This window comes from Lactuca saligna, chromosome 9 (assembly GCF_052625555.1).
Source record: "Lactuca saligna cultivar CGN05327 chromosome 9, ASM5262555v1, whole genome shotgun sequence".
Classification (NCBI taxonomy): domain Eukaryota; kingdom Viridiplantae; phylum Streptophyta; class Magnoliopsida; order Asterales; family Asteraceae; genus Lactuca; species Lactuca saligna.
The window spans coordinates 72,096,390-72,161,298 of record NC_136425.1 but is presented as its reverse complement, the minus strand read 5'-3'; the positions used below and the strand labels follow the sequence as shown (position 1 = coordinate 72,161,298).

Below are 64,909 nucleotides of genomic sequence, written 5' to 3'. Positions count from 1 at the left end.
GGATCTTAGATCAATTTTGGAAAAATAATTCTCCCATTGCAGTTGGTCAAATAGATCGTCTATGCGAGGTAGAGGGTAACGATTTTTGACCGTCAGTTTGTTGAGTTCTCCGTAGTCGATACACATACGGAACGATCCGTCTTTCTTCTTAACAAACAAGACCGGTGCTCCCTAGGGTGAGAAGCTTGGTCTTATAAAGCCCTTGTTGAGTAGTTCGTTAAGTTGACCAGATAATTCCTGCATCTCTGCTGGTGCTAAGCGGTAGGGCGACTTGGCTACCGGGGTAGCTCCTGGGACTAAGTCGATTCTGAACTCGACCTGTCGTTGCGGAGGTAATCCAGGTAGTTCTTCTGGGAAAATGTCGGGGAAGTCGCTCACTACTGGAATGTTCTTTAGTTCTTTCGTTTTGAGGCTCGTGTCGACGACGTGAGCAAGGAATGCGTGGTATTCTTTGCACAGATATTTTTGTGCTTGAATACTTGATATAATGCGAAGACTCACACCAGGTTTGTCGCCGTAGACTATAAGAGTTTCGTTAGACTGAAGGTTTAGTCGGACTACTTTCTCGAAGCACATGATGTCGGTGCGATGAAGACTCAACCAATCCATGCCGATGATAACGTCGAAGCTTTTTATTGAGACTGGCATGAGGTCGATAGGGAATGAATGGTTATCTAGAGTTAGGATACATCCTAAGTATATGCTACTGGTGTTTTCTGTTTTTCCATTAGCCATTTCTACTGTAAATTGTTCTTTAAGTGCGTGTGGTTGTTGTTTAAGCATGCGAGCAAATTTGTGGTTCACGAAGCTTCGCTCCGCTCCACTATCGAACAGAATGCATGCATAGGAGTTATCGAGGAGGAACGTACCAGTTACCACTGTCAGGTCAGCAACTGCTTCCCCGTGGCCTATAGCTAGTACCCTCCCTGCTCCTCCAGCATTTCTCGCTTTGGGGCAGTCCCTCTTATAGTGGCCTGTTTCGCCACATCCATAGCAAGTTGGGCTCGCACCAGAGCCAGGGACTTGTGTGATCGGTTGTACCGGGAATTTACAGAAACGGACGGTGTGTCCTTTCCTGTTGCAGTTAGAGCACTGCATTTCACGGCAGGGGCCGTTGTGGTGGAAGTTGCATTTGTTGCACTTTGGCAGACTTCCAACATACTACTTCATCGGAGCAGTGGCAGCAGCAGGGGTTACCGCGGCATGTACTACCACAATTTGCTGCTTCTTGGCAGCTTGCTACCTCTTCTTGTCATCCCAGAACATCCGCTTGATGTCAGTGGGTTTGGAGGGTTCCGAGATGGCTAGGGTTGTTGTGGTTACAGGGGTTTTGACACCATGGTCAATGAGTCGTTGTGCCAGTGGCTTGGCACTGTCGAAGGTAGCGGGGTTAGATGCTAGGATATTCCCCTGATACGGAGGCACCAGCCCCCATATGTACCGTTCTATCTTTTTCCCTTCAGTGGGAACCATATTAGGGCAGAGGGCCACCAGTTCGCTAAATTGGGCAGTGTAAGCAACAATATTGGTGCCCTTCATGGTCAGGCTCCAAAGCTCCTGATCTAGTTTCTGGATCTCGCCCCTCGGGCAGTATTCCTCAATCATGAGGTCTTTCATCGTTTCCCAGCCTATGTCGTTGGCTACGACGAGAGTTAGAGATTTAACGTGGCCGTTCCACCACCATAGTGCCTTTCCTTCGAAGGTGCATGCGGCATATTTGACTTTGCTCGCAGTAGGGCATGAACAAATTTCGAAGACTGTTTCAGTCTTCTCGAACCATTGCGAGAGAGCAATAACTCCGCCGGTCCCATGAAAGGACTTCGGCTTGCAGTTGGTGAAATCCTTGTAAGAGCACTCTCTCGAGCGCACAGGAGTTTCAACCGGAATGGAGTTAACCGGGGTTCCACCTCTACTGGCATCAGTAGAGTGATACTGCGCCATGGCAGTTGCCACTGCTACAGCTACGACAGCATTTAGGGCTGCTGTATCGATGACCGGAGGTGGTGGAGGCGGTGTAGGTGTAGGGTTATTCCGGGGAGATTTGCGAGGAGGCATCTTTCAACTATAAGTTTATAAAGATGAGAAAAGTGGTAAGAATCAAGTTGTAAGTAATGTGCGAATGACACATGGACTAACTAACCATAGCCCAACAATTGAATGAGTGTTTGAGATCATAACCAGAAAGGTGTGTAGGAAAACCCAAATGTAAAGATTCTTCCCACAGAGTAGGTAGTTGTCCATAATACTGGTATTATTGATGTAACGAGTTCAATGAAAATTGACCTAACAGTAGGTCTTACATCATACCATACGGAAAGTTTGACAGTTCTTATATTCCTAATTAGAGTACTGAAAGTTAGGAATATTTTACAGATAAGTGCTACTTAGAGCACAGATGTTAAAGGCTAATCCTTAACCCAAAAGATAATGATGTACTAGACATCATCTAACGGCGATGAGTATTCCTCGGGAGAACCCTGAGGTCTCTCATTTGTCGCACCACCTCTTGAAGGTGTCGTTCATGAGTCCTTTGACGAGCTCGAAGTTCCATGACTTCTACTTGAGAGGCAACCAGATGTTGTTGTAGGGTTTCATTGGTTCTCTGGGTCCGTTCCATGTCTTCTTCGAGACGGCGAATGCGGACTGTATTGACACTAGAGTTGGCATCAATCTCCCCGACCCGGTCGACGGCTGCTCGACCTTGCTCGACATTACGAGCTATTCTGCGGATAATGACAGGTAGAGCTCGGTCAGCAGAGCCACCAACGTTAACATTGTAAAAGGTTCGGTCCCCAAAGTATGGTAAGGGTTGACCCTGTTCGTCACTCCAGCGATTCAAGTTATCTACCCACAAGGGAGTGGGACCTGGAAAAGCTGGTCGAGGGTTGTTGTTCGGGGCTTGACCTACTGGAGGTAGGTTGTTGACTTCGGGCTCAGAGTCTGATCCATCTGAGAAGCCTTCAGCTTGATGATCATCCAACGGAATTTGGTGTTCATCGTCAGACTCTGCTTCGAGCCATCCTGCGTTGCCTTCTGATATGGGCATATTTAGTTATAAAATCCATGCATTATTTTAATACTTTATGTTGTTTTTGTCTCATTTAATGAAAAAAATGTGCTTAATTAGTTTAGAATTTCATTTTTCAGCAATGATGACATGCGCGGGTGGAAAAGGAAGCGGAACTAGCGATTGGAAGCTTGGATCTTGGATTTTGAAGAAAGAAGGATGTTGCTGGACAGCTTGACCCCTCGTCAGTGTTTTTGCCATATCTCATGAACCGTAACTCCGATTGACGAGATTCAAAATGTTCTGAAAAGTAGACACAATTTCGGACGACTTTTGTGTTTTGAGAAAATGTTGATTCGAAATGTACTCGGCGAGTAGGGTCGATTACTCGCCGAGTTGGTCAGAAGTTTCGCGATTCTGGACGCGCTGGCTTGCCGTATACGGGTTTTAAGTGATGGACTCGCCGAGTAGGTCACTGGACTCACCGAGTAGCCCCTGTTTTGTAAAAATCTATATAAAGGGACTTTCAGATCGATACCCTAGGAGATAGATGAACCCTTGGAGGCCAATTGTCGACTAAAGGTGCTGCTGGAGCGTGGGAAGCAAGGGAATCAACCCTACATTCAATTTTAAGGAGAATCAAGACAAAATCAAGTTTAATCTTACCTAATCTCTTGTTTGAACTATGTTTTTACCAATTGATTTCGTTTTTGAGCTTGTTTCTGCTGTAATCATGAGCTAAAAACTCATAACTTCTGTTTAGGTAGATGAATTTGTGAACATGGATTGATTATTTGAATAGGATTAATTTTAATTGGTGATTATGTTTTATTAAGCTTGTTAAAGAACCTTATGTGTTAACAATAAGTATTCTTCTGTTAATAAATCAGTAATTAAGTTGTATGAACATCTCTTAGTTGCTAATTTCATATGATTTACGTGACCACATAGTTGTACGTCTAGGAATAACGAATGTGAAACTAGAATTAACTAGAAGATAGGTAAGTTAATGTGTGAGCTTGTGTGATACAACATCAACAAGAGGTTAATTGAATAACCAATTTGATTAGCTAATTACAAGTCTTTCTAAACCCGAATCAACAAACTAGGAAATTCATTAATTTAGACAACTGGTCATTGCTTGATTTAATATGTTTTCTAAGGTTTAGCTATAGCGAATGTGAATCTAATCACTTTAGTCGGTAACCAATCAAGAATTAATTCGATATATTTACCATAAAATCATCAATGGGAACAAATGATTCGAACCTAAACAGAAGGCCTTTTTAATCATTTAATTTAGTTGATCTTTGTTTTCTTAGCTATTAGTTGCTTAGTTTGCGTGTTAGTAAAGTATTTAAGTTTCCAGTCTTGCAAAACTAGAGAAACACCCTTTCTATTAGTTGTTTTATTTAGATAATATTAGCATTTATTTTAAATGTTTACCGTTCCCTGTGTTCGATACCCTACTTGCTTGAACTATATTACTAATCGATAGGTACACTGCCTTTCGTGTGTTTATTTTGTGTCTAAGTTAGTAGGATTAAAACTAGTTGGTTTTACACACATCAAGTTTTTGGCACCGTTGCCGGGGAACGGTTTTAAATAGTTAACTTTATTTGCTAATTGTTATTTTTTTTATTTAGTTTAATTTTAATTTTAATTTTAATTTTTATTTATATTTATTATGTATTTTCCATATCTCGATGCTTTTGATGCTTCTCTTGAGGAATTAGTACATGAAATTGAGCAAGAAGATGAGGAGTGTGGATCGGATGAAGATTTAAAGAAATTTGGAAGATGGTTAGATAACTTCTTGATTAACGAACAAGAGCAATCTGAGTCACAAGAGCTAAATTTACTATATGAAGAATTTATTCCAGAACGAGATTTGGAGGAGCTGGAAAGGTTGTTGGTAGAAGGGTTAGATGAAGAACAAGAACAAGCTGAATTGCAGGAACCAAGCCGTGGTTTGACCATTACCACGACGTGGCCCCCTGTTCTTCCGGTTTGTGTTTCGAAGCATGGGGTGATGAATCCAACTTTGGAGAAAGTTCTGAGGCGCGATCCATTTCAGATTAGTACCCGACCGGTTCCAACCCTTGTCAAGATTCTTGGGTTTTGCAAATACAAGCTCGTTTGGCCAATTTTTGAAGCAAAGAGCCAAATTTTACAAATTGGTCCACCAAAGAAGATATTCAATGCAACGGATGGATTGACATTGAGTTTATTGGAAGTTTATTAAGTTGAGAGTCCAGCTAAAGACTCGCACAAAAAGAAGCGCTTGCGGGAGGCAACCCGTCATTAGAGTTTGCTTTTCTTTTTCTTGTTAAACTTCTAGTTTATTAGGGTAATTTAGGATTTTAATTTTGATGTTTGTTTTCGTTTTTCTATTACTTGTGTGTTGTTTTGATCTTTTCAGTTTGAAGCTTAGGATTGCATGTGAGGGTCTAGAGTCAAGGCTGACAAAGCGAGAAATCGAGTCTGGGCGAGAGAGGAAATGAAGTTTTGAGTCAAGCTATGAGTCTAATTGATAGAAGGGTTACAGAGTGTTTATTACCTAAAGAAAAAATAAGGGAAATTATTAGTTTATATAACCCCATACATCAGAAACGACTTGGGCAGAATAAAAGTTTTATAAAGACTGTACCACACGAGATTTTGACACCCAAGACATGGATGAGTTGTTCGTATGTCTAAAGACAATTCAAGATGGAGCTGAAGATAATAGATATCAACCTCATCACTACTATCTCATGGGAGTTTGTTCCAATTCTCTTCTTATTTTATTGTTCTTTATCATGCATGATATGCAATGGGGACATTGCATAAATTAAGTGTAGGGTAGGGGGTTGGTTGGTTACACTAGTTATTTTTTAAGTTTTGCATAAAATTTGCTAGGATCAATTTAGAAAATTTTGGTAAAGCAATTAGGGATCATGCTAGTATTATATTTGACGATTGCATAAAAACCCAAATGTTTAGTTGAGCCTATATATGTTCTAGTGCATTTGTGGCTTCCTTATTCCAGTGAAATCATGGGACAAAAACACGACCTCGCTTAGTTTGAAGGATGCAATATGTTTAGCATCGTGTACCAGAAATGTATCCAGGAAAATCATTATCGTTAACCAATAAAGGTTGAAGTTGAGCGCCCTTGCTTAAGCATGTAGGTTTTGAGTGAAAAAAAAAAGTGAAGTACATGTAAAAAAACAAAAGAGAGATTTACAAGAAAAGTTGTAGAAATTTTGGAGAAGTTAAAGTAAAGATCAAAAGATCAAAGTTCTGAATTCAAAAAGTTGAAGATACCAAAAACCAACAACAAAGTGGTGAATTCAAAGAAATTAAAGATCAAATGTCAAAGAAGTGAAGAATTCCAAAGAGCTCCAATGTGGTATCATAAATTGTAATTGTCTAGATTATGTATGCTTGGGTTGCTCAACCAAAAATACCTTGAGGTTAAGAGGTTTTCTGAGGATGGATTCGGAGGGATGCATAAAATGAGCATTGTTCGGAAAAAGTGGGCGAATGTTTATGAGGATTGTGAGTATTTGGAGTATGGGGGTTCTTTAGGAAAAATTTTAGACACAAATGCATGCGTTGCGGTCTTGGCATAGTGGTTGGGTTCGATTGGAGTTGTCTTATGTGATTCAAATGTGTTAAAATTCAGTTTTGCTTGGGGGCAAGCAAAAGTCAAGTGTGGGGTATTTTGATATGGGCATATTTAGTTATAAAATCCATGCATTATCTTAATACTTTATGTTGTTTTTGTCTCATTTAATGAAAAAAAGGTGCTTAATTAGTTTAGAATTCCATTTTTCAGCAATGATGACATGCGCGGGTGGAAAAGGAAGCGGAACTAGCGATTGGAAGCTTGGATCTTGGATTTTGAAGAAAGAAGGATGTTGCTGGACAACTTGACCCCTCGTCAGTGTTTTGTCCATATCTCATGAACCGTAACTCCGATTGACGAGATTCAAAATGTTCTGAAAAGTAGACACAATTTCGGACGACTTTTGTGTTTTGAGAAAATGCTGATTCAAAATGTACTCGGCGAGTAGGGTCGATTACTCACCAAGTTGGTCAGAAGTTTCGCGATTCTGGACGCGCTGGCTTGCCGTATACGGGTTTTAAGTGATGGACTCGCCGAGTAGGTCACTGGACTCACCGAGTAGCCCCTGTTTTGTAAAAATCTATATAAAGGGACTTTCAGATCGATACCCTAGGAGATAGATGAACCCTTGGAGGCCAATTGTCGACTAAAGGTGCTGCTAGAGCGTGGGAAGCAAGGGAATCAACCCTACATTCAATTTTAAGGAGAATCAAGTCAAAATCAAGTTTACTCTTACCTAATCTCTTGTTTGAACTATGTTTTTACCAATTGATTTCGTTTTTGAGCTTGTTTCTGCTGTAATCATGAGCTAAAAACTCATAACTTCTGTTTAGGTAGATGAATTTGTGAACATGGATTGATTATTTGAATAGGATTAATTTTAATTGGTGATTATGTTTTATTAAGCTTGTTAAAGAACCTTATGTGTTAACAATAACTATTCTTTTGTTAATAAATCAGTAATTAAGTTGTATGAACATCTCTTAGTTGCTAATTTCATATGATTTACGTGACCACATAGTTGTATGTCTAGGAATAACAAATGTGAAACTAGAATTAACTAGAAGATAGGTAAGTTAATGTGTGAGCTTGTGTGATACAGCATCAATAAGAGGTTAATTGAATAACCAATTTGATTAGCTAATTACAAGTCTTTCTAAACCCGAATCAACAAACTAGGAAATTCATTAATTTAGACAACTGGTCATTGCTTGAATTAATATGTTTACTAAGGTTTAGCTATAGCGAATGTGAATCTAATCACTTTAGTCGGTAACCAATCAAGAATTAATTCGATATATTTACCATAAAATCATCAATGGGAACCAATGATTCGAACCTAAACAGAAGGCCTTTTTAATCATTGAATTTAGTTGATCTTTGTTTTCTTAGCTATTAGTTGCTTAGTTTGCGTGTTAGTAAAGTATTTAAGTTTCTAGTCTTGCAAAACTAGAGAAACCCCCTTTCTATTACTTGTTTTATTTAGATAATATTAGCATTTATTTTAATTGTTTACCGTTCCCTGTGTTCGATACCCTACTTGCTTGAACTATATTACTAATCGATAGGTACACTGCCTTTCGTGTGTTTATTTTGTGTCTAAGTTAGTAGGATTAAAACTAGTTGGTTTTACACACATCACCTTCATTTGGAAAGTACGGATCGCCGTGATGGAATCCAGCCATTTAAATCTACGCGAGAAGAGAGGTATACAGATATAGTATATATGTAGTTGGTAGTACAAAATACACCTATAGTATTTTAAGTTTAGGTTCTACTGATCTTCTTGTGGTATTGTTGGTAATTTTTTAGACTTTTTAACACATCACAACCATTATAGGGCATATGCTAATCACTCCTCGGACCAACATAGTTGATCAGGCTATGCCGTTCCCAGGACTGACCATATATCCCCGAGCTTACCTGTGATATTTAACAATCGTAATACTTTTGTTCCTGTCGTTGTGACACTGGTTTTAGTATGAATGTAGACTAGTATACTTAATTAAATATTTTAATATTTAAAGTATAGACTCTTGGTCAGAGTGTTTTAATCCCAAATGGGTTTATAGTTTAGTATATATTTTATGGGTTGACATACTTGATTCACTATAAACAATGCTCTGATACCAATCTGTCACACCCCAAAACTAAGAACGACGGAAACGTTCTGGGCGGAGGATGTCATGTAAAGTATCACAACACAGTAAATGTAAATAAGCAAACAACATCATCCATTGCATTAAATATATAATTTTAATACAAGTGTGTTCTGTACAGTATAGACACCAAAAATAATGTATCTCAAAATAATAAGATGAGTCTTGAATGTGCTCCATCTTCTCAAAAGCTGGCCTCGGTACCTATCTACTGATGACCTGAGAATACAAGTTATTTTGAAAGAGTTTATCAGCATTAAGCTGGTGAGTTCATAAGTATTTTAGTGTTAATGTTTGTTGTCAAAACGTTTGAACTTGTCTCAATGTATAAGTTTGTAAAAATGTAAGTAAGTGTTTGTAAAAGTTTGAATCTCTCAGAAAAACCTATATTTTCTATTAAAGTAACCTTCTACCAAGGCTTAACTGTTTTGTATGCTCGTTTGATGTAAAAGTGTGAAATTTCCCAAGTGTAACTATCATTTAACAAAATATAGTTTGTACATTAACGTTTAAGTGAGGTTATCACTAAAATATGTAATGGGTAAATCATTGTAGTACTGTAGTTTTGTATTATAAGAACTACTGCTGTACTAACTACCTTAAACCGGATTTATATTAAGGTATAATGTGATAAATTGCACCATGCTATCGACTGGTAACAATGACATAATGAATGGTCGTAATAACGGAATGACGTTTGGCACCTGCAGACCTGCAGGTCCGGCTGTAGCTAGCAGCAATGTGTAGGATAGTCAATCCAGTATAGATCTATACACAAATTCACGCTCTCCCTCCAAGAGAATTCTGGCTACAACTCGGGCCATGACATTTAAGGCATGCTCCGACACAGTGGATCACAATTGTTAACGTGTTCATGTATATGTAATGTTTCTCGTTCTAGTATAGTTGTATATGTATTGTTTCTAGTATAGTTGTATATGTGCCGTTTCTAGTATAGTTGTATATGTACTGTTTCTAGTATAGTTGTATATATACTGTTTCTAGTATAGTTGTATATGTACTGTTTCTAGTATAGTTGTATATGTACTGTGTTACCCCGATGGTAACTAGCTATTGATATACTGATAAGTATGAATATGGAAGTACTTTTATGTCTATACATGTATATATGATATATAACTAATATTGAAACGACCCTCGGATGGTCACCCGAAGTCCCACCAGACCACATCTCAGTGCGCGAAAAGGAAATAGGGCGGATGGCCTTCCTAAGCCCTTTAAACATTACTTATATATCTATACATATATGGGCATGCAATTTATAAGAAGTAAAACAAAGTTTAATAAAAGTATTTGATAAGTAAAAGCGTTTGTAAAATATTTTGAAGTAAAACAATTTGAACAGTGATGAAATCATTGGTTTTCTAGTTATTAATCACATGTGATTAATGCAATCACATGTGATTGATGTAATAACTATAAGTATTTAACTTGTATCCCCCCCCACCATAAAGTATTTAAAACATTTAAAAGTATTTCAAAGGTTGATTAAAGGGGTATGAAACTCACTTGTGGTGAGTAGATTGGATTGATGTATCGGGTACCGTGCTAGGTGGCAAACGGAGACTTGTTCACGCGTTCGAGCCTAGTTATCATATAATGAGCATATATATAACTAATTAGCCATATAATAACTTAACAAAGTAAGTTGAGACACTTAGGAACATGTAAACACTTTATATAAGTGTTATACTTCCTAATGGTGGCATCTAAGTTGATACGGGACAAGGGAAAAGGGGTTTAATGAACCAATGACCTTGTATATGAGTTCACCACCCAACAAACCCCACACTTTGGAGTTTACGGCCGTGAACCCATGAGTTTACGGCCGTGAACTCCTCACTTGGTGGTTTTGGGTGTTTTGAAGTGCTATCTTGATCCTAGAATAAGCCTAGCCTTGTTGGAATAATCCTTGAAGTAGTTTAAGGCCTTGGAATGCTCCTTTGGGGAGTTTACGGCCAAAGGACCATATCCCCTAGAGTTTACAGCCGTAAACTCCTATGGGGTGTTGGTTTTAATTCTTTTAAGTCACTTGCACATGTAGGATAGCTTCCATGTTTTTGTCTAAGGCTAAAGGGGACATTAGGCACATGTTTGTGCCTTTACTTGGAGTTTACGGCCCAATAGATGTTCCTTGGCCGTAAACTCCCTTTAAGGGGTGATTTTGATGTAGTTTGTTCCCCATTCAATTCCCAAGTATTAAAGGGTAATGGTCTTAAGGCTTTAAGGGTGTTTAGGGCACACTTTGCCTTTGAAAAAGGGGTTTACGGCCCAAGATCTTTCCTTGGTCGTAAACTCCTAAAACCCTATGATTTTGAAGTGTTTTGGAGTCCAAATTAACTACAAACATTAGAGGGTAAAGGTCCTTAAGCTTTAGGGGTGATTAGGGCACACTTTGGCCCTTGGAAATGGTGTTTACGGTCCAAGAAACTCTTGGGCCGTAAACTCCAAAAGTCTTATGATCTTGGATGATTTCTAGCCTCAATAGATCATACAATAAGTCCTAAACAAGTTGTCTAACAAGGAATCGGGACTAGGAAGCCTTTAGGCTCCGTTTTGGAGTTTACACCCCAAGAACGTTCTGTGACATCCCCAAAATCTCGGCCAGAAAAGACCGATTTCATTTATGCTTTTTAAAATAATTTTCAGAGTAAATCCTTTTAATTTTAAAAGAGATGCGGAATTTGTTCCCAAAAACAAAACATGATAAAATAGATATTTATCAAAACATTTCATAAAGAAATATGATTTCATTTCATAATCAAAAGACGGGATGTCATGTTCCGATACAGATCATAAAGCATAAACGATAGCATTACAAGTCATTCAACAAATATATACATATACAGACTTGTAAACAAAACAACTTGATGTTCGCCCATCTTAAGCTCTTGCGCCACTTCCTGTAAAATAAATCAACTGAGTGGGTCAGGCTTGGGAGCCTGGTGAGCATATAGGGTTTTCAACCCACAATAATTATATTTAATTTCAACCATCAACAATAAACCCGATTACCCATTCCCGTTATCCTCACCTTACGTTCCTAAAAATAACGTCTATTATAAGGAACCTATTTCAGGATTTTTCATCGGGATGGACATTACTGCAGAGGGGCTTCCTCAACAATAAGTATCCTATAGGCAACCATGTGGGGGATAGAGTACACCGGTGAACACGTCGTTCACAACACCTACAGGTAATGAGCCTGCTAGTGTTCCACAGGACAGTCTAGAATAGTCCGTGGTCGTCATCCATACTCTGCTGAATGACTAGAATAACACCAATAACACCAATAACACCGAGGCCTCTCATCTGTTTATTACACACCAATTACCTACCCATGTTCTACCCAACATATTAGTAGATAAAAATATACGTTTTTATACATAGTTTAAAAACCTGTATAACATGTTTTAATCAACACATATTCCACATAACAGATGAGGCATACACACATAACACGTATTTCATAGAGAATACATCAGATCTGTAAGATAGAAGAGAGTGAATATACACTCACACGTATAACAACCAAATATATACACATAACACGTATTTTATAGAAAATACTTCATAATATTGTGTTGGAATGAAAATAACTACACACTCACTTGATCAAAAGATGATCGGGCAGCACTACGGCTTGTAGAAGAGGTGTTTCTCCGTAGATCTGGAAGATCTTCACAAAACCGGGCTCCTCGCGGGCAGCGTTTCGGCTCGGGAATAACGCTCTTCGGGATCCTCGGGGCTTCGGATCTTACTTCGAGGCTCGGGAATATTACCGGGGCTTTGGGGTATGATTGGCACGCAAATCGAGGCAAAACTTTGAGAGAGATAAGAGTTTGAACAAGAGAAAATGGCTGAATTCGAGTTCTATTTATAGGCTGCTGGGTCTGGGATTACGCGGGGCGTACTCAAATTACGCGGGGCGTACTTTGACGTCACTGCGTGCGTCGACTGGTGGCACTCGAGTATTGGTCAGACAAGTTGCAACCGACTGAGTACGCGGGGCGTACTCAAATTACGCGGGGCGTAATTGACTTGTCAAACTTCTAAATTGCGTAACTTTCGCATACGAGCTCCGTTTTCGACGTTCTTTATATCCACGCGAAGGTCAGACCATACTCTACAACTTTCATTTAGACTCCGTCGGCTAATTTTGACTTTTATTTTTATTATTTATTTTTAGAAGGCCGGGACAGAAAAACTTCGTTATAAATTCATAACTTCTTCGTCTGACGTCCGTTCTTGCCTAACTTTTCATCGTTTCGCTACTAACAACAAGATCTTCGATTCTCATTTAGATTGTTTCGGCTAAAAACCGTTCGATCTCAAATCGAGTATTCGGGCTGTATACTGCTAAGTCGAAACTTCATAAAATCATAACTTCCTCATACGAAGTCAGATTTGGGCGTTCCTTTTATGCACGCTCACGGTTTAACGAAATCTACGACTTTCATTTAGATCGCTAAGGCTAAATATCGCTCTATCTTAAATTCATATTTTACGTCACTCGGCGTCGTGTCGGTTCTGTCGCGAAACTTCGACAGGTCATAACTTCTTCGTTATAACTCGGATTTTGGCATTCCTTATATCTCCGGAATCCTTGTTTCGACCACTACAACTTTATGCAAAGATATCGGACTTATCTCACACTTAAATTTTGACGCTTATTTTATTCTTAATTCATTAAATTATAAAATTAAGAAAATACACACATAAATCACATAATTCAAATAATTCACAAATAATACATTCTTATTATTTCAAGTTGAGTTACAAGGTTAACCTAGACTATTACATTGCTAAAAATGGCAAGCCTAGAAACACGGGCGTTACACGTTCTTGGGCCGTAAGCTCCCGAATCTTGTATTTTAGACATGTAAACAATGTTATAAAGCATATAACAAGCATTAAAACACATTTAGGAAAGTAGACTCACAATCCGGGATGAAAACCCGAAGATCCGTCAGAGAGAAATGGTTTTTCTCTAGTTGGAATTGTGAATAATGAATTAATTAAATTCAGAAATCTATTTATAGTCCTGAAATATTTTGACAGAAAATATTTTTATTCTGGAAGTTGGACTATAACATTATGAAACTTGGAATGTTCAAGTTTCACAAATACAGGAGTATCCACTCTCCTGATATATCCAGAAACGTAAACCCTAATGTACACAAACTTGTTCGGACAAGTCTGAAGATCACTGAAACTGGACTAGCTTCTATTGAATAGATAATGTTCGTACAAATGGAAATTTAGGGTTGTCACATACGAGATTGGACATTGCATAAGAGATTGAACTAACACTGCATGAGTACTTCAAATTGGGATTTTGGGTATTGAAACAAGCTGCTCTAAGAGATTATTTCATGGATCTTGTCGTTAGTAATTCTAAGAAGACAAAATATTTTATTCTTCAAACCGATATGCATATGAGGTTTTGTTTATGAAATATGTTGTACATTGGTGTACTCCACCGCTATTTGTAACTGGTAGTCATAAAGGGTATGTCCATGTATGAATAGACTAGTAGAAAAAAACTCTGATGTCAAAGTTTATTTGTTCCTTCTACCTTAACAGGAGAAGCGATATCCCCCCCCCCCTCCGATGATTTGGTGTTGACATCTAATTTGCCTAGTCAGGTCCATGAACATTGAACAAAAAAAAAACCTTGTATTTATCTAAAAATGTAGTTTTTAAACGAAAAAAAATATTTATACAGTTTCAAATGTAATAAAAAATATATTTATACGGTTTCATATGGAAAATGATCAACATTTAACAAAATTGAAAAAAATGATGTTCGATTTGGAACAAAAAAATAAAGTGTCAAAATTGAAAAAAGTGAAAACTTAATGTCTTTTATGGGAAACAAATCAATTTTGATACGTCAGCATGATACATCATCAAGTAAACTGGTTAACCGATCAAATGGTTAGAATTGTAAAATTTTGAAATACACAATGTTAAAATTGAAAAAAAAAACAATGTCAAATTAGAATTTAGTGTAAACTTAATGTCTTCTGTGCTATTTACCCTGAGATTTCAAGCTCCTCAAATAAATTTTCCTTTACAAGAATCAAGTAAAACATGTGATCCAAAATCAAAAGGTGAAGCCGAAAGTTTACTTAAATCTTTTGTGAAATTTGAATTTTTACTTGATATGATGTTTTAATTGCTATTATTATAGTAAGTAAAAATTTGCAATCTAAATCTATTTGTATTGATATTACTATTAACCAAATAGAAAATATTATGAAGTTTTTTGAAAAAAATATAAAAATGAAGTTTTTCCCTCAAATATGAATATTGCTAAAACTATTGCACTTGATATGGGTGTAAAGCCTACATTTCAAACATCAATTGTATTTTTATGTAATTTTATATATTTTAAAAGTTTTCAGATACTTTTGTCAAACACTCGTATAACAAATAAAAACTACAACTTTTGAACCACTTGGGTTGTGGTGACTTGGTAAGGTATGTGGAAGATATGGTGGATAACCTATTGACACATGTTCAAATCCTGGCACCACTCAACCCTTGTGGCCATGGAGGTTCGCTTGCAGTGACTCTAGGGCATGAGGCAAAGCTTTATGTTTGCAGCGGGGGATTAGTCGGTGCGCGAAAGCTGGCCCGGAAACCCTCGTTAGGGAAGTTCCCTTTCCAAAAAAAAAAAAAACTACAACTTTTGGCTACATGCTACACGCTACATGGTATCAGCTATCTGCTACCAGCTACCTGCTTCCAGCTAACAACTACTTTTTCCAAACGTGCCCTAAATGAAAGTGAACTTAAAAAAAATTGTATAAAGTTTGCTACAACTTTATTCTAAAGACAATGTTTCCGATGTGGATTCAGTTTTAAAAGTTTTGAAAATAACTTCATCTAATAATATAGTTTCTGCTGTTGAAAATTTGAACTTTGTTAAAGTTGTTGATTGTTATCCAAATACTTTTATTGTATATAATATTTTATTAACAATTTTTTGTCAGTGTTGCATACACAAAGATAAACTTTAAAGAATTATCTAAGATCGTCGACGTCGTAAGAAATGTTAAGCGGTTTGACAATATTATGTATAGAGAAAAACATGTTAGATAAAATTGATCTTAATAGTATTGTATCTAAAAATGTTAGGAGAAATATTTTTCTTTAAATTAGTTGTTTTTGTAATGTTGTAACAATATTTTTGTTTTTTTTGAATACTAATAGTGAATTTTGTGAGTTTTATAAAGGTATGTCTATTTCCAATTAGTTTTTATTATATTTATGATTTTATAGGTTTATTTTTTCTTTTCACTTTGAATCTACTACATCTTTGGACCAACCCTACACATAAATTTACACAAAATATGATTTGGCAAACCCATAACTATATAGTGTATGTGAACCAAAATTTACAACTTGCTTTAATATTATTCATGTACCAATATCATGTATAATATTCATTTCTATATAACCTAATTGACATACTCTTTAAAACTTATTTTCTATTGGTATTAGGATCTTTTACTTTTTATTTTATAAAATATCATAGTATTTTATTTTGGAATTGTTATAAATTAATTTCCTATATTGAAATTCCCACTATGTTATCGTATTCCTACTAGAGAGACTATCTCACAAGGAAATTATTATGGATTCGATCTTATGCCTTATATGTTTCTGTACAATTGAGACTATTGGACATCTTTTTACAAGTGGTACCGATCTCATCGAGATTTGGACACATATTGCTATTTGGCAGGGTATTCAGATTCCGGATCAGATTTTTGTTCACTCTCTTATTACGTGGTTAGACTATGTTACATTGAGAGGTGGACAACGTAAGACATTTGATACGGTGAATATGACTTCCTTTTGGTTCCTTTGGGATCTCCAAAATTCCTCGTTTTTTGGAACGAATATCCCTAAGAAACCATTTCTTTTTGATGATATTGTTTATAGAACAATTTTTTTTTGATTTTTAATGTGTAGAAAAACCAAGATTAGTTGAAGTTCTTGACTTCATAACCCTACTTCCAATGCAGTTTTACTATAATGTGTCTAGTTTAGCTTCTTTATTTTTTTTAAAGTATCACTCCATTTTAATTTTTTTACTTATATTGAAAAACAATAAAATGAATATATATATATATATATATATATATATATATATATATATATATATATATATATATATATATATATATATATATATTTTGGTAAAACCCTAAAATCATGAACTAGATATATCTCATTTCATCTGTGTTTTAGTTCAGCCCACATGTGATTTCTTGGCCTGTTTGTTCTACAGCCCATTAAGCAAATTAGGTTTTCAGTTGCGGCTTTGTATAAAAACAGAACCCAAGAGCATCGCCCATTCTTCATAGCAAACTAGGTTTTACAGAGCTCATCTTCTCCCCTCCTCTACCACAAACTGAATAGAAGAGGTTAAAGAGACGGCGCCGCCGCTGTCCGCCTTGGCTTAGCACCATCACCGCTCTGTCTTGGCCCTCGGTTTTGTAAACCACTATCATCTCTTCCATTCATTTAGGGTTTATTTTCTTTCTTCAGTTTCACTAAAATGGGCAAAGTTTCAAAAGCCGATAAGAAGATTGCTTACGATCAGAAGCTCTGCCAGCTTCTCGATGACTACACTCAAGTCCTTGTCTCCGCCGCCGATAATGTCGGTTCCAATCAACTCCAGAACATTCGTCATGGTCTTCGAGGGGATTCTGTTATTCTGATGGGGAAGAATACCATGATGAAGCGTTCAATCAGGATGCATTCCGAGAAAACCGGAAACAAGGCCTACCTCAATCTCATCCCTCTCCTTGTTGTAAGTTGAACCTCACTTCTCTAGATTTCTACTTCTGTTTTGCTAGTTTTGATTAAACTATCTGTTTAGTTAACAAATTCTGTAAATAAAACCTAATTAGATCTGTTTCAGTACTGATTAATCTCTGTAAAAAAACGATTGTATATTTCTCGAAATTATGTTTACGATTTACATGATTAATGAACGTTCTTCTCCCAAAATAATCCATTTCTAAAAGCTTATGCTGTCCATTCCTCCAATCGATATCAATTGTTCTTTGAATTTAGGGAAATGTTATCGATTGACGTGTAACTTATATCTTCGTATTCACAATGTTAGGGAAATGTCGGTCTGATCTTCACAAAGGGTGACTTGAAGGAAGTCAGTGAAGAGGTTGCGAAGTACAAGGTCGGAGCTCCTGCTCGTGTTGGACTGGTGGCTCCGGTGGATGTGGTTGTTCCACCCGGCAACACTGGTCTCGATCCATCTCAGACCTCTTTCTTCCAGGTTACAACACATCACAAACCCCTTCCATTGTCATCATCATCATCGTTTCATCTTCAAAATGTTTCTAACTTCAAACCTTAACAACCTCTGTAGGTTCTTAACATTCCGACTAAGATTAACAAGGGAACTGTCGAAATCATCACCCCTGTCGAGCTCATCAAGAAGGGAGACAAGGTGGGATCTTCTGAAGCTGCACTTCTAGCCAAACTTGGAATCAGGCCATTCTCATATGGGCTTGTTGTTCTTACTGTTTACGACAATGGATCTGTATTCAGTCCTGAGGTTCTTGATTTGACTGAAGAAGACTTGATTGAAAAGTTCGCTCTTGGTGTCTCCATGGTTACTTCTCTTGCTTTGGCCATCCACTACCCCACCATTGCTGCAGCTCCACATATGCTCATCAATGGCTACAAGAATGCTTTGTCTATTGCTGTTGCAACTGACTACACTTTCCCACTTGCTGATAAAGTGAAGGAGTATCTTGCTGTATGTTCATGATTCCTGATTCTTGTCTTCTTTCTTCTCCTTAAATTTTGATATTTTTTAGTTTTGATTGAATTTTGTTTGCGAAATGTTTTAGGATCCGAGCAAGTTTGCTGTTGCTGCTCCAGTTGCGGCTGCTGCTTCTGGTGGTGCTCCGGCTGCTGCTGCTGCTGCTCCGGTTGAAGAGAAGAAGGAAGAGGAGGCAGAGGCTAGTGATGATGACATGGGATTTGGACTTTTTGATTAGATGAATTATGAGTGTTGAGACTTTATGGTGCTTTCTTTCTTTTTGGTAATATTTTGGATGTTTGGTTTATGTTTTTTATATGGTTGTAATGGAGTTGTCTGACTGATATTTATATTTTTAGCGATTTTGTTTTATGTTTAAATGATAGTTTTTGATCTTCAATGCATATGATTTAATAGCATTAGTGTCTCCTTCATTTAAATTTTTAGCATTGTTATTGCAAAGTACACTCTTCTTTTAGAGATAAACCTAATATCCCACCAATGACATCATCAATACTCTATAAAATAAAATTTCAAACCGAGCATTCATTGTTAAATTATCCTTGTATAATGTTGCATTTTGAGAACAGAAAAAGAAGAAATTGCGAAGCAGATTTCCAATTTTCGTCTAGGAATTAACAAAAAATTCTTTTATAATAAAAGGATGAGTCCCAAAAGTTTCTTTAATGATATTGAAAAAAAGAGAAATCGATAAAACACATAAAGCTAATCAAGAAAATTGAAAAGTTGATAAATGACTCCCAAAAATTTCTTTGATGATAAGAGGATGTGATAATGGTTGAAATGAATAGAGATAGAATGAGAAAACAACATGAATGGCAGGCAACAACATACAAAAGCGTGATCGCTAATGATAGGTTTGCATTACATGGTAAAAGAAGCTTCATGCATATCGTATGGTAAAATACTAAAATTAAATCCAGTCAAGCTAGTCAATTTTGAATAAAAATTAAAATATTTTCTTTGACATCTATTTGGAGTAAGATCTGGATTGTTTATCATATTTCAGATTGTTTTTCGTGGCCGTTACCACCTGGTGAAACGGGAAAAAATTGGACCGTTGCTATTTGTTTGACTTAATTAAAAAAAAAACCTTTAAAATTATTTATTCTTTTCCTATATAAATACCTATTATCTAAACAATTTTTTACACATAACTTCACTTTTTCTCTCTATATAATCTCAATTATCTTAAAAAAAATTTATGAATCATTTCGACTCGTTTGATGATTTTGATGACGATATGTTCTTCATGATGATGTATCATTATTACACTAACGAACTGCTACAACCAGACCCAACCCCGCTACTAACAATACATGCGATGTTAAACAAAAATCGCGAGGAAGGATACGAACATCTATATCGCGATTACTTTGCGGATAATTGTGTATACGGGGCGAAGGACTTCAAAAGAAGATTTCGTTTGAATAGGAATGTGTTCTTACGGATCGCCAACACCTTAGAAAGCCGGTATCGCTTATTTACTATACTTTTATACTAAATAAATAAAAATCTACTATATGTTTCTTTAATTTTACAACAAATGTACTATATTTTTAAATTGTAGTTAATATATGTTTATGTATGAATTTTTTCAATTGAGATATGATGCTTAAAGTAGACGAGGGTTTACAACGTTGCAGAAATGTGCTGCGACTATTCATTTGATGGCTATGGGGGAGTTACCCGATACCATAGACGACTATATGAGAATGTCCGAAAAAACCACAAGAGAGAGTTTGTATACATTGTCAATGGGTGTTGTTGAAACATTTGGAGACGTGTATTTGCGGAAACCTTCATTGCATGATTTGTAAAAATTGTATGCGGTGGATAAAGAATGCCATGGGTTTCCCGAGATGATTGGAAGCATTGATTGCACACACTGAAAATATAAAAATTATCCAGTAGCATAGAAAGGGCAATACACAAGTGGTCATCACGGATCACTTTCGTTGGTTTTAGAGGATGTTGCTTCTTAAGATTTATGGATTTGACATGTATTTTTGGGGTTGTGGGTTCTAACAACGACATCAACGTTCTTGATCGGTCGCTAATATCCGACGATCTTTTGAATGGAAAGCCCCCGGATGCTCCTTTCACGGTGAATGGAAACGAATACAAATATAGGTATTACCTTACAAATTGAATATATTCTTAGTATTCCACATTCGTGAAGGCATTCCGCCACTCGGTTGAAGAACGAGATAATTTTTTTAAGAGAAGACAAGAAGGAGAACGTAAGGATGTGGAACGTGCATTTGGAGTGCTGAAGTCAAACTGGTGAATTAAAGCCTCCACCATCTCCGATGAAGAGAAACAGTTCTTTACGATCTTCATCTTCATCAAACGAACTTGAATTGACAACCTTTGCCATAATACTCTAACAACTGTTTTGAAAACCAGATCGGACCGACCGATTGAACCGGGAACTGGTCGTGGTTCCAGTTCTTTCACCCCCAAAAATCGTCCATCCCTTAAACCGGAAAAACCGCCGGTTTTCTTCAACCCACGGTCTAACCGGGCTGATTTAACCGTCTTGAGAACCGGTTTTAATTAATTTAATTTTTTTTTCTCCAAAAATTTTTCGGGAAAAAGCTATCTCAATTTCTCAATCGAGTATTGATAGAAGAGAACCACTGATTGTCGTTTACAACCCAAACTCTAAACCTAATGTCGACTAACACAATCGATTGAAGAGTACCTCCGATTTTCAATTTCGCCTTGGTCGAAATCATCACAGTGACACAGAGGGCAATGATTTCTCCGATTTGTGCTCTCGGTGAGGATAACTTCCGATTTCCACCACAATCGACACTTCCATAATACAAAGGTAAAGTAGTCGACACTTCCTATCAGGCTATCATTGTTTCTCTTTTATATAAACTAAAACTAAACACCTATATATGGCTTTTGTGTTGAGGTTGGGACTATTTTTAGAATCAGAAAGCATTTGGAGCTTTTGTAAAGTAAACATTGATACAATGTATAATTAACAATGATAAATTGCTTATTATTTTCAGAAAGCATTTGGATTGTGTAGCATGTTTACTTGTTTATGATTGTTTAGCATGTTCATTGTTTCTATGTTAATATCCACTTTTCTTTTATGATTTTTTATGATTGTTTAGCATGTTTACTTGCTTAGGATTATTAATAATTTGATATAAATGTAACATTGGTTGTTTGTGTTTTTATTATAGATTATGAGCACTCCTGTTTCAAGTTCCAATCCATTCGAAGAAGCACAGTGGAATACTGTCCCATCTGGTTAAAAATGATAATATATTCGAAGAAGCACAGTAGATTATGAGCACTCCTGTTTCAAGTTCTAATCTATCTGAAGAAGCACAGTCGAATATTGAAGAGTCCGTGTGATCACAAACATGATTTGCAAGCTATGATCACCTCCCAGGATTATAAAAAAGTGCTTAGATTAGGAAAAGCAAAAAAATTTAAGCTTATCATATTGAATGAAAACTTTTGGAATAATTGTGCTGTCATAGTAAAGGTGACGACTCAAATGTTAAGATTTTTACGGATTTGTGATTCAGATGAGAAGCCGACATTAGGTAAAACTTTATATATATATATATATATATATATATATATATATATATATATATATATATTCGTTAATGATGTTTACAAATATATTATCACTTTTATTATTTTAATTGATGTCTTTTTTTTAAGGTTATGTATACGAAGGGATGTATAGAGCAAAAAAAGAAATTAAGAAACTTTTTCGCAACACCAGAGAGTTGTACACCCCTTATATTAACATCATTAAAAATCGATGGAATAGGATGTTACGTAAGAGTCTTCATGCTGCTGTTTATTGGTTGGATCCAGTCTTTCAATATGATCAATAAATTGTTTCTAAGAAACCAAAGGTGGTGGTGGTGGTGGGTGGGGGGGGGGGGGGGGGGTATGGATATGGTTGTTATAATAGTATTGGTGCCATGGATGATCTAACTCTCATGGACCAACTAAAGTTGTCTCGTGAGCATGAATGTAGTTTTTTTTGTAGAAAACTTGCTTTCGCTTCTCGCAATACTACTCGTTCAGGTAACTTTTTTTCAATTGTTTATTAATAGTAAATTATAGTAAAAACATTATAATGTTATTTTTTTTAATTTAAATTAGATGAATGGTGGAACATACATGGTGGAGATGCTCCGGAATTGCAAAAAATTGTAATTAAATTTTAAGCCTAACAACTTCTTCTTCCGGGTGTGAGAGAAATTGGAGTGTCTTCGAAAGAATCCACACTAAAAGAAGGAATCAATTAGAGCATCAAATGCTTAATGACCTTGTTTATGTTCATTATAATTTGCATCTACCAAATAAGTAACTTATACTTTTACACTTTTTTTTTCACTTTATTGACAAAATTGCAAGTTTGGTCCCTGAGGTATGTCAAAAATTGGATGTTTGGTACAAAATGTTTTGGAGTTGCACCACTGGCACAAAAAGTGAATTCTATTGCAAGTTTAGTCCAAATGTTTTTGGAATAACTTAAAATGACTAATTTACCCTTCATATTTTGTTTTCTTAATTTTATTTTATTCTATAAATTAAAAAAAGACAAAAAGAAAATACCACCCACCCACCTACCCCCCCACACACACACATACACACACACACACTCTCTCTCTCCCTCTCTCTCCTCCCTCTCTTTCTCTCACTGTCTCTTTCTCTTTCTTTCTCTCTCTCCCTCTCTCTCTCTCTCTCCCTCTCTCTCTCTCTCTCTCTCTCTCTCTCTCTCTCTTTCTTACCAAGAAGAAATTTATCAAGCCCCACCTTCTTTCCTTAACCTTTTCCAGTTACCCAGATGCTCAAACTCATCAATCTTGTTTTCAAACCCAACCCACATGGATCAAAACTTGTATGATCGGTTACCTCCATCAAACCTCCATCTATAGCATCCGTTCTTTAGAAAATTGCTTCATTCTCTACACACATTGAAAAATTAAAAAACATACACTCACACATAGTGAAGAACAGTGTAAACCCATTTGAAATTGGAATCCTTCTGTTGGATGGTTTTCCCTCAACTGGTGTGCTTCACGAACCAAATCCCACTCTCACCCCTTCTGAATCCCTCTGTTTTGGCTAAGAAATTAAAAATAAAGAGCTTATATTTGGATATGAAACATATGTTGAGTTTTTTCAAGAACTATCAATTTTTGAAAAATAAAGTAGGCGATTTTCACTGGATCAAAACTTCAACCCAACTGGATGATCAATCAAAACTTCCCCACTTTTCACTGGATAGATCAAAACTTCAACCAAAAAATCAATGAAAATAAACATATAATTAATTTTATATATAGAAATACCCTCAAAAACCTAGATCTCGTTCCAGCTGGATATTTATGGCATTTTTTTTACCTCCATAGAGATGAGACACCATATCATTTTTTATTCGGTAAAATCGAGCAACCGATGACATCAACCAAGAGGTTTTCGACATGACCAGAAGGGGTTTCGATGATGGTGGTGTTTTTTCTGATAAATGCTTACTTTTCAGATGCATTATTCGCCAAAAATAATAAAGCCCATATCTCGAAGTCTCGAATCATTCATCACACTTCTATGTTGGATTTTGATATGTTTAGTGTGAAAAAGGTGAGATTAATAGTGGTGGTGTGCTCCTGAAAGTGGTTTTTTTATGTGTTGAGAGAGAGAGAGAGAGAGAGAGAGAGAGAGAGAGAGAGAGAGAGAGAGAGAGAGAGAGAGAGAGAGAGAGAGTGGGTGGGTGGTATTATCTTTTTGTCTTTTTTTTTTTTAAAAAAATTTATGCAATAAAAGAAAAATAAGAAAACAAAATATGAAGAATAAATCAATCATTTTAAGTTTTTCCAAATACATTTGGACCAAACCTGCAATAGAATTCACTTTTTAGACCAGTAGTGCAACTTCAAAATATTTTGTACCAAACATCCAATTTTTAACATACCACAGAGACCAAATTTGCAATTTTGTCTTCTTTATATATATATATATATATATATATATATATATATATTAGGCTCAAGGATTACAAAAAGTCTTATGATTCGATTGATTATAAAGTATTGATAAAATCAAGTTTTGGGTAGTTGATGAAATACCGGAATGTGAACTAAGTTATAATGAAAGCCCATATCTCGAAGTCTCGAATCATTCATCACACTTCTATGTTGGATTTTGATATGTTTAGTGTGAAAAAGGTGAGATTAATAGTGGTGGTGTGCTCCTGAAAGTGGTTTTTTTATGTGGAGAGAGAGAGAGAGAGAGAGAGAGAGAGAGAGAGAGAGAGAGAGAGAGAGAGAGGGTGGGTGGTATTTTCTTTTTTTTTTAAAAAAAATTTATGCAATAAAAGAAAAATAAGAAAACAAAATATGAAGAATAAATCAATCATTTTAAGTTTTTCCAAATACATTTGGACCAAACCTGCAATAGAATTCACTTTTTAGACCAGTAGTGCAACTTCAAAATATTTTGTACCAAACATCCAATTTTTAACATACCACAGAGACCAAATTTGCAATTTTGTCTTCTTTATATATATATATATATATATATATATATATATATATATATATATATATATATATATTAGGCTCAAGGATTACAAAAAGTCTTATGATTCGATTGATTATAAAGTATTGATAAAATCAAGTTTTGGGTAGTTGATGAAATACCGGAATGTGAACTAAGTTATAATGAATTGGAAAATATGGTTGAAGAAGAATCACCAAGGTACGATGAATCAACACTGTTTGAATCCTAAGTTTTTCAAGGTTAGTATTGTATGTTATTCTATTAATATTTTGTACCGGAATGTGAACTAAGTTATAATGAAAGCCCATATCTCGAAGTCTCGAATCATTCATCACACTTCTATGTTGGATTTTGATATGTTTAGTGTGAAAAAGGTGAGATTAATAGTGGTGGTGTGCTCCTGAAAGTGGTTTTTTTATGTGGAGAGAGAGAGAGAGAGAGAGAGAGAGAGAGAGGGTGGGTGGTATTTTCTTTTTTTTTTTTTAAAAAATTTATGAAATAAAAGAAAAATAAGAAAACAAAATATGAAGAATAAATCAATCATTTTAAGTTTTTCCAAATACATTTGGACCAAACCTGCAATAGAATTCACTTTTTAGACCAGTAGTGCAACTTCAAAATATTTTGTACCAAACATCCAATTTTTAACATACCACAGAGACCAAATTTGCAATTTTGTCTTCTTTATATATATATATATATATATATATATATATATATATATATATATATATATATTAGGCTCAAGGATTACAAAAAGTCTTATGATTCGATTGATTATAAAGTATTGATGAAATCAAGTTTTGGGTAGTTGATGAAATACCGGAATGTGAACTAAGTTATAATGAATTGGAAAATATGGTTGAAGAAGAATCACCAAGGTACGATGAATCAACACTGTTTGAATCCTAAGTTTTTCAAGGTTAGTATTGTATGTTATTCTATTAATATTTTGTACCGGAATGTGAACTAAGTTATAATGAAAGCCCATATCTCGAAGTCTCGAATCATTCATCACACTTCTATGTTGGATTTTGATATGTTTAGTGTGAAAAAGGTGAGATTAATAGTGGTGGTGTGCTCCTGAAAGTGGTTTTTTTATGTGGAGAGAGAGAGAGAGAGAGAGAGAGAGAGAGAGAGAGAGAGAGAGAGAGAGAGAGAGAGGGTGGGTGGTATTTTCTTTTTTTTTTTAAAAAAATTTATGCAATAAAAGAAAAATAAGAAAACAAAATATGAAGAATAAATCAATCATTTTAAGTTTTTCCAAATACATTTGGACCAAACCTGCAATAGAATTCACTTTTTAGACCAGTAGTGCAACTTCAAAATATTTTGTACCAAACATCCAATTTTTAACATACCACAGAGACCAAATTTGCAATTTTGTCTTCTTTATTTATATATATATATATATATATATATATATATATATATATATATATATATATATATATATATATATATATATATATATATATATATTAGGCTCAAGGATTACAAAAAGTCTTATGATTCGATTGATTATAAAGTATTGATAAAATCAAGTTTTGGGTAGTTGATGAAATACCGGAATGTGAACTAAGTTATAATGAATTGGAAAATATGGTTGAAGAAGAATCACCAAGGTACGATGAATCAACACTGTTTGAATCCTAAGTTTTTCAAGGTTAGTATTGTATGTTATTCTATTAATATTTTGTTATTCTTCTATTTGAGTTTAAGTTTTGTTAAAATTGAAATTGTATTTGATATGAGTTTAAGTTTTGTTAAAATTGAAATTGTATTTGATATTGAAGATGACGAAGAAGATGATGATTGAGTTGCATTAAAAGAAATTGACATGAATTTTTTAGATGAAAATTAAATTATGATTCAAGTTTGGATTTTGATACATTTCATGGTATTTTGATGTTTACGTTGTGAGCTTTGTTTTTTTTGAAGACTAGAATCAACATGTGTTGAATTATTTTCATGGTACTTTGTATGTTTGGTATTTTTATTTAATGTTGAAAACTTATGTTTGTTGATATTTTTGGTTTAAAGTTTATTTTGTATTTTTTGGAATATTTTAAAATTTTAAATACAATAATCAAGGTTGTCAAGATCGGAATCCTACGTAAGATCGTTTTTGGGTTTGTAAGATCGGGATCGGGATCCTAAGATCCCACAAAATAAAACATAATTTTAATTTATAATTTTTAAACATGAAAAATATTTCAAACATTTAATTTTTCGTTCAAAAGTTATAAAAACTTTAAAATATTAGTCATAAGTCATAATACAAAATTATAAATAGTAAATAGGTAAAGGGTAAAAGACATAAAGTGGTAAAAATGATTTTTATTTGTAAAAAAAAAATCAAAGGAAGGTAGGATCGGATTGGATCTCGATCCTACGATCTTACGATCCTACCTGTAATCTTATCCCAAATACGATATTTTTACGATCCAGATCGTTTTTCATACCTAGGATCGTGATCCTACGATTAGGATCGCGATTTTGATAACCATGACAATAATGATGTAATAATGACGTCATCCGGTTTTTTGGACCGGTCCATGACCCATCGACTAGGTATGGCGGCTGGTTCGATGTCCGATCCAGTTTTCAAAACATTGACTCCAACGACTGCTACCAGCTTGTTGGGATTTTCCTCCTCCAGATCGTCAAACCCGTACACTGGCGATGCGGGTGCGTCGTCTGGGCACGTCCGGATCTTCATCTTCATCAAACAATACTTTCTTTTTGTAGCAAAATCCTTGTTTTTAAGTTCAGTCGGCAACCCAATTTAGAATGAAATTAAATCAGACTTGTAGTTTTGGGAGTAAAATTATAAGAACAGGAGTAGGTCAAATTTATGGTTGTTGATTTGAGAATCAATCCATATACTAGTGTTGTGTGTGCTTTTCTGTTTTGTATTGATATTTGATGAGTCGTGTGCTATTTTTAATTTATTGTCTTTCTATTTATTGGCTTATGATTTTTGTGGGATTTAACCCCCAATTAAAAAACCATTTTACTGTGTACAAGCTTAAGGTAAGTATCAACACTTGAGCTTCATTATGGTTCATTTGTTGTGGATTTAACCCCCAATATACTACCCTTAAATCCACTTTAAGCTGTTTGAACTGCTCTTTTTCTTTTCCTTAATGATACTCCAGTTTTTCTCGTAACCGGATCTTGTTGACACCTCACTAGCCTTATGGGTTTTCCTCTCAACTCAAAGTGATTTAATCACGATAACAATTGGACCACAATTGGTGATGTGGCAATTTTGGTCAACAAAGGAAAAAGTCTGTGACAACCCGATATTTCAACTACATGTAAACGACCTAAAAAGTCAAGTATTGTAACTACGTTAGTTGTAAAATTTACTTCGAAAATAAAATATCCAAAAATCAGTAATTAAATTACCTTTTATGATAGATGTCATTAAACCATGATCGTACGTAAAAACAGCGCTCAAATCCGACTTCGTATAAGAAAGTTAGGATTTTTTCAAGTTCGGTTTAACGGCAGACGACTAAAAACTCGAATCAGAGATCGAACGACTTTTGGCCGGAATGACCTAAACGAGAATCGAAGGTCTCATCAATGATATTTCAGCGGTAAAAAGTCTGGCAAAAACCGACGTCAGATAAAGCAGTTATGAATTTCTAAAGAAATTTTCTTACCGCGACCTTTTAAAAATAAATAATAAAAATAATTTCGGAATTTGCCGACGGAATCTAAACGAAAGTTGTAGAGTATGGTCTCACCTTTGCGGGGATATAAAGAATATCGAAAACGGAGTTCGTATGAAGAAGATATGAATTTTTGAAGTTTATTAAATAAATTATATATAAATTTAATTCAAAAATCCGGTATTATCCGAAGGGAGAGTCAACGTGTTCATCCGAGTTACGCGCCGCGTAACCCCGTACGCCCCACGTACGCGAGGCCTTGGTCTCGGTTCGTCCACGTCGCCCCTATGCGAGCCTGCTTGTCCCGTCCCATCCGAAGCGAGGCAGTCGAGGACTCTGTCACGCATGACGCACGAGTACGCTTCGCGTACGCTCGTACGACCCACGTACCGAGGCTTCTTAGACCCCTATAAATAGAGATGCGAGGGTTCCGGGAAAAACACCCCAATTCTCTCATTTCTCTCACGATCTTGCCTCGATTTCCGTGCCCGCACTACCTCGAAGCCCCGATCACTTTGCTCGAGTCCCGAAGGTCGTTCGTGCCCCCGAGATTCCCGAGAATCCTGAGGAAATCCACTTTCGCAAGCCGAAATTCTATCCGGTTTTTCATCTCGCAACCTCCGATTTTACAAGTGAGTTCATACCCCTATAATTCACGTTTTTAAATGTTTTATAAGTACTTTTACATGCTTTTAGGGGGGGGGGGATACAAGTAAAACACTCGGTTATTATCGTGTGGTATATAAACTTTCACTTTACGCGTTTTATCAAAGGAATCATATGTGATTTGAAACTATCAAAGGGAATCTTTCATACGCAAAGTATACCACGACAACATTTTATCTTTTGAAATGAGAAACGATTTAGGTATTTATATAAATCAGATACTTTGCTTATATTACATTCTGTGTGTCGGTTTTGGCACTACAAAAACTACACTTTTCATAACAAGTGAACATTTTCACTAAGGGTTTATTTTACAAATGAAACACACTTTTAGGAAACTATAATAGGTATAGTTTCACGAGAACACTACGAACTTTTACATACATGGAAATACTACTTCGATAAGCTGCTTTCATATACAATAACGAACGAACATTTTCACACGTAAATCTGTTTTATACTAAGTGTTGTGAGACATTAACTTCACGTACGTTCGAGTACACATTTCAAGTCCTGTATTATATACCAGAATCCCTTGGAGGGGGAGCATGGTGTTTGTGTATAAATCTATACGGGCTTGACAACCCGCGCCCTGACTGTTAGCTACAGTCCACCTTTTGGGGTGACAAACGTCAGAACATTCCAACGCCTGAAGAACGTTGTGTATAGGCATTCCTTGTCAATAACATGGTTATAAAACTCACATGGGGTATTAAAAACACAATGATTTATGAGGTTTTTCAGACAAATTGAAATCTTTATACTTTCATACAAACATTGTCATTAAATACTTATGAAACTCACCAGCTTAAATGCTGATCTACTCTTTCAAAAACTACTTGTATGTCTCAGGGATTCAGTAATTACAGGTAACAAACGGATTTTGGAGAAGGGACGCTGCGGCGCCAGTTTAATTTCATATTTTGACATCATAATGTAATTGATTTTGAACATGTATACTTTTAAACAATGTAAACTTTCAATTATATATATATGATGGTTGTATTGCTTTCGTTACTATGTATTCATTTGTTACGTTACCACATGAAGTCATCCGCTCCCGAACGTTTCCGCCGTTCCGGTTTGGGGGTGTGACAAAGTCAATGTGGGGAAATTGGTCAACAAATATCAATGTGTTCAAGCTCTTCAAAGGTTTTAAATTCCAGGAATTGGGTTTGTTCAAGGATGGAGTTAGATTGCATTTTGAATAAGAGGATTTAATTGTGAAAAAACTGATGAGTTTGTTAAGTTTGTGGGGAGAATCAAGAAACAATAGAAAGTGATTGTGGGGTTGGAGATCAATGAAGGACTAACAATTTACCCTAATCAGTTAAAAATGGAAAACATGGCCTCACTGCAGGAAATATATATACACGTATGAGTCGAAGCTGCGGTTAATACCTGCTAGGGTTTAGTGAGACGATTTAAACTTTACGAAATAACAACATCAAGAGATTCAAGATATGGTGAGTTATTTTTTTTAAATGAAACTATTGCATGCCTTTGAGTTTTGGATTATTATGTTTAAATCTAATTGAAAAAGAATGATGCATCGATCTTAAATTCTTAATAGGGTTCGCCAAACAATGTTGATCTGCTGAATCCATCAGCTGAATTGGAAAAGATGAAGCATAAGCTGAAGCGTATTGTCCAATATCACCCAATTCTTTCTTCATGGTAGTATATATATTTAATATTCTCCCTCGATTTTTCTGTTTGAAGAATCGTCTCAAGCTCTAATAATATATGTGATGTTTTGATTATATTTTTTTTAAAGTATATTAACCTACGATATAGTTAATTAACCAAAAGAATTGTCATGGTGGCATGCATGCAGGACGTTAAGTGCCAAGGCTGCTTTAGCTTGTGAGTATTCAATTCCTATCATATGTGTACTTTTGGATTTAGTTTTTATTTATTTATCACATAATGATTGAATTATTGTTTTTTTTTTCTTAATTTATTTATGGATATATATAAGGGATATTGGTTTTACACCCCAATTTATAATTTAAACACCCTTATTTATAACTCAGTTGTTTGATCCATCGCTACATTTTATTTGCGTTCATCTCCAAGGACCTACTTTTTTATAATAGAAAAAGTAGTTTGAAATTTCAAAACGATTTTCAAACTTTTTTATCAGAAAATATATTTCAAAAATCTCAAAATTCGAATTCGATGGTCATTTTTTTTTTGGAAAAATATACTTTATTATATGATATTGATTTAGGAAATATTGTATTTTAAAAGTAAATATCACTTAAAATAATAATAATATATATTGAATACATAATAATAATAAAGTTATTTTACATGGTGTATGCCTGTGTTTGCAAAAAAAAGATAGGAGTAAGAAGGACGCCTGAATTCCGTTAAAATGTAGAGGACGTTGATAAGCTTCCATTTTCAACCACCATTCGCTTCCATTACAATTACAAATACCACAGACATTTTTACAGAAATTAACACAGAAACCAAAATGGACAGAAGGGAAGATGGCGTTCATTTGGGAACCCACAGATTCAGGGACAGACGCCCACTCGGCACGGCGGCTCGAATTTATGACAAAGATTACAAAGAGCCGGAGGCCGTTCCGTTCTTCGAGGCGGCGGAGCTCTGCTGCTGGTCATTCTACAGAGCTGCCATAGCCGAATTCGTTGCCACTTTTCTATTTCTATACATCTCCCTCATGACAGTCATCCAAGTCTCCAAATCCCAAAACAAATGCTCCTCCGTCGGCGTCCAAGGAATCGCCTGGGCCTTCGGTGGCATGATTTTCGCACTTGTCTATTGCACCTCCGGCATCTCAGGTCAGCTGCCCTAATTTCTGCAATTAATTTCTCATAATCGGTGTGTTTCAGATTGTCAAAACCATTTAATTTATAACGATTTGGGTCTCTAACAGGAGGTCATATTAATCCGTCGGTGACATTTGGGTTGTTTCTGGGTAGAAAGATGTCGTTTCCGAGGGCGTTGTTGTACATGGTGATGCAATGCGCCGGAGCAATATGTGGCGCCGGAGTTGTAAAGGGGTTTGAAGGAGAGAAAGTATTTGAGCTACACGGCGGTGGCGCCAACGTGGTTTCTGAAGGATACGGCAAAATCGACGGCCTTGGGGCGGAAATCGTCGGAACATTTATCCTTGTGTACACCGTCTTCTCCGCCACCGACGCCAAGTTCAGTGCTCGCGATTCCCGCGTCCCTGTACGTATTCATAAGATTGATTAATGTAATTTTATCGATTGATTTGTTGAAAAGAGACAAGATCATAATTTTGTGTGGTTTGATTTCGCAGATTTTGGCGCCATTGCCAATTGGGTTTGCGGTGTTTTTGGTTCATTTGGCCACCATTCCGATCACCGGCACTGGGATTAATCCGGCGAGGAGTCTGGGAGCTGCCCTCCTCTATAACAAGGAGCAGGCATGGAATGAACATGTTAGTGTAGTCCACTATATATATATTTTCATCTTTTAAATACAATTATTATATATTTTGATATTTTAATAAATGATTTAACAAAACCTCATTTTGTATATAGATACATAATATATTGTAGACAAAACTTCAAAAATGGTTTATGTGGTTTTCGAAAATATCAAGTTTAATCCTTAAGTTCAAAAAACCTCACAGATGGTCATTGTGGTTTCAAAACTTTTAATAAATGGTCATTCCGTCTAACTCCGTTAGTTTTTACCGTTAAGCGACGGACATTTTTATCATTTCAATACATAAGGACCATTTATAAGGTTTTCTCTATTTAAAAAAAATATATATAATTATTTAATTAAAGGGCCCCACCCCTCTCTCTCTCTCTCACGATCACAGTGACTATCAATCCTCCATCGCCTTTGCTCCGGTCACACTCCACCACCTTCCACTGCCCTACACCCTCTTCGCGAATACAGGAGAAAACGATCAAAGCAAGAAAAACCCAGCAGTGGGGTTGCCACCCACTGCCGACATGAACCACCACCACTACCCACCGCTACTACTATTGATCTCTTTTCCTCCGACCATTTGCCACCTTCCTCATCCATATCTCATCAATATCGCTGACCGAAACGCAAAAGAGGAGCAGCGGATCTGCCACTGTGTATCACCCATCACCACCTGCTACCATTTTTTTGGGTTATTGCCACCGTGAGGACTTCGACTAGCCACCACATCCTGCCACTATGAATATTCGACCACCACCACCATCGTTTCCTTATATTTATTTTGTGGTTCACGTATCTTGATCAGTCGACCACAAGAGACCCAAATTATGGGTCGTGACTTTCCTGCGTGAAACCAAATCCTGGAAGAAGATGATTGACTTTCCAAAACTTTCATTTGATTTAAACACATTCAGTACCTCACTTAATTTCCGAACCCATACTAATATTAAGTACCCTATTTATTTAAAATAAATCAAGAGGCCCCTCCATAGATACATGTTTACAATGTTAGTTTCATTGTAATGTGCAGATGTAAAACGAGAGAGAGAGAGAGAGAGAGAGAGAGAGAGAGAGAGAGAGAGAGAGAGAGAGAGAGAGAGAGAGAGAGAGAGAGAGAGAGAGAGAGAGAGAGAGAGAGAGAGAGACCTTTAATTAAATAATTATATATATATATATATATATATATATATATATATATATATATATATATATATTTTAAATATAGAAAACCTCATAAATAGTCATTGTGTATTGAAATGATGAAAATGATCCTCACTTAACGGTAGAAAGCTGATGGAGTTAGGTAGAAAGACTATTTGTTAAAAGTTTTGAAACATATGAACCATCTGTGAGGTTTTTTGAACTTAAGAACTAAACTTGATATTTTCAAAAACCACAGGGATATTTTTGAAGTTTTATCTATATTGTAATTTCTTTTTTGCCATTTCTTGATTAATGATAAAATGGTAATAATTAATGAGTATGTTTTTGAACAGTGGATATTCTGGGCAGGACCAATGTCGGGGGCAACATTGGCGGCAGCCTACCACCAACTAATCATCAGAGCGTTTCCTTTCAAAGGAAGACCATCTTTGCCCCAGTAACTTTCACTTTTAGTCTACAATACCCCCTTACCAAAATAAAGTTAATGGTTTGATCCATTCGTCAACAAATGTATCCATTCAGGTGTTCGAAAAGGCGTCCATTACCTAAAGGGTTATTTAACTCCTTTGATGGACAAACTGTGTAGTTAGAAGTATAATCTAGAGGATGTATTTTAGCTCTTCTAAAAAGAAGACATGTAAATACAACGTGCATAAATCATTCTAACCACCATACATTTTGTATTATATCATTTTTGTTATGCATATACTTATCCTAAAGTGGTGCAACGCTAGTTATATTATGTTAAGATTTTGGGTAACAGATCTCAAAGTAATATTATGTAAGCATTTGGGTAACAGATCTCAATGTGAACACAAACATCCAAACATTATATTTGAGTTTCCTAGCTGCTTATAGCCTTATACCAACATGAAAAACCCATATATACATATGTATTTTGTTATATATATAAAAGATGTTTGTTCATCTTTTTAGAATCCTAAACAAACTACGTAACTTTATCACTATTCACCAACAAAATCTACCATCTAAGTTCGACTAGTTTAACTAATTGTTATATCATTCAAACCAACAATTTTGAAATCCAAGCAGCTATAGACCCGATTATGTGTACCTGGTTATCATACATGTGAAAAAAGACACCATCACTTCTTTTTCTTTTTTAGTAAAAAAGACTTATTCGTATTTTCTTTCGTTTCATTTTGTATTTTAGGATGAAATAAACATTTTTTTAATAGAGTAAAAAACTTGTTATCGATTTAATTAATCAATACATTTTTTATTAAAGAAATTTTTAGAAAAAAAATACATTTTTTGTTTTGAAGCATCCAACGATAAATATAATAAAAAGAGACGATGAATTACAAAAAGTTTAACAAGTTTTTAACAAAGTTAAAGCCTAGAGAAGAGTTAGAACCGGAATTACAAAAAGTTTAACAAGTTTTTAACAAAGTTAAAGCCTATCTATATTACATTTGGAATTCCTATACCTTTTTTTTGTTAAAGAGATTTTTAGAAAAAAAAAAAAAAGAGAGAGGACAAACTAGCAAAGAGCTAAAATGAGAATTACAAAGAGTTCAACGGTTTTTAACCCAATTAAGCTTAGAGCATCCACTATGGTAATTTGAATGAGAGAGTTGAATGAGGTAACAAGTTTAGTTGTCATTCAATGGATGAAATACTACTATAATGAGATGTCACCTTAGCATTCAATGGATTTGAAGTTCAATGGCCATTGAACTCTTCAATGAGAAAAATAGAAATTTTCTAATCTTAAATACATACTATAAATTAGTTTTCTAATCTTAAATACATACTATAAATTAGTTTTTTTTTGTAACTTTCTATTGAACTTTGTAGAGTTGAATGCATTAATTGTAGGAAAAAATTGATTGAGTTGTATGAAATTTAGAAAAATGATGTAGCAATCCATTGAACTCTATGGAGTTCAATGCATTTTGGATGCCCTTATCCTTATTACATTTAGAATTCCTATTGACATACCATTTAAACAAAATTGACGAATATAATCAACCATCTCACATTGTTTCAACGTACAATCTAAAAAACTTTATCTTTTCAAAATCTCCAAATATGCCAAATGATAGTACACACAACCCCATCCACCATTTTTTCCGCAGAGATAGGCATAAGGTCGATCAACCCAAACATTTCATCCATGGATCCTACTTGAGAAAGAGAGATATCCAACCATTTGAGAGTTGCATTCCAAGTTTACGCATGTATAAATGGAGTTTGCTCACAACCCAAACATTTCGTTCAATAATATTTCTCAATGACGAGTGATATTAGGTGAATGTATATTTTGCATCTCTGAGAGCATGTATAATTAAGTGCAGTTTGTCCACAACGAAAATCAAGGATATGATGATGAATGTTTGTTTCTTCGTACGAAGGAAAATAACCTCTAGTATTTCACAATCCAGTAGGAGCAACGTAATACATATCTTTAATGAAAAATAAAACATTTTATTAATTTTATATTTTTAAATGGTTAGAAACATAGAAGTTTATGTTCAAGTCTACGCTCATGTACACAAGTCATAAAGACGATCTTAACAAGCTCCTTAGTAGATACATATTATGTTGGCTACTTGGCTTTAACTTGTAACATGTAGCATGTAACAAGATTTGAACATAACATTTTAGATGTCGGGACGTGTAGTCTAAGATCTATGCAACATTTATCATGACAATAAAAATGTTACGAAATGACATGCATGTATATTTAAGTCTACAGGTTATATTATAATATTATTATCCAATGTTTAAGGTAGTTATATGTTGATCCATATTTGATGATAAATGATAGGAATTAGATAGTCAAATACTTAAAGAGGGGGAGGGGGTAAAAGGTAATTCTTAAGAGAGGTTGTTAGAGGTTTGCTAATAAACAAAGAGTAGGATTTCATTGTTACACGGACAAAAATATCACGGACAAAAATATCATTTTAGTATTGTGAGAGATTATTGGCTCTTAGTTTTTAGCTAGAGAGAGAGGGAGATTTCCTGAGATTGTTTAAGGTTCTTACTTCATTCAGTTTGTAATTCATTTTATTAAGAATAAATTACACGAATAGTCCCTATGGTTTATGGTAATTTATGTGTTTGATCCTTAACATATTTTTTTAACTCGTAAGATCCCTATTATTTGTTTTTATTACGCGTTTGGTCCCTGTCTTATCTAAAAAAACTAGAACAAATTACACGAATGGTCCTTAAGGTTGTTTTTTTTTTTTTTTTTTTTTTTTTTTTTTTTTCCCTAAAGTAATCCTTACGAATTTTTTCCCCTTAAATAGTACCTACGAAGCAAACATTGCACACAAATGATCCTTATGACTAACTTTCTTAACAAATTCTATTAAGTGTGTGAAAAGATAAAAATGCCCTTTGTTTTTATTTATTTATTTTTAATATTTTGTTAATTTGAAATTAAAAAAGGTGGGGCCCACCCCCCTCTTTCTCTCTCTCTATGCTCGTTGGAAAAATGAATCAGATTGAAGAGGGTTGTTGCCTCCGATCTAACCTCCCTCCTGCTAGTTGTTCCACTTTCCACTCCGATCAACGGTACCATCGGTGACCCTCACCGCTTTCCTCGACGATTAATGGGCTCTTCTTTCCCCCATTCGTGTTTGTTGCCGATTGGACCAGAGAAAAAAGGAAGAAGATGCCAACGACAGCCTTCCGTCGGCTCCCCTCCTTGCGATTTGCTAAACCACCACCATACCACCTCTTCTTGTTGTTGTTGTTTTTTAAACCCTAAGTATGATTTTTGGGGGTGAGCGCTTTTAGTAATCATGTGAACGATGTGTGTGGTTTTACTGTGTGTTTTTAGTTACAGATGGAAGAAGGTCGTTGCCTCCAATCCAAACTATTGCCTTGTCAATGCTTGCCGAACCACTTTGCAGAAACCCCAAAAAATGTGCAACTCATTGCTTCATCCCTTGCTCTCTGAAGCCATCTTATATGAGAGTTTAGGGTTTTAAAGAGGCGTAGGCGCTGCAAACTCAATCCATAGACGGAGATTGAAGTTTTACTCTAGCCACATGTGCTACAAACTCGAACTTGAACTCTGGCATTGTCGAACTCGAACTAGACCAACAATTTAGGAAAGATGGCGGAGAAGAAAGAGAGACAGATTTTTCTTTAAGAGTTTTCACAGTTGCGTTAGGGTTTAATGACGGTGATTCATCTTCTCCGTGGCGGAAACCCGTGAGCTTGAACGACGTTAGTTTTTTGTTCTCCGGTGTTTATTTCAAGTCAGGACTAGGGATTTGTGTGGAAGAGAGAGAAAGAGAGCGAGAGAGCGAGAGAGAGAGAGAGAGAGAGCTAGAGAGAGAGGACCATTTATGTGCATAAAACAAAGGGTATTTTTGTCATTTAACAAAACTTAACAGAATCTGTTAACAAAGTTAGTCACAAGGGCCTTTTGTGTGCAAGGTTTGCTCCGTAGATACCATCTGAGGGAAAAAAGTTTTGTAGAGACTACTTTAGGGAAAAAACAAAACCTTAAGGACCATTTGTGTAATTTGTTCAAAAAACTATTTTGCTCTTAATTTTTTAATTTATTTAAATAAACACACTCTCAACTCCACCCCTATCACATTACTTTACCTACCGCATCATTTTTCCATATTTAAATAATAGTATTTTTAGGTAAGACAGGGTCAAACGCGTAACAAAAACAAACAGTAGGGACCAAACACATAATAAAAAAAAACAGTAGGGACTTTCCGAGTTAAAAAAAATAGATTAGGGACCAAGCACGCAAATTACCCCAAACCATATGGACCATTTGTGTAATTTACTCTTTTATTAAATTCACTGATATCATCTTCTTCTTCCCTAATTCTTCCCGTTTTCCTTTAATTTCATTATCTATTGATTTCCGTCCCTTTAATAGATGATAAATTATGTTTTCTTTCTTTCCTTTTTTTAATTAAAGGATAATGACTTGAAAGGGTAACAAACTTTCGACTTTTGTCACATTTAGTCACTAAATTTTTTTTCGTTATCTATTTGTCATTGAACTATTGAAACTGTTCACATTTTACCCTTATGACCGGCTGTTACCGGTCATAAGGGTAAAATGTTATCAATTTCAATAGTTTAGTGACAAATAGATAACGAAAAAAAGTTTAGTGACTAAATGTGAACAAAATCGAAAGTTCGTTTCCCTCTAAAAAGTTCAATGACTAAATGTGAACAAACTTCATATTGTATTATGTTTTAGCAAAATTATTGATCTTTGTTTAATTGTAGCAACATTTGTTGATAAAGAAATCTATGAAATAAAAAACAAAATGTAACATCCGGATTTCCAGGTATCATAATTTAAGTATTTTTCTTTTGAGTTAAGAAGAGAGGCTCGACGAGTTGACGCCTCAACTCGTCGAGTAAGGTCGCGACTAATGACTCAGATTAATGAATGGACTCGACGAGTCCGCGTTGTTGGCAGAAAACCTAAATCTTTGGGCCCGAGCCATATTTAAAGGCACTTATGGCCTTCAATTGCAACTACCTTTCCTATAAGTGAGAACCCTAGCGAGCTTGAGTGTGTAAAGTGAGAGGAAGAGCTATCTTGAGCTTTTTGATGTGATAGATCTGGACCCTTCTAGGTCCAGAGAGCTGAGAATATGAAGCTTTAGTAGAGTAAACCTTGGGGTTCGAAGTTAGGAAGCATTTATGGGATTTTTATGGTATATATAGTTACTTTCATCTTACACATAGATATGAAATATTTTATATAAATTACGTGCTATGTGAACATATTATTTGAATACTTGCTATCTATGTTGGATGAACGATTTTATACATGTTTTAAAAGATTTAAACGGTATATTTATATTATATCTACAAATATGTTGCGGATGAAACATGGGTAGATGAAATAGTTGGTGTGTGATGAAATAAAATGATGAGAGATAAGTGATGATAATTAGGTAAATAGATGATGATGAATATGTGATGTAGGATGAAAGGAGATACCATAACCTTAACCAGCAATGTGGCGATGTAGTCATCTACCAGTGTATAGATGGCGACCACGGACTATTCTAAACAACCTAGTGGAAACACCAGCAGACCCATAACCTGTAGGTGATGAATTACGAGTTCAGGCGATGTTGTAACTATGTATTCATGCGATGATACTCTAACCCTTACTACGAATTACGAGTTCAGACGATGTTGCAACTACATATTCATGGGATGTCACAAATTTTGCATGCCAAACCAATAGTCATAATTCACACCAGTGAGAATGATTCATTTTTTTGTAAAACCAAAATCAGATTGGTAATTTTGATTTTTATTTTGGAAAATGTCAAACCATTGGTTTTTTATTTCGGTTTTGGTTTTTTGTTTTTTTAAATATATTTTCAGGGTTTTTTTTTTTGTTTTTTTTATTTCATTGATTTCTTCATCAACAAATGTTGCTACAACTTAACAAAAATAAATAATTTGCTAAAACATAATACAAGATGAAGTTTGTTCACATTTAGTCATTGAACTTTTAGAGGGAAACGAGCTTTCGATTTTGTTCATATTTAGTCACTAAACTTTTTTTCGTTATGTATTTGCCATTGAACTATTGAAATTGTTCACCTTTTACCCTTATGACCGGCAACAGCCGGTCATAAGGGTAACATGTGAGCAGTTTCAATAGTTCAATGACAAATAGATAACGAAAAAAAAATTAGTGACTAAATGTGATAAAAATCGAAAATTCGTTAGCCTTTCAAGTCATTATCCATTTAATTAATTAATTAATTAATTAATTAATTTTATTATTTTTAATATAATGTAGGAAATATCGATGGGACACATGTGAATATTGATGGGACACATTTGAGGGCATAATGAAGCGAAATTTAGTGGTAGAAAATAATACGCGACTCGTAACATTATTATAACTTGTCATTTTAACATGTGCTTTTTTATTTGCATGGGATGGATCATGGATGTAGGGGACCATACATTCCAATTCACACAAGAATATTATATGAAGCCTTATGTAGACCTAAACTTGTTAGTATCATTTTGTGTATGGAAACTTCTATGTTTTTCAAAGTATGGACGCCGTTTCAAATATATTTTAGGTTTAGGATGGACGAGAAAAAAATGAACTCTTAAAATATGTAAATATCATCATTTTTTATTTTTATTTTTTAATAATAATTCAATATGTGAAAGAAAATTACTTATACTCTCTTCTAAATATAACAATTTTCATAAAAAATTTGGGTTATGAACGGTCGCCCCTATCACTCACCCTCTGAGACGAATCTGATTATTTGAGATGAATGATAGTAATTTGCTTTATTTTTCATTACTGATAAACATTACTTTATTTTCCATTCTCATCATCTTATGTATAATTCGGTTTGGTTTGTAATTTTGACAAAAGATTTGGTGTGTATTTAGTGACAAATGACAAAACTACCCTTATTCATTAAAAAAATCGTTTTCACATGACACCATTTAAATTAGTTTCCAGTCTTTTGTACATTCCCGTGTCTCTCAATATTTTGTATTAGGTAAATTCTCTTTATGCTTCGGAACTTCGATTTATTTCAAAACTTGTGTATATAATTAAAAATATTGAAGCTTAATACGTTTGTAAATATATTGTCTTGTGCGGTTGTCGTTTTGGTAATGTTGGTGAATGAGAAAACTAACATTTACCCTTAAACAATTTTTTCTCCAATTAAATAAAAGAGAAATTAAATTACCTCCTACATTTTATACCTATAATTATTCATATCCATTAAAATTATGATAAATCACCATTCAATTTAATTGTAATTGATATATTTTTAATATAACCTTAATGAGTTAGTTAAAAAAATATGGAATGATGACACTTGTCATAATTTTATTGGATAGAAACATTTGTATGCATAAAAAATAGGAATCAATTTAATTTCTCTAAACAAAAACCCATATAATAACGTTGTTAAATATATAGATAAAATGTACCAAAAATATCACACTCACTACGTTTTACAACCACATTCAGTCATTCACAATTAGAGACAAGTAAAACCAAGTGCTAATCAAGAAAGATAAAGTAATTATAGCAAATAGGGTTTCAATACTTGAGTTGATTTTAAGGTAATAAAAAAAATACACTAGCAAGAGGAAATAAAGTATTAATACTATGAGGATGCTAGTGTATCTTTCATCATCTTATTGTAACACACAATATACATCGAGAGTGTTGTGTTTGTTTTTCTATGTTTGTTTGTTTGTTTGTTTTTTTTTTCTTTTTTTTTTTTATCTAAACAAAATCTCCTATTGTGGATGCTTGAGAGTTTTTTATTTTGTTTGATCGTGACTGCAAAAGCAGATGTATTTGAGATTGCTTATTCATATAAATAAATAAAAATGAAAAAAGAAACACTATGTTTTTAATTTTTGGTAAAATATTTACTAGTTTATGCGGTACTAAAATGAAAATTACGAAAAAAAAATTGTTTGAATTAAGTTATGTAGCAACAAAACTCAATATGGATTATATATATATATATATATATATATATATATATATATATATATATATATATATATATATATATATATATATATATATATAGAGGGTTAGGTTCATGTGAGACGACCGAATTTTGTGAGACCGTGAAACATATTTTTTTATTATTTTTATTTTTTTAGTTAATTCAAGTTCCGAAAATAATATTTAAAAAAAGATTTTTTTTGATTTTTCCATTTATTTTGCATTTTAAAATTATTTTTATAATATGTACAGTGTAATATTCTATTTAGAATATTTCACGTATTTTTCAAAAAAAAAAAGAATTTTTTTATTATTTTTTATTTTTTTTATTTTTTTAGTTAATTCAAGTTCCGAAAATAATATTTAAAAAAAGAATTTTTAGATTTTTCCATTTATTTTGTATTTTAAAATTATTTTTTAGAATATGTCAGTGTAATATTCTATTTAGAATATTTCACGTATTTTTAAAAAAAAAAAAAAAACGGGATTTTTATTTTTTATTTTTTTTAGTTAATTCAAACTCCGAAAATAATATTTAAAAAAAGAATTTTTGAATTTTTCATTTATTTTGCATTTTAAAATTATTTTTAGATTTGGTCTCACGGTCTCACAAAATTAGAATGGTTTCAAATTAACCTGAATATATATATATATATATATATATATATATATATATATATATATATATATATATATATATATATATATATATATATATATAATGAACAAAAAAAAGATAGGGTAAAAGAGTAAATTAATTTTGGCGTAACTAGTCATGAAAAAAGTAAATTTAAAAATTAAACTATGATCCATATAGTTTTTAGAGTTAAAACAATGGCAAAATAATACATTTATTTTTACATATAATAAATAAGTTGGAACGAAACAAATTATCAAAAATTATTAATTTGAATTGACATGCGTTTATATTTTATCTTTTTAGATTTGTATTGTATGTTAAGAAAATATTGTTTGAAGTTGGAGAGGGATAGAGTTGATGATAAGGCAAGCATGGTGAATTGATTGGGCTTGCAATGAATAGATATTATAGACAGGTTCATTGTATCTTGAGGCTTGAGGCATATGCCACCAGCCTACCAAGAGTAAACATTCCTCGCCCATGACCACCATTATCATAAACCCAAGTTGACATAGCTAAGGCCTAGTGGTGGCCTAATGGTAATTTTTTCCCCCATATTTCACCTACACAATACAATAAGGGTAAGTTATGTATGCTTTGAGTGTGTAAAAAAATATTTAAAATTATGAACATTATTGTAATTCTTATCAAAAGCTACAAACTCATGATAGTTTGAACACATGACTTCAACTAAATGTGTAAGGGCCATTTGATTGTTTTAAGTAGAATGGTAAAAAATGACTTAACCCGTCAATCGAACCCAATAATTAACAGGTTGGGTAGAAGTTTCCACATATCTAATGAAACGGGTTATTATATGGTATCTTCAATCTTAACTCAATCTATTTAAATAAACGGGTTGATATTTTAAATATTATTGAACCCTTGATTTGTGTTTGTGTTTGTGATTGTATTTTTTTCTTTAGTTTGAACAATTAATGGAGTTTATAGCTTTTTCAAAATTTTATTTGAATAATTGTGATAACTCAAACTAAAAATAAATGTCTAAATATATATAATTTGACTATATTATTAAAATAATATAATGGTGATTAAGTAGGAGTAAATAGAGAAATTATGAAATTTTAATTCCAAAACCAATCACTTTGATTAGTGTCATAAATTTGGATTTTTGGGTTAACAACAAAGGTTACAAACTTGGACATTATAAAAGGCATGAGAAATAGAGTGTAATGCCCACAAAAAAAATGCAAGAAAGGTTGGGGAAACAAAAGAGAAATCGGGGTTTGAAGTTCGTGAAGGTTTTCAAAGCTATTTTAGAAATTAAGGTATGTCACTTCGATTTGAGTTTAATTAAGTTGTTTGACTAGGTTTATAGGATTTGAGTATGTATTTTGGCTCAATCCTAAGTCTCTTTTCGGCCAAGGAATAATCGAATTTGGTGAAAAACAAATGTTATATTTTGGTAAAAGTAATTGTGAATTTAAACTTGCTTTATAATAAGTTACTCAAGATTTAGTATATGAATATGTTAGTATGAAATGGAGATGATTAACGGTGGTTTTATAAATTTTATTTGATAACAGTTTTTAAGTTTTACTGTGATAAAATGGTCGAAAACGTTTTTATTGTTCGGGTAAAGAAGAAAAGAATATGGATCTTTTGTTGATACGGTTATCTTGATGTTTCAAATGATAAAAATGATATTTACATAAATGGTCCTACTATTGTTGGTAAGTTGGCAATTTTAGTTTTCACAAATAGGTAACAAATGTGTTACTTGTGTATCATAACAAAAGATATGTAAAAATAGCCCCTCCAGTTTTTATAATTTGACAATTTTTACCATCACATAAATGGTTGTTATTTTAAATTTGCTACTTTATATTGATGTTAATATTACTTATTGTTATTATTCAAACAAAGTCTTTGTTTTAAGGTTTAGTTATTTTGACATTTGAGTATTAAATCTTTTATGGATAAAACCTCATTAAATGGGAATGACGATATGAAAAGAAAATGAAGAAAAAGATAATAATATTCTTATTAAAGTTGTTACGCACATTCTAATTAATATGAAGAAATAATTATTGGTTGGCCGAAGGAGACATATGTGTGATGGAACCAAAACAAACACATAAGATGTTTATAGGATTAAGTCTTAGAAAATAAATGTTGGTTAAACGTAGGGTGCATGTCTGGGGGTAGCGTGACGACATCCGGTTAAGACTAACGCCATCAAGGTGAGTTTTTCGTGTTTTGTGGTTGCTCGCACGTAAATGTTTGTCATGCGTTTATTATGTGGTTTTTATTTATTTATTGACAATATGTTTTATGATAAGTATGGTTGCGTACAAATGTTATTTTAAGTTGTTTATCTTTTGTGCATTTTTTTGGGTGACATGTTTAGTGGGAACAGGTGAGTGTTTAATCACCGTGAGCATGACGGATGTGTGTGATCGGCGGCGATGGGAATTGGGAATCATACTCATCTCCTTGGATATTTAAAATACTTGAGTACAATGGATGATTAGTTGTCTCAAGGAGAAGGGAAATGAACCTTTGGTTCTTTCTCTGGATAATTAATCGTTCCCCTAAATTATGACATTGCATGATATGTGTGTTGTATGATTTATTGAAACTATATGATAAAACTTTTAGTTTTTTTTAATTGATGGATATATATGTGCAACACGAACTCACTAGGCCCTAGGCTTACCCTTTTAGATACTTTAAATGTGCGCAACCAGGAAACTATTTAGCAAGTGGCCGGAAAAAAGTTCAAGGAGAAGGATTGATCTAGAAGTCGACAGAGGAATTTCGTAAAGACGTAACACCCGACGTTGTTTAGTTGAAGACTTTGTTTTATTTTATTTTATTTCTGCTGTAGGTTAGTCTATAAGTAAGTGCTTAATTGATCTTGGAAGATGTTGGAACGATTATTTGTTATATAATCTATATATGAAAATTGGGGTGTTACAATAATGATCCATATATATCACATCTTTAATTAGGTATAAGACCATACCCTTGCAATGACATTGATATCTCAATTGTGTCAGGTAAATTTTTACAACATATCACATATAAATGCAATAACACCTATTTTTAAAAAATGGCCATGAAACTATTCTTATTGGTATTCTATTGCAACTAGTTGCTCACTAAAGACAAAAACTAAATAAAACAAAATAAAACAATCCATTAAAATAATATAAAAAATAAATATGGCGAGCAACCTTGTTGATATCTAGGGCCAAAATTTTATAAGATGCTACTCCGATGATGAAAAGAGAAATTATTAGTTTAATTAAAAGTTAAGTTGGGTATGGTCATTGATATGGATAGTTTAATGACACACATGTCGATGACCATTCCCAATTTAACTTTTAATTAAACTAATAATTTTTCTTTTCATTATATATATATATATATATATATATATATATATATATATATATATATATATATATATACTATTTTTCGTAGTTGTTTCTGTATTAATATACATGTCTACATTTTGAAGATATTAACAAAATAGTTGTTTATTAATTTATAATATATAAATATATACGTATAAAAACACATTAATATAGGTTAACCAGCATAATTAGGGGTGTTCATAACCGGATATCCGAAAAATTAGGATATCCGAAATTTCGGATAATTGATTTTTGGTATCCGATTCCGTATTCAAAATTTGGATATTCAAAATTTTAGATATGGAATTGGATATCCGAAAATTTGAAATTTCGTTAAAATTTGAAAAACATATGAAGTTTTTAAATTAAAATACATATTTTTAAATTATAAAGGCATATGAAATAATACAGGTACTTAGTTAAGGGTATTATAAACATGTTTTAGTTACTAACATTCATATCATAAGACATATGTGACTAAAATAACAAATAATCTATAAAATAAAATCAAAATTTCCGGATATCGGATATCCGAATTATCCGAAAAATCTGAAAAGCACTATCCAATTCTGATTCCGAAAAATCAGATATCTAAAATTTCAAATATCCAATTTTTCGGATAATTCAGATTCAGAATTTCGGATACATATATTTTTAACACCCCTATACATAATAGTATTATCATAACATAAAAATCGAAAATTATTACCTTACATATTTTGGAGATTATGGCCCACTAAAAGATAATGTGGCATTGCAACTTAACTTTTAAATATTGAAAGAACATTGATATATAGTTAGTTGTGTTTGCGGTGCGGTTTGAAGATAAAATCACAAACCATACTGCACGTGCAGTTTGAGATTTTTTGAGCACAAACCGCACCATAAATACGTTATGCGGTGCGGTACGACTTAATGCGATGTGTATAGTTTTTGTGCGGTTTGATAGACAACTTTTCAATTTGAAGTAAAAGTATATTGACGTTAAGTTATTGTTTATCATATATCATTTTTCAAATATAATAATCAAATGGAAAACTTAGATAAATGTTTGTAAAGTATGTTTTTATCCTAGACTAGAAGATGAATATCTCTCTCTCTCTCTATATATATATATATATATATATATTAGTCTAATGCTCGCGCATTGCGCAGAAACACCTATATAGTTGAAGTCTTTATAAATATATGTTTTTTTTAAATATAGCAATAACGTTGTTGTAAAAATTGATATAATAATTCGTATACTAAATTGATATAATATACTGATTATTTTGTGTTATATGATAATATATACATCTATTATAACTATATAATCTCAATCGTTTAAATGACTTTTATCCGCGAGTTACAAATGAATAAAATTAAATATAATATATGATTTAATGTTATTTATAGTTTTTGTTATTGTTAATTAATTTTTTAAAATTTATTTGCTTAATGTTTTAATTTCTATCATTATAATTATTTAAAACATCAAACATTGTTTTTTGATTTTAAAGGTAACAATATAATTATTTATATAGAGTTATTTTTAACTATTGTTATTGTAAGTTATTTTAAACAATTTATTTAGAAACTTTTAACAATTATAAAAATATATTTAGGAAATATTTTAGTTAAATTGAGATTACAATTTATTTTTTGCATTTATCACTACAATTTATCACTTTTAACTATTTGCAAATTATTCATTGGTTTTTTAAGTGGAACTGAAATTTATATTTAAGTTAACATTGTAATGTTATATTTAAATTTACAATTTAAGTATTTTGTCTAAACTGTTCAAAAGTTGTAACTTTAAATTGATAATGGTTTACATACAACAACATATTAAATCTAATAAATTAACTATAATATGTTAAAAGTTAAAAACATAAATATATTATTTTAAAATTAAAACTTAGTATATTTATGATTACACTTTAGGTTTGATATTTATTTAACCTTATTAACAAACTTATAATCATTATTAGAAATACACTACAATTAATCACTTTTAACTGTTTATAAAATATTTTTTGGATTGTCTAAGTTAAACTAAAATTTATATTTAAGTTGACCCTTTATTGTTACATTCAAATTAATAATTTAAATGTCTTATACAAATTGTTCCAAATTTGTATCTTTAAAATGATAATGGTTTACATCCAACAATATATTAAAACTAATAAATTAAATATAATATGTGAAAAGTTAAAAAACATAACTTTATAAGTAGAAGTAATGATATTCCTTTAATATTGAAATTTGATTTATATATGATTACACTTTAGGTTTGATATTTATTTAACCTTATTAAACAACTTATAATTATTATTTGAAAGAAATTGAAAAGTCATGTGAGTTTCAAATTAATGTGGTGAAAGGAAAATGAATGAGAGTTTCAAATGAATGTGGTGAAATGAAAAATGCTTCTTTTATAATATAGTACTAGGAGAATAGCCGCGCGTTGCACAACGTAAAATTATGTACTTAAAATTTTGACAAATAAATACTAAAATTAATATATGTTAATGATATTTATATCATAACACCTTTCATATTTTACCATACATGTTATTCAAAATACAACGTTTTCATTTTTAGAAATATATTAATGTTGTTGTTATTGTTTTTATTTTTGTTTTTTTGTCTTTTTATTTTTGTTTTTTTGTTTTTTTGTTTTTTTGTTTTTGTTTTTTTGTTTTTTTATTTTGTTGTTTGTTTGTTTGTTTTTTTATTTATTTATTTATTTATTTTGGTATATTTGATGGGTTCTTTTCTATCAAAGCCAAAACATCCAACAAATACTAAGAAACCTACGTTTGTTTATCACCATACGCCTCTACTGTTATGCTTTAATCCAGATTATGCAACTGCAAATGCACAAAGTGACATTTATATCCATTAATATCGACTAAGTAAATAATGTGATGTACTTATTATTTGTTAAATGCATATGGATGCATCATATTAATTTTCATATTTCAACAACCGCAAACGAAAACCACATAGGCATAGTCTAGATACCAACATCTAATTTCTATTAGAGACTAATACAAACACACTCCTGCCACAAAAATGCTTGGTTGAGACTATATATATATATATATATATATATATATATATATATATATATATATATATATATATATATATATATATGAAAGCTAAAAGGATTACCTTCTCATTACTTGAAAAGGAGCATGCCAACTCATTAATATCGGTTTTACCAGTACAACATTAAAACATGAATGACCTGCCTTTAGTTCACATGTGATATTTTATAGGATTAAATAAAAAATCATGACTTTAAGATACTAAGACCAATTGACATGTAAAACAATTTATATGTAGCAATACATCTGCTAATATGACTTTAAAATTTTCAATATCTTCAATGGTTCAATAAATCCACCTTGTGATGCCAACGATGAATATTTCACTGTTTTCCATCTTTTTATATATTCTTAAATATTAAAATGGTTTTAACAAAAATTCTTAAGAAAATAAAAATTATTGCACACATGGATACATATGGAAGCATCAAATAGTGAAGGTAGAGACAGTTTCCATATTTGAAGGAATGATGATGAAAACCGAATCTATTCAAAGAATTTAAAATGATCAGCAAGATTTGTTTGTGTATACATGAGTCAAATATTAGTTTAGTACCTGTAGTGAATGGAATTAGGTGCATCTTTATACAAAAGTTTCTACCCCGAATATAGCATGTGACATACCGGAAGCAACCATACATTCAACAGTTGGTAAAAATAAAAAAAATTATTGAAATTTATATGAAAAGCTGGACACATATAAAAGTTTTTTTTCCTTCTTTAAAGGTCCATAATCCTTTCAAAATATGATAAAGATGTTCCTATTATTCATTATATTTATACTTGGTCTTGTTATGTTTGATGTTGTTCATGTTATTTTTACATTAAAGAACCAATTAATAATCATTATTAAAAACTCTTTTGAGTGATATTAGTTAAATTAGGGGGTTTCAAATGCATAAGAATCAAGGAAAAATGCTAACTTTATAAGATATATAGATAGATAGATAGATATAGATGATACGATATATATATATATATATACACACACACACACACACACACACACACACACACACATATATATATATATATATATATATATATATATGAGACGATTTAATTTTGCGAGACCGTGAGACACAATCCCAGCCACTCATTTAGTAGATAAAAAAACATTTTTAAAATGCAAAATAATTGAAAATTTTCGATTTTTTTTTTCAAATATTATTTTCGGAATTTATATTTTCCATTTTTTTTTAAAATACCAACAAAAATATAAAAAAAAAAAAATAGTTTTTACATATTCTAGTAGAATATTAGAATATTTTACATATCTGACAAATCTCGTAGAATATTCTAACATTGTAAAAATCATATTAGAATATTTAAATTGTAATATTCTATTAGAATATTTCACGTATTTTTAAAAAATAATGGTAATTTTTAAATTTTTTTTTAGTTAATTAAAGTTCCCAAAATAATAATTAAAAAAAATATTTTTTTTGATTTTTCCTTTTATTTTGCATTTTAAAATTATTTTTAGAATTGACCTCACGGTCTCACAAAATTAGCATGGTCTCAAATGAAAATGAACATATATATATATATATATATATATATATATATATATATATATATATATATATATATAATGAGCTAGGTTCAGGTGTTTAAAGTAAGTATTGTGTTATTGTATGCATAACTATGGGCCTATCAAAACAAAATTAATATTTAAATAATTAAATAAATAAACAAGGGTATTTTAGTAATTTAATAACTAGCATCCACAAATAATCCCTATAATCATGGTAGCATTCACTTTTAACCTAATTTCTTTTCTTATATACAGCCGTCATCGATCTTCCAACAAAAAGAATGAAGTTATAAGGGGGTGCAAAGGGTCACAGAAATATATTGGGAGCTCACAGAATGGGATGCGATCTTTGGAGTCTCGCCATTACCATGACTGCTGTCTCGACCCTAACTCACACACTCGATTCTCTCCTTCTTTCTTTTTCTATGGTCGACACAAGTATGACAGCCCCCATGTAGAAGAGTGCGATCAATTTGAGGGTAACAATGGGTTTTTGAGTCGTTGAGCATAAAAGAATAGAATACGTGACCAAATCAAGTTTCATTTGGTCTCCGATCTATTGGCAAATTTTGATCTGATTGATTCATTCAAACAAGTGCGAGGTGATTTCTCGAGGGTTGAGGAGTATTGCAGCCAAACAATCCTGGCAAACCTTTGCGATGGAAATGCTTTATCAATGTATGTTGATTTGATTTAGGAGACACAAAAGGATGCATCTCCTGGTAACTAGTTACTTCAATCAAGCAGTCAAAGCATCTAGTTTCGTTTTTGTTGCTGATCGATTTATGTATTATCACATCACAACTACTTCTCTGTTGTCACACCTTTCTTCTTACAATCACACGCAACACACATCCGGTAAGTAAATTTGACCCTCTTTCTATTTTCCCCGCTCTAATTTCGTTTGTGTTGTTGAATGATCTATTTCGAAATAGTAATTGGAATTAGGGCATGATTTGGATTACATGTATCTTACAAACTTGCTAGAATTTGGAATGAATTGATTACATAACTTGCATTAAATAGTTCAGTTAGGTTGGTTTATTGTCTAATTGTTCTTCCCCCTGGATGTTTGAGGTTTTAAGCTTTATGGTATTAGAAAATTGTCATCTTTGGCATACTTGATTGATGAAATTAAATGTATAAAGATCTGGTCAAATGGAGAAGTCGTGCAAAAGCAAGTTGTAGGCATCATAAATAGTATGGGGTTGTTCAAAGTTCATATCCAAAAAAGCTGTATCACTTAGAACATTTATTCATGGAAAGGGGAGATGATTGCAACATATGTTTTGATTGAGATATATTATGAAGTTTTGTAGCCTATTATTGAATCATATCATAGAAGCAAGGTAGCTTACATACTTGCAAATCATGTTATTTTCACTTCAGGTCAGGTAGAATTTGCAAATTAACAATCTTTTGGTGAAATTTGTCATAAAGCTTGTTATGATGCATGACAGGTGTTTGTGGAAGTTCCTGAAAAATAATCTGACCAGTGTCACACCCCAAACCAAGGATGGCGGAAACGTCCGAGGGTGGAGGACTTCATGTAGAGTATCACAACAATGAGTATAATAGTGCTCAAAGTAAATACAACCATCACAAATATAATTGAAAACGTTACATCAAAGCACATGTTTACATGATTCACATCAATTACATTATGATACAAAATGAACTGTTTGACGATTTATCGTCCCATCCTCAAAACATTGTTGATTTCCTGTTTTCACTGAATTCCTGAGAATACAAGTAGTTTTGAAAAGTGTCAACACAAAGGTTGGTGAGTTCATAATAGATTTCGTTAGAAAAGTGAATTGTTTTCCTTGTAAAAGCGTTAGAATATGTATCCAGAAAATCCGATATTTTCTTTAAAATCTGTGTAATGTAGTCTTATAATGTATAAGTAATCTTTCTTATTAATAGAAAATGTTATGTACTTAAATGGACATGGACGCGTTTGAATTAAATGAAATTTCTGTATGTTCTCATGTTTGTTAATACTTTATATATATGTAGTCCTAAATCCGTGGACCGAGAAATAACAAGTATTGACCATACTTAAAGGTATGAATGTGGTTTCAAATGATGTGTAGTCGTAACTACCAAAACCAAAAGTGTACAGTAATATCTGTACTCATTGAGATAAAAAATGATTTTAAATCGACATAAAACTCATTTAGGTTTTATAAATAAAATCCCGTAAACTTATGGATTGTTATATCTCTATGTGAGTCGCTATAATCATACTATGACTATGTGAACCTGCCACGACGTTCTCAGGCGTCGCGAAAACTGAAATGACATTTGTCACCTGTAGACCTGCAAGTCCCACTGTAGCTAGCAGCAAGGTGTGGGGTGTCAAACCCAATATAGATCTATATACAAGTATCACGTTCTCCCTCAAGGAGATTCTGATTATAACTACCAGGAATTATATCCCGCACTCGGACGTACGGGGAGAGAGAGAGAGAGAGAGAGAGTCTCACAATATAGGTTAACAAGTTTATGTGAAATGTGTGTGAATATAAATCTTTTCTGTATGAATGTACCCTTTCTGTACGAGTGTGTTGAGTGATGTATCATAAACTATACCTATTATAGTTTATCTAAAATGTATGTAATATGTATGAACTCTTTTATGGAAATGTATTAGTGTTATGAATTTATTAAACTATACTTTTTATAGTTTATCATACTTGTTCTAAAATGAATGCATAATATTTATTACGAATGACTTAGTTTCAGTTCATGATGATAAACTAACAAAGAAACACATTCAATAATTAGAATTTATGATTATACACTTTGCTCAACATAATACAAAGTGTTACGATATTTATATGATGTTGGCTAACTTTAGCTTTTCTGCACTGTTTTGGAAAAATCATAGAAAAATCATATGAAGTCGAAAACTAGATCCGTAAATTCTGAGAGTTCACAAAATGTGTCTAGTTTACTCATAATTTTTATCACGATTTTTAATGACCTCCAACTTGGGTGAAAAGTCCATAATCACAGACTGGTCCGGATTGTTGTTCAAAATGATAGACAGTTTTGTAAAAATCATCATAAATTGTAGAAAAATTGTATGGAGATGTGCAAGTAGTCATTTTAAAGATAAAAAGTTGAACTATTTTCACCTTATACAGTTTTGAAAACAAAAATGTTTAAGATGCCCAAAACAGTCCGTGAATGGAGTTGAACTTTTCTGATGAAGGCTGTTAGAAAATTTTAGTTATGTTCTTGGTGTTTTAACTTGTATTCCCCCCCCTCCCCCCCCCCCCCCCCCCCCGCCTGAAAACTTGAGAAAACATGAAAATGTAGGGATATGAACTCACCTTGAGTGATTTTAGTAGATAAGTGTTGAAGAAGAGAAGTGTTCAACCCAAGAACACTTGAAGAATCACTTGAAGATTCGAAGCTCTAACACAAATATAATGGAGTTTGTGTAAGATATCCATAATTTGAGTGGAAATAAGTGAGATAATCATAAAGAGAATGGATTATGCTTATCAAATGTGGAGGAAAAACTCAAGATCAGCCCTTGAATCTCGAATTTCTAGAGAGAGAAAGTGAGAGAGGAAAGAGTTTGATCTTCTTGTGAAATGAGAGCAAATGAGAGAAGTGAGGAGAGAGGATGAATATTCAGCTCTCAAAAACGTGGGAAAGAGTGATAATTGAGTGGAAAGGACATTGATGTGACCTAGGTAAGGTGGTGAGGTGTGGCTGGTCATAGAGTGGGTGTGGGAGTGGTTGCTTGTGTCATAAGGTAAAGCAAAGTCAACACTCCACCTCTTTGTACTTTACCCACTTGCTTTTATTATTTAAATAAAGATTTTTATGAAAATATGATTAAATTGTGAATATTTAGGGTTTATTATGTTAAAATATGATTTTGGGTGAAAATCCCGCGTTAAAATAATTAAAAACGGGCCTTAAACGCAAAACTACGCGAAAACCGGGAGAAAATGAGTTCCCAGCGAGACCTCTCGGTCCTAGGCCGAGGTTTGGTCCCTAGGCCGAGACTCGGTCCATGCTGAGGATTGTAGCCAGAAACGAATAGAGGGGAAACGAAGGGGCGAGGAGGCGAGGAAGCGAGAAGAGAAGGTGAAGGCGAGAGTTCGGTCCGGATATAAGAGGCGAATGTCAGACCCGAAATGAACCGAATGAACAGTAGTGAACAGTGTCTTCGGGTTCGGTTCTTCCTTTTAAGCGAGGTTCGGATCCTCCTGGCTCGGGTTCGGTTCCTTGCTCTCGGGTTCGGCCCTCTTGCTCTCGGTCCCTAAGAGGACCTTCGGGTCCTAAGAAGCTTCTCTCTCTTCTTGAGAGGTTTCGGTTCCTAATGTCAATTTTTCTCGTTTTTACCCCGTTTTAAGCCGTTTTTGACCCGGTTAAGGGTTGGAATGACCCGAATAATTCTAAAAAGTTACGGGAAACTTTGGAGAGAGATTTGGGAGAGATTTCACATACTTAGAGAGATTTGGGAGAGATTTCACATACTTAGAGAGATTTCTCATACAAAGAGAGTTTTGGGAGAAGTTTCACATACTTAGAGAGATTTGACATTCTTGGAGAGATTTCTCATACAAAGAGATATTTGAGAGAGGTTTCACATACTTGGAGAGATTTGGGAGAGATTTCACATACTTAGAGAAATTTCTCATACAAAGAGAGTTTTGGGAGAAGTTTCACACACTTAGAGAGATTTAGGAGAGATTTTACATACTTAGAGAGATTTCTCATACAAAGAGAGTTTTGGGAGAGATTTCACATACTTAGAGAGATTTCAAATAGAGAGAGATAGAGTGAAAACGATTGAGAGAGGTTTCGAGTGTGGCATTTGTGAGTGTCCGGCTTCGCAATGCAAGGTCCGTAAACACTGTTAAGCCTTGTTTAAGGATCTTACACACTCCCGATGAGTATGCAACATTGTTTTATCAGGTTGGCTAGCCACGTACCACAGTTTTAGGTTAAGGAGATCTAGATGTTCGCACTTTTTGATTTATGATCTCTCATTAGAATAGAGAGTTGTGTAGAAATTTCATAATGTAAATTCTAGTACCCAAGGGCAAATTGAGTCAAACGGTTTGACTTGTTGACTTTATTTGACTTTGACTTGACCGAAATTTGACAGTTGTCACAACCAAACCATGTGGTATTCATTATGTCAGATTTACTAAAATTTTGTGTTATTTTATTTGCCACGTAAAAGCATTCTCAAAGAATATTATTCTTACATGATTTGATTCATGGCAGTTATTTTCGTAAAATGTCTAATTTCATTGATGATCAAGGGCTTGAAGATTAGATGATGGCTTAACAAGTGTCACCAGTCTTCACAAAGGAAAGAGCTATTCTTCTGATAGAATAATCTACAATAGAATGATAGGAGTATATGTAATAATATATTCTGCTAGAATATTCAGGTCGAATAATATACATGGTTTTGTTTGTTATTAGTGAGTATTTCATTGTCATAAACTATTATATAAAGTTTTTACTTTTTTAAGAATGTAATGAAAAATTTGAAGTTGTATCCAAAAATGTGTTAGTGGTCGGTGTTGGCATTCTCATAGAATATCATTCTAATAGAAATATGTATTCTGAAATTCCTAGAAAACATGATCCTACCAGAATGTCATTCTAAAAGAATAAAATTGGGTTTAATTATAAAAATTACGTTATATTTAAAATTAAAGTAATTAAGAAATTTAGAATTCATAAAAATTAGAATGTCATTTTGTCAGAATGTCCGAATTAAAAAAATTATAATTCGTAAAATTGGTTTTTAAAAAATTAATAGAATATATGATTCCTTAAAAAAAATGCAATTTTCCTTTAATAAATCTATATTAATTGACTAAATTACCCTTGTAATTAATTAAGATGATATTTTTCAATTATATTTAATTCAATGATATATATTAATCACTTTGATTGGCCCACATTGATGCATATAATAACACAATAGATACTCTAAACAAAATAACCTAAGCATATATATATATATATATATATATATATATATATATATATATATATATATATATATATATATATATAGTATGTTCAAACATATAATTAAAATAAAAATAATGTAGCAACTGGTTCCTGGTACGTAAAATTTATCTAAGAATTTGTCATTTTTAGCCTTGGACTCGACGAGTAGGGACGGGGTCCGGGAACACGTTTAAGTTGGCGACTCGGCGAGTCCATATTCTGGACTCGGCGAGTCACCGCTGTCTGTTCAAACCCTAAATTTTAAGGGTTTGCACCTTATTTAAACCCTCTTATCTGCCCCTAAGCTCGCCCCCTTCACCCTCAGAGCTCCCAACATCGTTTATACCGTTATTACTTGTGAGATTGAAGTGTTTTGGTGTGTTCTTGAAGATTTTGAGGAGAAAGAAGAGTAGATCAAGAAGAGGAGAAGGAGGCCAGGCATCTTTGTGTCATCCCAGCATTTTCCTTGAGGTATAGCTCGTTTCCCCTCTGTTTTCATGCTTGTAGTCTCTATTAGCTACATGAAAGTCCTTCTTGAGCCATTCCCCAAGCTTGTTTGTGCATTGTGGGTTGTAATAAGTTGTTAGCCTCTAGATCTAGGCATGATTGAGTCCTTGGAGCTTGGATCTACTGCCTTTATGGAGTCATATTGCATGAAAGCCCTAGATCTACCCCTTTTGGTGCACTTTGAGCCCTAAAACCTTCATTGGTGATTATCTACATGTAAAGTTGGAAACTTTACGTGTAATTCATGCCCTAGAAACCCAGATCTGTGAATGGCATGAGCTGGATTCAAGAAAAATCAAGTGTATAGTAATTGCATGTGGCCGACTCAGTGAGTCGTCCCTCGGACTCGGCGAGTCGAGTCGCGAGTCCCCGAGTTTCTCCTTTTTCGCATTGGCGGGTTGAGAGTAATGAGTCATTGGGTGTGACTCAGTGGGCCGGAAGCTAGACTCACTCATGAAGTCACTCGGCGAGTTAATGCCATGACTCGGCGAGTTCATGGCAGTTTTCTTGTCTCAAGAACAACTTGGCGAGTTGTTCATACAACTCGGCAAGTAGGATGAAGGACTATTGGCCTTGGGTATAGAGAAAGGGACTCGGTGAGTTGGCAAGCCAACTCAGCGAGTCTGGTCAACTGGCAGTTGACTGTGACTTGACTCATGACTTGTTAAGGGTAAATGGACAATTTACCCTGAAGGCGGTTAGCAATATTTGACTAAGTGTTTGGTGGGAATTGCAGCCGGAGGATTTCCGGAGCAGCAGCAGCAGACAGACCATTCCCACACAGATCAGCAGCTACTACGAGGTGAGTTACCTTCCAGTAGCGGCAGGTCTAAGGACACAATGCCGGCCCACCAGTAGGAGATGTATGATAGATGATTGTCTTTGTGATATCATCTGGGTTTGCTACTACCTGATATGTTATATGCTAGCATGATATGTTGTATGTGATAGTAGTAGGGTTCGGTTGTTAGGACCGAAGGGTAGTCAGACACCCCAGATACGTCTGACAGTATATGATGATATGTTTGCATGCTGGCTTGTTACGTTATATGCGATAGAGGTAGTAGGAGGGGACTAGTCCCCGAGTTCGGTTGTTAGGACCGAAGGGTAGTTCAGGCACCCCAGACATGTCTGATATTATGTTTGTGTTATGATATATGTGATAGTAGTAGTAGGGGTGAAATAGTCCCCGAGTTCGGTTGTTAGGACCGAAGGGTAGTCAGCACCACAGAATAGCTCGACATGGGTAGTCAGCACCCTAGAATGGCTTGACACGGGTAGGTCGGCACCCCAGAATGGCCGTACCGGGTAGGTCGGGCACCCTAAAAATGCGTGGCAATATGTATGACATGTGATTGTATGGTAGGTGGTATGATGGGGGAACTCACTAAGCTTCGTGCTTACAGTTTTCAGTTTTGATTTCAGGTACCTCTTCTTCGAAGGGGAAGGAGCTGGCGCGGTAGCGGTACATCACACACATGATTATATTTCGCATTATGATATCACCTGGGGATTTGTACTCTGACACGTTTCTGTTTTTATAACAATGTTTTCCAGACATGCAATATCTTTTGTGAAATGATATGATTGTTGAACGTTTTATTCCTAATGTTTTGGCTAAGCACACGTTTTAAAAATGAAATTTTTGGCTCGTATTTTTGGGGTGTTACAAATAACATATAAAGACTTAGAAAAAAAATCAAGGTTCTAAAAAGGTTTCGCTTTGACACATTATAACTCCAATGCTCATGTGAAACGACCAAAAATACGACCCAAAAATTTTTGTTTTTAATATAATCAAAACTATAATCAGAGTACCATATAAATAAACCATGCGTGATATGTCCCAAAATATAATAAAGTACTGTGCGGAAACTGTATCATACTACATCAAATCAACAACTAAATCAATCCCAGACTGAAGCTGAGGCGGTGGTGTGTGCGATGCCGTCACCCCGAGCTCTTCCCTTTGCTTGCGGAAGTACCTGAAACCAAAACTGAAACTGTAAGCACGAAGCTTAGTGAGCTCCCCCAAATTACCACATACCATACAAAACATATAAACACATATTGGGCCTTGCCCACTGCATCGGGCCGAGGCCCGGAAACTGCATCGGACCGAAGTCCGGAACTGACTGGGACCTTGTCCCCTGCATCGGACCAAAGTCCGGAACTAGCTGCATCGGACCAGAGTCCGGAACTGACTGGGATCGTGTCCCCTGCATCGGACCAAAGTCCGAAACTAGCTGCATCGGACCAGAGTCCGGAACTAACTGCATCGGACCGGAGTCCGGAACTGACTGAGCATAGCATAGCATATCATAACAAATATACTGCATACTGCATCGGGCCGGAGCCCGGAACATAAAACGCATAACACATAGCGCATGAATTATGTCTGAACCACGAAGGCATCAAACATACTAACTACTACGTCGGACCGAAGTCCGGAAACTACTACTAACTGGACGGGCCGACATTGTGGCCTTAGACCCGTCCCTACTGGAAGGAAACTCACCTCGTAAGCTAGCGGATGAGTGTGTGGCTCGGAAAGCTAACGGCTGCTGCTCCTGAATCTCATCGGCTACAAATCCATAAACACACTCAATCAATCACTAACACTACACTCGGGGTAAAATGACTCTTTTACCCTTGGTCAAAGTCAACTTACTCAGGGCTGACTCGCCGAGTCGGGATACCCAACTCGCCGAGTCCTAGACTCTCCTCTCAACTCTTACACGCTGATACTCGTCGAGTGTGGCATCGACTCGACGAGTGCCCTCTGGATCCAAGAACTCAGATGATCTTCATCCGACTCGCCGAGTCGGATGAACAGACTCGACGAGTTGTTCTTGATCCCCAAGAAGATTGCCTTGGACTCGCCGAGTTGTATGAACAAACTCGCCGAGTCCCTCCATCACTGAGTCTACTCTCAACTCGCTGAGTCCACTCCCTAACTCACCTCGTCCACTCGACACTGATGAAACTGGAGAACTCGGGACTCGCGACCCGACTCGTCGAGTCGTTCTTCCGACTCGCCGAGTCGCCGCCATGCAACAGATTTTTACTCGATTTCTCTTGAATCCAACACATGCAAATGATAGATCTGGGTCCAATAAGCTATGTTACCACGTAAAGTTTCCAACTTTACGTGCACAACCTCATGAATAAGGGAAATAAGGCTAAAAGATGCACAACAAGAGTAGATCCATGGCTAATATGCAATGTAACATCAAAAAGACAGTAGATCTGGGCTCTACAACACCCCAACACTCAGATCCAAAGGTATTTCGACTTATTAAGACATTCATGCAAACATAAAGCTTGGAACAAACATCAAATAGCTCTTAAAAGAGCTCTAATGGAAGTTTAAGCATATAACCAGAAGGGAACTCCGAAAATACCTCAATAAACTCAGATTTGACCTTGGATCTTTGCACTACAACTCGTTTCCTTGCTTCCTTCTTCTTCTCCTTCTTCACACCTTCACAAAATGGCACTAAATCACTTATAAGCTCTCAAATGGGAGGATTAGGGTTTCTCATAGAGCTCTCAGGGTGAAAGTGGCGAGAATGAGGCTATAATGGGGTTTAAATAGTGGGCAAACCCGGGGATTTAGGGTTTCACCCAGACGGACGGACTCGCCGAGTCCGGGATATGGACTCGCCGAGTCCCCGGCTCCCGCGTGCACAAATACGCGACCCAACTCGGCGAGTCAGGCTAGAACTCGCCGAGTCCCTCTTGAAAACTTAGACAATTGACAATTTATTAACATACCGAGAACGGGTCGTTACAATTCTCCCCCACTTGATTCAGACTTCATCCTCGAAGTCTGCAACGGCTGGATCTGCGAATAACTCCGGGTAGTGCGTTCTCATTTCTTCTTCAGTCTCCCATGTCCATTCAGACCCCTTCCGGTGCTGCCACTGCACCTTTACCAGCTGAATTACCTTGTTCCTCAAGGTCTTGGTCTTCCGTTCCAGAATTGCGATCGGCTTCTCGATATAATTCAGGCTGCTATCAACCTGGATGTCCTCCAAGGGAACGACTGCTGTCTCGTCCACTAAACACTTCCTCAACTGCGATACGTGGAAGGTGTTGTGTATCAAACTGAGCTCCTCAGGAAGATCCAACCGGTACGCAACCCGACCCACCCGGGCCAAAACCCTGAAAGGACCAATAAATCTGGGGCCCAATTTGCCCCTCTTCCAGAACCTGATGACACCTTTCCAAGGTGAGACTTTCAGAAGAACCATGTCTCCCACCTGGAACTCCAAGTATGAACGCCTCCTGTCGGCGTAGCTCTTCTGCCGACTCTGCGCAGTCTGCAGTCTACTACGGACCTGCTGGATCAATTCCGTCGTCTTGAGCACCACTTCAGTGCTCCCCATGACCCGCTGACCGACCTCGCCCCAACAAATCGGGGTTCTGCACTTCCTGCCATATAACATCTCAAAAGGAGGTCGATCAATGCTCGCATGATAGCTGTTGTTATACGAGAATTCTGCTAAGGGAAGATACGTATCCCAACTGCCCCCAAAATCTAAAACACATGCCCTAAGCATGTCCTCGAGAGTCTGAATCGTCCTCTCGCTCTGCCCGTCAGTCTGAGGATGAAAAGCGGTGCTGAAATGGAGACGAGTACCCATCTCGTCGTGGAATTGCTTCCAGAATCTGGACGTGAAGCGAACATCCCGGTCCGACACCAACGATACCGGCACTCCATGACGTGCCACAATCTCTCGCACATAGATATCGGCTAACTTTTCCGCCGATATACTCTCCTGGATCGGGATAAAATGGGCACTCTTTGTCAACCGATCCACCACTACCCATATCGAATCCACTCCACGTGCGGTCCTGGGAAGTTTGGTGATAAAATCCATGGTGATATCCTCCCATTTCCACACGGGAATGTCCAACGGCTGCATCTTGCCGTGAGGTCTCTGGTGCTCCGCCTTGACCTTCCGGCAGGTCAAGCATCTCTCAACATACCAAGCGACGTCCCGCTTCATGCAGGGCCACCAATAATCAGGTCGAAGATCTCGATACATCTTCGTCGCCCCTGGGTGGATAGAAAATCGAGACTTATGAGCCTCGTCCATCAATACCTGCCGTACCCCACCCCAGTACGGTACCCACACCCTACCATGAAGCATCAACAAACCCCGACTATCGTAATCAAACGATGCTACTCGACCCACAATTCTCTCACATTTCTGCCTCTCCTCCTTGAGGCCCTCCACCTGAGCCTCCTTGATCCGCTCCAACAGCGGAGTGATCACTGTCATCCTCATGCACAGATCCCTGATAGGGGCCGCTGACACTTTGCGGCTTAGGGCGTCGGCCACCACGTTAGCCTTCCCTGGATGATAAAGGATCTCACAATCATAATCCTTTAGTACGTCCAACCACCTCCTCTGCCTCATGTTCAGACTCGGCTGATCCATAAGATACCGCAAACTCTTGTGATCCGTGTATATAGTACAACGGACCCCATACAGGTAATGTCTCCAAATCTTGAGGGCAAACACAACTGCCCCCAACTCCAAATCGTGGGTAGGATAATTAGCCTCGTGAGGCTTCAACTGTCTCGAGGCATAAGCTACCACATGGCCTCGCTGCATCAATACTGCTCCCATACCTGTGATCGAAGCATCACAATAGACTACGAAATCCTCTACTCCCTCTGGCAAGGTAAGAATCGGGGCCTCGCACAATCTCTGCCTGAGAGTCTCGAACGCCGCCTGCTGCTCAGGCCCCCAACGAAAAACCACCGACTTCTTGGTTAGTCGGGTGAGTGGCACTGCTATCTTGGAGAAGTCCTGAATAAATCTCCGATAATACCCTGCCAACCCTAGGAAGCTCCGAATCTCAGATGGAGACCTCGGGACCTCCCACTGCATCAAGGCCTCAATCTTGGCCGGATCTACCAAAATACCCTTCTGGTTGATGAGATGGCCAAGAAACTGCACCTCGCGCAACCAGAACTCACACTTGGAGAACTTTGCGAAAAGTCTCTCCCTCCTCAAAGTTTCCAACACCTCCCGCAGGTGCTCCTCGTGCTGCCCCTGAGTCTTGGAATATACCAAGATGTCATCTATGAATACTATCACCGACCGATCCAACATCGGTCTGCACACGCGGTTCATGAGATCCATGAACGCGACTGGGGCATTGGTGAGCCCAAATGGCATCACCACGAACTCATAGTGACCATACCGGGTCCTGAACGCAGTCTTTTGTACATCCTCATCTCTAACCCTCATCTGATGATATCCAGAGCGTAGATCGATCTTGGAGAACCAAGACGCTCCCTGAAGCTGATCAAACAAATCATCTATCCTCGGAAGTGGGTAACGGTTCTTCACCGTTACTTTGTTCAACTCCCGATAGTCAATGCACATCCGATGCGACCGATCCTTCTTCCTCACAAATAAGATCGGCGCTCCCCAAGGCGAACTGCTCGGCCGAATGAAACCCTTGTCTAACAGCTCCTGAAGCTGTGTAGACAACTCCTGCATCTCAGGGGGAGCTAGCCGATATGGTGCTTTGGCTATCGGAGCCGCACCAGGAACTAGATCGATCCTGAACTCAACCTGTCTCTCTGGAGGTATCCCCGGCAAATCCTCGGGAAACACATCCGGGTACTCTCGAACAATAGGAACATCATCAATCGTCGTCTTGCCCTTCTCCCGGGCATCCAAGACGTATGCGATAAAACCGGCGTAACCCTGCTGAACATAGCGCCTCGCCCTTGCAGCGGAACAAAAGATCGGACCACGCTGTGGCCTCTCGTCCTGAATCACTAACTCTCCCCCACTGGGAGTGCGAACCCTCACTAGCTGAAGCTCACAATCAATCACCGCCCCATTGGGACTTAGCCAATCCATGCCCACGATAACCTTATTCCCTCGCAGGGGAATGGGAACCAGGTCCACTGAAAACTGCTCATCGAATATCTGAAGAGAACACCCTCTGTGCACTCTGCCGACCCTCACGGTCCTATCATCTGCTATCTCAACCTCTAATGGACAATCCAGCTCCCCTGGATCTCTGCTAAATTTCTTGCTAAGCGCAAGCGATACAAATGATCGAGTAGC

The 64,909-nt window shown here is 35.1% G+C and overlaps 2 protein-coding genes across 2 annotated transcripts; both read left to right on the top strand.

The window, feature by feature from the left end:
* Positions 1 to 17,167: 17,167 nt before the first annotated feature.
* LOC145014541 (large ribosomal subunit protein uL10-like) lies at positions 17,168 to 19,008 on the top strand. Its single transcript, XM_078972930.1, has 4 exons — positions 17,168 to 17,630; positions 17,949 to 18,116; positions 18,210 to 18,602; positions 18,697 to 19,008. Exons 1-4 carry the CDS (start codon positions 17,376 to 17,378, stop codon positions 18,844 to 18,846), a joined length of 966 nt encoding a protein of 321 aa, XP_078829056.1. The 5' UTR covers positions 17,168 to 17,375; the 3' UTR covers positions 18,847 to 19,008.
* Positions 19,009 to 31,924: 12,916 nt separating this feature from the next.
* Positions 31,925 to 34,803, top strand: LOC145015594 (aquaporin PIP1-2-like). The gene is made up of 4 exons (XM_078974065.1): positions 31,925 to 32,346; positions 32,442 to 32,740; positions 32,832 to 32,972; positions 34,471 to 34,803. The coding sequence occupies exons 1-4, from the start codon at positions 32,016 to 32,018 to the stop codon at positions 34,576 to 34,578; spliced, it is 879 nt and encodes a 292-aa protein (XP_078830191.1). The 5' UTR covers positions 31,925 to 32,015; the 3' UTR covers positions 34,579 to 34,803.
* The last annotated feature ends 30,106 nt before the right edge of the window (positions 34,804 to 64,909 follow it).

What these genes read in the sequence shown, in the direction of transcription:
- LOC145014541 (XM_078972930.1), top strand. Translation starts at nt 17,376, where the DNA reads ATGGGCAAAGTTTCAAAAGCCGATAAGAAGATTGCTTACGATCAGAAG. An exon ending in ATCTCATCCCTCTCCTTGTT is followed by an intron (nt 17,631 to 17,948) that starts GTAAGTTGAACC and finishes TCACAATGTTAG; the next exon opens with GGAAATGTCGGTCTGATCTT. An exon ending in AAGTGAAGGAGTATCTTGCT is followed by an intron (nt 18,603 to 18,696) that starts GTATGTTCATGA and finishes GAAATGTTTTAG; the next exon opens with GATCCGAGCAAGTTTGCTGT.
- LOC145015594 (XM_078974065.1), top strand. Translation starts at nt 32,016, where the DNA reads ATGGACAGAAGGGAAGATGGCGTTCATTTGGGAACCCACAGATTCAGG. An exon ending in CTCGCGATTCCCGCGTCCCT is followed by an intron (nt 32,741 to 32,831) that starts GTACGTATTCAT and finishes TTGATTTCGCAG; the next exon opens with ATTTTGGCGCCATTGCCAAT. An exon ending in AGCAGGCATGGAATGAACAT is followed by an intron (nt 32,973 to 34,470) that starts GTTAGTGTAGTC and finishes GTTTTTGAACAG; the next exon opens with TGGATATTCTGGGCAGGACC.